This window comes from Panthera tigris, chromosome B2 (assembly GCF_018350195.1).
Source record: "Panthera tigris isolate Pti1 chromosome B2, P.tigris_Pti1_mat1.1, whole genome shotgun sequence".
NCBI lineage: Eukaryota > Metazoa > Chordata > Mammalia > Carnivora > Felidae > Panthera > Panthera tigris.
Genome location: NC_056664.1, coordinates 104,544,647 through 104,616,735, shown reverse-complemented (window position 1 = coordinate 104,616,735; position 72,089 = coordinate 104,544,647). Strand labels below are relative to the sequence as shown.

General features: G+C 38.9%; 1 protein-coding gene across 1 annotated transcript; it reads right to left on the bottom strand.

The window, feature by feature from the left end:
- Positions 1 to 15,723: 15,723 nt before the first annotated feature.
- Positions 15,724 to 60,932, bottom strand: LOC102957092 (amine sulfotransferase-like). Its single transcript, XM_015536017.2, has 7 exons — positions 60,911 to 60,932; positions 39,909 to 40,061; positions 29,615 to 29,823; positions 28,612 to 28,735; positions 27,267 to 27,361; positions 24,619 to 24,802; positions 15,724 to 16,246 (listed from the first exon to the last, which is right to left on the bottom strand). The coding sequence occupies exons 2-7, from the start codon at positions 40,048 to 40,050 to the stop codon at positions 16,125 to 16,127; spliced, it is 876 nt and encodes a 291-aa protein (XP_015391503.1). The 5' UTR covers positions 40,051 to 40,061; positions 60,911 to 60,932; the 3' UTR covers positions 15,724 to 16,124.
- Between the last annotated feature and the right edge of the window lie 11,157 nt (positions 60,933 to 72,089).

Here is a 72,089-nt window from a genome sequence, read left to right as displayed (position 1 = left end):
AGACTACCAGTTCTCTTCATAATGTTTTCATATGATTATTGTTAAACTTCATATGTAGGTATCTTACAATTTTCACATTTTTTGTAAGTTTTTGCTTTTTCCTCCCCTTTTCTATTTCTGACTGGTATTGCTCTCTCTCCCTGGAAGTGCACCTCTCCAGTTCTTCAAGAGAACCTACTGTGAAGGTTGTACTCAGCTGAAGGCCTTCAATTTCTACAGCTTTGGATCTGCCACACTTCCATCCTAAGGTCAGGCTTTCCCCTGGTTGCTTCAAGCAAATGACTACATCTCGAAGTGCTATTCATTCCAGGCCATTTCTTCCTGAGATAGAGTTTCTTTCATAGAAAATCTTGTCTCTGGCTCTCCCTTTGGCTTTGTCAAGAATTTCTCAGAGCTGCATAAAAGATTAAGGCCCTTCCTAGCCTTCTTTTCCTTTCTCTTTGCACGGGTACCAGAATTGCATCACTATCTGAAGGGACTCCTCACCTGCTCCTGCTCTCTCTCCTCTTATCCTTCACAGATATATCCCCAGCAGATCTCTTGAGTGTCTAATTCTGTCCAATTTTTTAGGGGCCACTGCTTAGACACAACCCAAACTGACATATGCCCATGTAAAGTAATCAATTAATTTTGCATATTTTATTTTTAGCCATCTTACTAAAATTTCTCATTAGTTATATTACTATTTTAGCTAAATCTAAATGTTTTTGTATAAAGGCATATTAAAATGCAAAGAAGATTTGGAGGTGCTACCTTTCTTCCCATCTATCAGCAGGTCAGGAAGAAGTGGGTGTAAGACAAAGGAAGAAATAGAACTTGAGGGTATTGGGTTTAAAGTTCTCCCTGTCATCTGTGTGTGTCCAGAACTAGGTATTATGTAGTAGATAAGGACCACTTAAGCTTAATGTGGAGAACAGCCCTGCTTGAATCTCAGTTCTATTAATTACTAATTGTATGGCAGGTTATCTAAGCTATCTAAATCTTAATTTTCAAAATTATAATATGCTGAGAATTAAAGTATACTGTAGGACCAAGTGCACAATTCTAAAGCTGGCTGCTCTTGGAATCAGTTCTCAGTACTATCCCAAAACCTGTATGTCCAAATTTTCTAACAATAAAGTGGAACAACTCCACAACTTGATACCTTAGTTATTAGCAGACATAGTTTTTTTCACTTGTTCTCTTTTACTTACTTACCTAATTCATATTCATTTCAATGGTTACAAAATTATTTTGGGTGCAGGTTCTAGTTTCTGTCAAGGCAGAGACTAGTTTCATGTTCCCAAATAACCTCAGGGTCTAGCACACAATGATCAACCAGCAAATACTTGTTCATCAGAAATAAACAAACAATTCAGTTGTTGCAATCATTGTCTTCTAATCAAGATTACAAATCTGTAAAACATCTTTCCACAAAGATTCTATATCAGTCTACGTCTCTTGAAAAGCTTATTACATTATTACAGTTTATGTAATAAATGAATTATTACAGTTTATGTAATCCATCATATATTCTTCAGCTCTGTTTCCAACGTGTTCTATACTGCTCCAGGATGACGGTTAAGCACTAGGGCTGTGTTTGAATTGCAGTTCTGCAAGTCACTAGACCTTGGGCCACATTTATGCCTATTCTTAGCCCCAAGTTCTTCAAACAATTATAAATAATGCCCCTTTAAAATTGAATCATAATAGCATATATTATTCTTTCCCCCATAGGAACTAGACGGCACACTCAAATTGAATAATGTTTAATGAAGAGACTTTCATGCTGATGTGAGCTGCCATCAGGGAAATCTCAAGGGTGCCCCACAGCTAAGTGGGACAATAGGAAATATCTGTAAACAGAACCCAGACAGCTGTGTGTAGAGGGCTTCCTGACAGGGCCTAGGGCCACAGCAGGCTGAGATATTCTCAGAAGGGAGCCAAGAATAAGCACTACATCCGTCAAACCTTCATTCAAAGACCATTGATAGAATCAAACCAGAAGCCAGAAGGCAAGGCCGCCCATTGATATAGTTGATATAATGCCTAGCTCCAAGTAAATAACAGAGTAGAGAATGGGAGAAAATCAATTTGAAGCACCAAATGGAAACAATCCAGCCATCTCATGGGATTGTTGAGCAGATACACTTAGAAAATTATCTAGTTCTGCACATGTGAAGCACTTAATAAACTTTAGACCTTGTTAGATATCATTACTAGATAACATTAGATATTACTTCCATTGTTCTTTCCCCCATATTTCTGATGTAACAGTTATACAATGGACCCAAACTCTTAAAAGAGTTAAAAATTTATTTTTATTTAAAAAGATTTTAACATTTATTTATTTTTGACAGAGTGAGACAGAGCACAAGCAGCGGAGGGGCAAAGAGAGAGGGAGGGACACAGAATCCAAAGCAGCCTCCAGGCTTTGAGCTGTCAGCACAGAGCCTGACGTGGGGCTCGATCCAGTGAGATCATGACCTGGGCCAAAGTTGGATGCTTAACTGACTGAGGCACCCAGGCACCCCCAAAATTTATTTATATTTTAAAATTAAAACATAAAAATTATGTTTAAAATTATTATATTTTTAAGCAGAGGCACTATAAGGAAGTGTTAAGCATGTAATTTGGAATCTGCTATCTTAAATTCACTTCTCATCTTAACCAGCAATATATAATATACAAAGGATACTAAGAATATCACCATATTATATGGTAGATATTGAAAAATTAAATGAGAAAACACAACTGAACATTTGGAACAGTGTCTAGAATTTGGTAAGTTGGCATTAAATGTTGGCTATTTTATTTTATTTTATTTTATTAAATGTGGGAAAGATGTTATTTCAAATTTATTCATTTATTTTGAGAGAGAAAGAGAGAGCATAAGCAGGGGAGGGACAGAGAGAGAGGGAGAATCCCAAGCAGGCTCTGCACTGTTAGCATAGAGCACAACATGGGGCTTGAACTCACGAAACTGTGAGAGCATGACCTGAGCTGAAATCAAGAGTCAGACAGTTAACTGATTGAGCCACCCAGGTGCCCCAAATGTTAGCTATTTTAAAACATTCAATATTCTTTTGTGTTTCACTATTTTTAGTTTCCACATGTACCAGTTTCTTTTTCCAACTGTGTCCATTAACAGGCTAAATAAATTATAAACAAAATACATGGAAGTGCTGACTCCCAGTACCTCAGAATGTGACTATATTTGGAAATAGGGCCTTTCAAGAGCTAATTAAATCAAAATGAGGTTATTCCAGTGGGCCCTAACTTCATATGACTGGTGTCTGTACAAGAAGAAGAGATTAGGACAGAGAAGCACACAGAGAGAAGGGCATGTGAAGACAAATACGAGAAGATGGCCATCCATAAGTCCAAAGAGAGAGACCTCGCAAGAAACCAAGACTGCCAACACCTTGATCTTAGACTTCTAACCTCCAGAATTGTGAGAAAATAAATTTCTATTGCTTAAGCCACCAAGTCTGTGGTACTTTGTCATGACAGCCTTAGCAAACTAATGCAATAAGTATGTAGGTGGAAGTCATGGATTATTTATTTGGGTTTCAGGCTCCTTGTGTTCATAATCACTGGAATGGTGGGCTTAACAGGATTAATGCAAAAGTACTTGCTGATTTTTTACTCTCTCCTTTGTTAAATCTGTTGGATATAGCATATCACCACCTCTTTTTCTGAACATTCCAGCAATACTTCTGTTAATCCATTTTTTCTACCTCATATACTGGACCACTTGACATGTCACCATCCCTCCCTCATTCAGGTAACAGAAGACTTGGTATCTATCTCTTTGAGGTCTTGGACTCTCAAAATTTGGCCAGTCCACAAATTAACTGTAGATGAACCCTGATTTGTTCACATCTCATAAGATGTTGTACAGTGAGATGAAGAGCAGGCCAGGGGAAGAACCTAATGGTGTCTTCATCATTTGAAATTGGGCTCAGAAGGAAATGAGGAACATGTTATTGGAAACAACCTAAGTGTCCATCAGCAGATGAATGGATCTAGAAAATGTGGTATATGTATATTTGCTATGAAATATTATTCAGCCATATAAAAGAAGGAAATCCTACCTTTTTCAGAAACATGGATGAAACTAGAAAGCATTATGCTAAGTGAAATAAGCTAGGCAATGAAAGACAAATACTGTATGGTATCACAAATATGTGGAATGTAAAAAAAAGAAAAGTGTAACTCATAGAGACAAAGAGAAGAATAGGGGTTGCCAGAGGCTGAGGGGTGGGAGAAATGAGTCACTGGTCAAAGGGAACAAATTTTCAGTTATAAGATGAATAAGTTCTGAGGATCTAATATGCATCATGGGTTACTGTAGTTAATAACACTGTATTCCATACTTACGGAAATGCATAGCACCCGGGTAGCCAAAAGGGTTTCAAAAATAACAACAAAATGGGAATATTTACGCTTCTTTATTTCAAGATTTAACATAAAGGTACAGTAATGAAGACAGTATATAGTACTGGTATAAAGGTAGACATATAGGTAAATGGAATAGAATTGAGACTCCAGAAACAAACTTTTTGTTTTGTTTTGTTTTGTTTTTAATTTTGTTTTTAATTTTTTAAAATTTACATACAAATTAGCATATAGTGAAACAATGATTTCAGGAGTAGATTCCTTAATGCCCCTTATCCATTGAGCCCATCCCCCCTCCCACAACCCCTCCAGCAACCCTCAGTTTGTTCTCCATATGTATGAGTCTCTTCTGTTTTGTTCCCCTTCCTGTTTTTATATTATTTTTGTTCCCCTTCCCTTATTTTAATCTGTTTTGTCTCTTAAAGTCCTCATATAAATGAAGTCATATGATTTTTGTCTTTCTCTAATTTCACTTAGCATAATATCCTCCCGTTCCATCCATGTGGTTGCAAATGGCAAGATTTCATTCTTTTTGATTGCCAAGTAATACTCCATTGTATAGATATACCACATCTTCTTTATCCATTCATCCATCGATAGACATTTGGGCTCTTTGCATACTTTGGCTATTGTTGATAGTGCTGCTATAAACATGGGGATGCATGTGTCCCTTCAAAACAGCACACCTGTATCCCGTAGATAAATGCCTAATAGTGCAATTTCTGGGTCATAGGGTAGTTCTATTTTTAGTTTTTTGAGGAACCTCCATACTGTTTTCCAGACCAGCTTGCATTGCCACCAACAATGCAAAAGAGATCCTCTTTCTCCGCATCCTCGCCAACATCTGTTGTTGCCTGAGTTGTTAATGTTAGCCATTCTGACAGGTGCAAGGTGGTATCTCATTGTGGTTTAGATTTGTATTTCCCTGATGATGAGTGATGTTGAGCATTTTTTCATGTGTCAGTTGGCCATCTGGATGTCTTCCTTGGAGAAGTGTCTGTTCATGTCTTTCACCCATTTCTTCACTGGATTATTTGTTTTTTGGGTGTTGAGTTTGATAACTTCTTTATAGATTTTGGATACTAACCCTTTATCTGATATGTCATTTGCAAATATCTTCTCCCATTTTGTCAGTTGCCTTTTAGTTTTGCTGATTGTTTCCTTCTCTGTGCAGAAGCTTTTTATTTTGATGAGGTCCCAGTAGTTCATTTTTGCTTTTGTTTCCCTTGCCTCCGGAGATGTGTTGAGTAAGAAGTTGCTGTGGGCAAGATCAAAGAGGTTTTTGCCTGCTTTCTCCTCGAGGATTTTGATGGCTTCCTGTCTTACCTCTTCCTGAGGTCTTTCATCCATTTTGAGTTTATTTTTGTGTCTGGTGTAAGAAAGTGGTCCAGGTTCATTCTTCTGCATGTCACTGTCCAGTTTTCCCAGCACCACTTGCTGGAGAGACTGTCTTTATTCCATTGGATATTCTTTCCTGCTTTGTCAAACGTTAGTTGGCCATATGTTTGTGGGTCCATTTCAGGGTTCTCTATTCTGTTCCATTGATCTGAGTGTCTGTTCTTGTGCCTGTACCATAGTGTCTTAATGATTAAAGCTTTGTAGTATAGCTTGAAGTCTGGAATTGTGATGCTTCCTGCTTTGGTTTTGTTTTTCAAGATTGCTTTGGCTATTCAAGTTCCATACAAAAAGTCTTTGGCTTTTCTGGTTCCATACAAATTTTAGGATTATTTGTTCTAGCTCTGTGAAGAATGCTGGTATTACTTTGATAGGGGTTGCATTGAATATGTAGATTGCTTTGGGTATTGACATTTTAGCAATATTTGTTTTTCCTATCCAGGAGCATGGCATCTTTTTCCATTTTTTTTGTTTTCTTCAATTTCTTTCATAAGCTTTCTATAGTTTTCAGTGTATAGATTTTTCACCTCTTTGGTTAGATTTATTCCTAGGTATTTTATGGTTTTTTGTGTACCTGTAAATGGGATCGATTCCTTGATTCCTCTTTCTGTTGCTTCATTGTTGGTGTATAGGAATGCCACCGATTTCTGTGCATTGATTTTATATCCTGCGACTTTGCTGAATTCATGAATCAGTCCTAGCAGTTTTTTGGTGGAATCTTTTGCGTTTTCCATATATTTTTATATTTTCCATTTATATATTTTTTATATATATATAAATATATATTTTTTATATTTATTTTTATTTATATTTATAAAAATAATTATATATAATATATATAACTATAATATATAAATATGTATATTTATATATTATTTTATATATATATAAATATATATATATTTCCATTTATATATTCCATTTTATATTTTCCATATAGAGTATCATGTCATCTGTGAAGAGTGAAAGTTTGACATCCTCCTGGCCGATTTGGATGCCTTTTATTTCTTTGTGTTGTCTGATTGCAGAGGCTAAGACTTCCAATACTATATTTGAATAACAGTGGCAAGAGTGCACATCCCTGTCTTGTTCCTGACCTGAGGGGGAAAGCTCTCAGTTTTTCCCCACTGAGGATGATATTAGCATTGGGTCATTCATATATGGCTTTTATGATCTCAAGGTATGATCCTTCTATCCCTAGTTCCTTGAGGGTTTTTATGAAGAAAGCATGCTGTATTTTGTCAAATGATTTCTCTGCATCTATTGAGAGGATCATATGGTTCTTGTCTTTTCTTTTATTGATGTGATGAATCACGTTAAATGTTTTGCAGATATTGAACCAGCCCTGCATCCCAGGTAGAAATCTCACTTGGTCATGGTGAATATTTTTTTTAATGTATTGTTGGATCCTGTTGGCTAATATCTTGTTGAGGATTTTTGCATCCATTCTCATCAGGGAAATTGGTCTATAGTTCTTTTTAGTGGGGTCTCTGTCTGGTTTTGGAATGAAGGTAATGCTGGCTTCACAGAAAGAGTTTGGAAGTTTTCCTTCCATTTCTATTTTTTGGAACAGCTTCAAGAGAATAGGTGCTAATTCTTCCTTAAATGTTTGGTAGAATTCCCCTGGAAAGCCATCTGGCCCTGGACTCTTGTTTTTTGGCAGATTTTTGATTACTAATTTGATTTCCTTACTGGTTATGGGTCTGTTCGAATTTTCTATTTCTTCCTGTTTCAGTTTTGGTAGTGTATATGTTTCTAGGAATTTGTCTATTTCTTCCAGATTACCCATTTTATTGGCATATAATTGCTCATAATATTCTCTTATTATTGTTTTTATTTCTGTTGTGTTGGTTGTGATATCTCCCCTTTCATTCTTCATTTTATTTATTTGGGTCCCTTCCTTTTTCTTCTTGATCAGACTAGCTAGAAGTTTATCAATTTTGTTAATTTTTTCAAAGAATCAGCTCCTGGTTTCATTGATATGTTTTACTGTTTGTTTTTTTATTTCAATAGCATTGATTTCTGTGTGTAATCTTTATTATTTACTGTCTTCTGCTGGTTTGGGGTTTTATTTGCTATTCTTTTTCCAACTCCTTAAGGCATAAGGTTAGGTTGTGTCTCTGAGATCTTTCTTCCTTCTTTAGGAAGGCCTGGATTGCTATATACCTTCCTCTTATGACCGCCTTTGCTGTGTCCCAGAGGTTTTGGGTTGTGGTGTTATCATTTTCATTGACTTCCATATACTTTTTAATTTCCCCTTTAACTGCTTGGTTAGCCCATACATTCCTTAGTAGGATGTTCTTCAGTCTCCAAGTAGTTGTTACCTTTCCAATTTTTTTCTTGTGGTGGATTTCGAGTTTCATAGCATTGTGGTCTGAAAATATGCATGGTATGATCTCTATCTTTTTTAACTTACTTAGGGCTGATTTGTGTCCCAGTATATGGTCTATTCTGGAGAACGTTCCATGTGCACTGAAGAAGAATGTATATTCTGCTGCTTTAGGATGAAATGTTGTGAATATATCTGTTAAGTCTATCTGGTCCAGTGTGTCATTCAAAGCCATTGTTTCCTTGTTGATTTTTTGATTAGATGATCTGTCCATTGCTGTGAGTGGGGTGTTGAAGTCTCCTACTATTATGGTATTACTATTGATGAGTTTAAGTTTGTGATTAATTGATTTATATATAAATATATAATATTTATACTATTTATAAATATTTATAATTGTTAGGTCTTCTTGGTCTATAGACCCCTTAATTATGATGTAATGACCTTTTGCATCTCTTGATATAGTCTTTATTTTAAAGTCTAAATTGTCTGATGTAACTATGGCTACTCCGGCTTTCTTTTGTTGACCATTAGCATGATAGATTCTTCTCCATCTCCTTATTTTCAATCTGAAGGTGTCTTTAGGTCTAAAGTGGGTCTCTTGTAAACAGCATATAGATGGATCTTGTTTTCTTGTCCATTCTGTTACCCTATGTCTTTTGATTGGAGCATTGAGTTCATTGACGTTTAGAGTGAGTACTGAAAGATATGAATTTATGGCCATTATGATGCTTGTGGAGTTGGAGTTTCTGGTGGTGTTCTCTGGTCCTTTCTAATCTTTTGTTGCTTTTGGTATATATATATGTGTATATATATATATATATATATATACACATATATATATGTATGTATATATATGTGTGTATATATACACATATATATACACACATATATATACACACATATATATATGAATCTATTTCATATAAAGATGAAAATATATATACATACATACATACATATATGTATATACATACATATTCTCCCCTCAGAAATTTCCCCTTAAAATTTCTTGCAGGGCTGGTTTAGTGGTCACAAACTCCTTTAATTTTTGTTTTTCTGGGAAACTTTTTATCTCTCCTTCTATTTTGAATGACAGCCTTGTTGGATAAAGAATTCTTGTCTGCATATTTTTCTGATTCAGCACACTAAATATATCCCACCACTCCTTTCTGGCCTGCCAAGTTTTCTGTGGATAGGTGTGGTGCAAACCTGATCTGTCTTCCTTTGTAGGTTAGGGACTTTTTTTTCTCTTGCTGATTTCATGATTCTCTCCTTGCCTGAGTATTTTGTGAATTTGACTATGATATGCCTCGTTTGATGATCGGTTTTTGTTGAATCTAATGGGCGTCCTCTGTGCTTCCTGGATTTTGGTATCTGTGTCTTTCCCCAGGTTAGGGAAGTTTTCTGCTATGATTTGCTCACATAACCCTTCTACCTCTATTTCTCTCTATTCCTCTTCTGGAACCCCTATGATTCTGATGCTGTTCCTTTTTAATGAGTCACTGATTTCTCTAATTCTTAAATAGTGCTCTTTTGCCTTAATCTCCCTCTTTTTTCTACTTTATTATTCTCGATAAGTTAGTCCTCTATGTCGCTGATTCTCTGTTCTGCCTCATCCATCCTTGACGCCACTGCATCCATCTGTGATTGCAGCTCACTTACAGCATTTTTAATTTCATTCTGGCTAGTTTTTACTTCTTTTATCTCTGCAGAAAGAGATTCTAATCTATTTTCAACTCCAGCTAGTATTCTTATTATCATGATCCTAAATTCTGGTTCAGACATCTTGCTTGTATCTGTGTTGTTTAAATCCCTGGCTGTCATTTCTTCGTGCTCTTTCTTTTGGGGTGAATTCCTTCGTTTTGTCATTTTGAAGGGAGAAAAGGAATTAATGAGGTAGAAAAATTGAAATTAAAACAATTAAAATTTAAAAAAAATTAAAATTAAAAATTAAAAACACACACACAAATATAATAGATGATGATAGATCCTAGGTGTGTTTTGGTCTGGGTGTTGAAAGTGGTTTGACAGATTAAAGGAAAAAAAACAGGGGGGAAGGAAATCGTTTGAGAATTTGAAAAAATGAATACACTGAGGTAGACTAAAATGAGATGATTGGGGTAAAATAGAATTTGAAAAAATATACACAAAAGTAAAGAATATAGTAGAAAAAATTAAAGAAAAATATTTTTAATAAAAATTAAAAATAAATGTGATTTTTAAAAATTTTCTGTACTTAAAAAAGAAGAGAAATGAAAAAGAGAAAAAAGATAAAAAGAAAAAAGAAAGAAAAAAGAAATCGTTTGAAAATTTGGAAAAGTGAATAGACTGTAGTAGACTAAAATAAAATGATGGAGTAAGATAGAATTTGAAGAAATTTACATAAAAGCAAAAAAATATAGTAATAAAAATTAAATAAAAATATTTTTAAAAGAGATTGAAGGTAAAAAATGAAGTTTTTCTCTTTCTGCATTCAAGAAAAAGAAAAGAAATGAAAAAGAGACAAAAAGAAAAAGAAAGCAAAAAAGGAAATTGTTTGAAAATTTGAAAAGGTGAGTACACTGAAGTAGACTAAAATAAAGTGATGGAAGTAAAGTAGAATTTGAAAAAATTTACACAAAAGTAAAAAATATGGTAATAAAAATTAAAGAGATATTTTTAATAAAAATTGAAAATAAAAATGAATTTTTTTCCTTTTCTGTATTCAAGAAAAAGAATTGTAAAAGAGAAAAAGGAAAAAGAAAAAGAAAAAAATTGAATAGATGAACCTGCTAACAGATTGAAGTAGGACTAAAACTGCTTCGTTTTCCCCTAGAAGTCAGTCTATGTAGCTCTTCATAATCCATAAATTAAGTTGGCAGTGAGGCTTGTGTTCTTGAAGAGCAGTTAGCCCAGTTGGGTGGGGCTCAGTGTAACAGCTCCGCTCTCCACTAGATGGCGCTGCTAGCCTCCTGGGGTGGATTGTTGCAGTGTTCATAGGTGTGTATGCACAGGCGTGGGAGTGGTTAAAAATGGCGCCACCCAGCCACCCAGTCTGTTCTGGATCAGCAATCGCGCACCGGTCCTGTCTTCAGCAACTGTCCACTCCCTGCTTTTTCACTCTCCGTGACCAGGCTCCAGGCAGTACCTCTCTCCCAAGTTTTGTCTCAGATGCGGCTGTTTTCCCGGCCCCTTACTTCTGAAGGGCTGCGGCTTTGACCCGTTCCGCCCCTCTGCGGGAGGGTCTCACTGAGCAATGGCCGAATGAGCAATGGCTGAATATCGGAATATCGGCTGCACCCAGGAACGCTTGCTTGACCCTGCTGCTGCCGGTGCCCCGAGACTGAGGCCACGTGCCAGCCCGTCCCAGAAAATGTTTGCGAGACAGTGTAGCAGCAGCGTCTCAAGGATTATGGAAAATCACAAAACACATCTGGCACCAGGCTTCACCCTCAACAATCTTGCCCCAGCACCAGCGAATGTGGCCGCCTCTGAAGTCTGCTGGGACCAGGTGGCTTCAACAGTCTCTACCAAATGTCCTTCCAGCAGTGGAACCGCTTTTCCCCGTGTGGCCCGAGGACCTCCCAGACCCCATTCTGTTCCTGGGGATTCGCCCTTCCCACCAGAGCACCGCCAGGTATCGAGCTGCAGGGTTGCAGCCTTTGCGCTCCCCTTGTTTACAGTCTTAATGGAATTTAAACCCTCTCCTTTCTTCCTTCTCCCTTTTTAGTTTAGTCCCTGTGGCTATTTACAATTTTCCACTTTCTCTCCAGCTGCTTTTGGGGAAGCGTGCTTTTCTTGTATTCTCCCTACCCCACCCCCATCTCTGTTCTCTCTCCGCCCGCAAAAGCACCTCCCTTCCCGAGGCTTCTCACTCCCCAAGTTCAGCTCTCCGTGCCGCGAACCTGCTGAATTCTGTGGTTCAGGTTGTGCAGATTGTTGTGTTAATCCTCCAATCAGTTTTCTAGGTCTGTAGGATGGTTTAGTGTTGGTCTGGCTGTATTTCATGGATGGGAGAAAAAAAAGCTTCCATGCTGTTCCACGATCTTGGCTCCTCCCCCTCCAGAAACAAACTTTTTAAAAATGTTTGTTTATTTGTTTGTTTATGAGAGAGAGAGAGAGAGAGGGAGAGAGAGAGAGGAGAGTGAGAGCACAAACAAGGGAAGGGCAGAAGAGGAGGGAGACAGAGAATACCAAGCAGGCTCTGTGCTGTGATGTGGGGCTTGAACTCACAAACCATGAAATCATGACCTGAGGCAAAATGAAGATTTGCATGCTTAACCAATTGAGCCATCAGACATCCCTCCAGAAACAAACTTTTTATTTATGGTCAATTTATTTTCCACTAAGGTGCCAAGGTAAGTCAGTGAGAAAAAGGATGGTCTTTTCAATAAATTATCTGGGATATTTAGATATCTACATCAAAAAGATGAATTTCAACCTTTTCCACAAACACAGGAATTACTTCAGAATAGATTGAAGACTCTAATTCAAGAGTTCACATGAGAAAACTAGTAAAAGAAATGTTGGAAATAATTTCCTTGACCTTGTTAAGAAGGCAAGAATTTCTGACGACAGAAAAGGCAAAGTCATAAAATGAAAAAATTGATAATTTGGACTTCATCAAATTTCAAAACTTTACCACTTCAAAAGACATCATTTTAAAATCGAAAGTTAAGGTACAGACTAAGAAAATACTTGTGAATTACCAATAAGAGTATCCAGACTATGTAAAGAACTCTTACACTTGATAGTAAGGAGATAAGCAACACTTTTTTAAAAATGGAAAAAATGGGGCCCCCTGGGTGGCTCAGTGTGCTAAGTGTCCAACTTGATTTTGGCTCAGGTCATAATCTCACAGTTGGTCATGACATTGAGCGCCACCTCAGGCTTCATCCTGGGCATGGAGCCTGCTTAAGATTCTCTTTGTCCCTCACTCTCTGTCCCTTCCCTGCTCAAGCTCTCCAAAACAAACAAACAAATAAATAAAATGGGCAAAATGTTGAATAGATATTTTGGCAAGATATACTTGCCAAGTGACTAATGAGCATATGAGAAGATGATCAACAGCATTTTGTTATTACGGAAATGAAAAGTAAAACAACAATGATATACTACTTCATACCCCCTAGAATAGCTATAATAAAAAAGCCAGATAACAACAAGCATTAGCAAGAGTATAGAGAAATAGGGATCCTCACAAATGGTGGAGATGTAAACGTAGTCTCCTTGAAAAGCAGTTTGGCATTTCCACCTCTAGGAATCGACCCAAAAGAAATACAAACATATGTCTTCTCAAAGACTTGTACATAAATGTTCATAGCAGTATTATTCATTACAGCCCAAAATGGAAACAAGTGGGCTGCCCTTCAGAATTGTTTTAACTTGAGGGGCACCTGGATGGCTCAGTTGGTTAAGCTTCCGACTTCGGCTCAGGTCATGATTTCACCGTTCGTGAGTTTGAGCCCCATGTCAGGTTCTGTGCTGACAGCTCAGAGCCTGGAGCCTGCTCAGATTCTGTGTCTCCCTCTCTCTCTCTGCCCCTCTCCCACTCGTACTCTGTCTCTCTCTCTTAAAAATGAATAAAATCAAAAATTTTTAAACTTGAAAAAAAAAAGAATTGTTTTAACTTGAAGCAATTTTGCTTGCTACAGATGTAAATGCAGGCAACATTTGTGCAGCTGTTACTGAAGGGGGTCCATCCAAATTGTTTAAAAAGTTCTTTTAGAAAACATTATCCAAAAAGTACAGCTGTCTAGAACATCTGAAAACGTTCCAGATCCATACTATCTAGACAGTCTGAGTTCCATAAGAATCAACCTATTAAAGATACCACCAATTTGGAGTGTAATTCATTTTATTTTACTGATTATGTCACATTTAGACATGTTTGAACTGGTATGGTCCAACCAATAACCTGTTGATTAATATCTTCAGCATGTGGAAGTAGCTCACAGTATAGTAATTTCCAGGTCTCTAATTGTCTGCTTGGGGCAATAATATGGCTTCATTCTGCTTGTCCCCTGAGCACCTTCATTTATGCAAAGAAGCCCCCCCTTACCTTTTCTTTCCAAGTGGCTTGCCCAACAAACATGACTTGAACAAAAGCCTATAAACTTCACAGCATACCTTTTTGGCAGTATTCTGTCTGTTACCTTGACACAGGTCCTAGAGCAGCAAACAAGCTGATGTTATACCCATGCACATATTTATATGAACTTGTACTCCTTGTGTCATTTATGAAAAACTTTTCCCATCACTTTAGAACTCATTGGTCTCCCTGAAGTCACTTCCTACTAGAAGTGTGACTCATTTGGATATATCATTATAAAATGCCTACCTTTGCTGCCTAATATTCTCTGAAAGACAAACACGGTAAGCTACTTGAAGTAGTTTACCTACTTCCTGTCTACACCTCCATAACACAAATAATGTGCTAGCACATAGATATTGAAAGTCCACGATCTCTTTTCTCCTGGAATGCATCCTTTTGCTTCTCGGTACATATATCTTTGGAGTCTGTGACAGTACAATCAAGAACTCATCCTTGTCATTCATAAGAGATATTATTGATTACTGTTGCTGGTTTCCCCTTAACTAGGAAATGTTCATGTAACCTTTTAATTGGATTTGCCTTACATCAGCATTTATACACTTTTTTCTTAAGGCATGATTGGTGGCACAAAATTATGAAGTAATGCAGACTCTGGAAGCATTATTAAAAGCTCCAGATGGCAAATACCTAATGTTTTGGGGAATGGAGGCCAAGAAACTCTGAAAAGCATTATGGAACTCCTAAGGACTATGATAAGGTGATTAAGACACCTACATCTGGTGCAAAATTTAAAGAGGTGCCCTGGGGCAGCTGGGTGGCTCAGTCCACTGAAAATCTGACTCTTGATTTTGGCTCAGGTCATGATTCCAGATTTGTGAGATTGAGCTCTGCGTCAGGCTCCCTGCTGAGCATGGAGCCTGCTTAAGATTCTCTCTCTCTCTCTGTCTCTCTCTCTCCCCCTCTCTCTCCCTCCCTCTCCCTCTCTTGCCCCACCCCCACCCCTCTCCCCTACTCTTGCTCTCTCTTTCTCTAAAAAGAAAAAAGAAAAAAAAATCCTCCTCCCAATAGCTACAAATACCATCTATACCTGATTAGGATAAACTTTATAAGAAATGAGCAAGGCTTATTTAAGGGCCATGTACCTTCACTAAGTGACCAGAAAAAAACCCACAAATAAATGGTGAGTGTATAAAATCTCTGAATGGGAAGACTCAATTAGTGTCGATGTCAGTTTTCAAATGATTTTTTTAAGAGTAAAGCAATACTTAACAAAATTCTAACAAAACTCATCATGACAGTTTATGTTAGAAATTATGGCATGGTTATGAAAAAGAAAAGTATATCAACAGAACATACCTCATTTTATGTAAATCAACTCATGGGCAGAAAATTCTTTAGAACAAGATAATGTCTATTTTAATCAGTAGGAAAATGATGGCTATTCATTAAATGATTTGTGTCTTACAACACAAGATAAATGTTCAGATTAAATAAAAATAGGATTTATGAATACATGAAAATACTTGTGACAGGAACACTCTGTTAGAAACAAAACATAGAAACCATAAAATGAAATGTTGACTCATCTGATCACCTAAAAATTAAATTCTAAAATATGAAGAAAAACCATAAACAATTTTTTTATAAGTGACAAGGCTTCTATTTTATGATTTCAAATCAATCATACATTAAGACCTCCTTTGTTGCTCAAGAGCTTTGGAATTGCTGAATGTAGAATAAAATCAACTCCATAATTATACACCAAAACAAAGAGAGGAATCCTCTCCTGATCACAAACTGAGGAATTCAGCAAATGGAAAACAGGCCACAGATGGCAAACGATGTAAAGACAACATATTAATATTTATTAATCATTGAGAGTTTTCAGTAATAAGCCCATGACAGTCAAAGATGAAAATGTAAAATTCAATATGTTTCCTTCTGAAGGTGATTTCTGAAAATAGTTGTGCATCACCTAGAATTCTATTCCTCATTCATATCCCAGATGAACTTCAGGGGAAAATCTTTCATATTCTTTTGGAAAATCTTGTCAAACCTTTCATTCTGCTCAACAGTCATGTAATTTTTCCAGTCTCCAATGGTACCTGGAGGAAAAGCAAACAAATTGTTTCAACGAAAACTCTGGGATGAGGGGGCATGATGCCCTAGTGTTGGGAGAAACACCATTGTTTACCCTTCCATTTTCCTCCCCGCTAAGGCCCCATTTGCTCCTGCACATGAGCATGCCCTTCCTCTCCCACCTGATGGCAAGAGGGCACACAAACTGATCACAGTAAATATGATGTGATTTAAGAAAACTAGCCCAACTCCTTAGCTGTCAGCTGCAGCTACTTTACTATTTTGTTCCAGGCTAGCATGGGCTATTAGAGTTCACAGGAGTCCTTTAAAAGTTTCAAAAGTCAGATGGCCCTGGGCAAATATTTACTGATAAGGACATGGTTGCTCAGAGAATTTTTAAAATATAGCCCAAGTTCTTACAGTTTTGAATGGCTCACCTGCAACTCTTCCATCTGTACCCACAGAAGGTTTATTACAGTTTTACATTAAACTTATAGACACAGGAGGAGTCAAGATGGCAGAGAAGTAGGGGGACCCTAAGTTCCCTCCTCCCTCAAACATGGCAGTATTGAGGCCAGAAGACTGGGAATCCCAGGAATCCAGGCTACAGAGTGACAGAAGCATCTCCAGAGGCCCACAGGGACAACTTGGGAGGCCATAGGTGTGTGATTGCAAATTGGGAGAGAGAAAATGGGGGGGGAGCGTAGGCACAGAGGGAGGGATCCCCTTCAGTGGAGAGACAAAAGGAAGAGAAAGAGAAACTGTGGAAGTGTAGGAATGAATTTGGACAAGAGAAAAACCACAGACCGGGGGGCCCCTGGGTGGCTCAGTCGGTTAAGCGTCCGACTTCAGCTCAGGTCATGATCTCACGGTCCGTGAGTTCGAGCCCCGCGTCGGTCTCTGTGCTGACAGCTCAGAGCCTGGAGCCTGCTTCAGATTCTGTGTCTCCCTCTCTCTCTGCCCTTCCTCCACTCACACTCTGTCTCTCTCTCCTTCAAAAATAAACATTAAAAAAATATTTAAAAAACCCCAAAACCACAGACCGGGGAATGGAAAAAAAGGAAAAAGAAGCAATTTCTACCTCATTCTACGGTTGCGGAGCTTTGTCTGGACTGGAGCCTGCTGTCCTGCTCATGCACCTGAGGAGAAGTGGAGCCAGCCCCAGCTCTCGAGCTGACAGGTGCAGTCGGAGAGAGCTATCCTCTCCCTATGGTGCTGTGGGAAGAAGTCATATAGCCTCCAAGGACAAAAGAGCCTGCAGGTGCCTGCCGGTCAGAGACCCTTTGTCAGTTGGCTGGTGGAGTGACCCTACCCTGGGACCGGGACGCAGGAAGTGAGATCCTTTAAGACACGGGGGTTTGAATCCCAGTCTAGCACCTGGGAGGCACAGGAGACTGTGGAGCAGGGCAAACCAGTGGCTTGTGCCCATGTGGCACTGTGAGGAGTCAGAAGCCCTTTGTTGGCTGGCTTGACGGAGTGGCACTTCCCCGGAACCAGGCTGTGCAGAGAAGGATCCTTTAAGACATTGAACGAACTGGCCCACTTGCACCGGCAGGGCACTGTGAGGATAGCCTGAAAAGAGTGGTTTGGGACTCCCAGTCTGGTGGGGAGAAGCTGGGGTGTCCCATTTATCTCCCCATCACCAACAAGGTGGGGCTTCGGGAAACGGACAAGGAGACCACAGTGGAGGCAGGTCCTGCCTATAGGAAACCATGCCCCTCTACACCTGGTAACTATGTATCTACTGGAGCAAGATTGACACTGGATGGAATCATATCCCCCCTCCTCCAGACCAGCACAGCCACCAGCCCCAAGGCACTGGCAGATATAGGTCCAGCGTTTTTGCATTTTCTGAATTGGTTCTTGGTCAATTCTTATTTTATGTGTGTGTGTGTGTGTGTATATTTTTTTTTCTTATTCCTTTTCTTTCTCTTATTCCTTCCCTTGTGTATTCTGGTTATTCTGGTTGTTGGTTTGTTTAATCAGAAATTCTTTTTAAAAATTTTTAACATTTATTTATTGTTGAGAGACAGAGAGAGACAGAGCACAAGCAGGGGAGGGGCAAAGAGGGAGGGAGACACAGAATCTGAGGCAGGCTCCAGGCTCTGAGCTGTCGGCACAGAGTTCGACATGGGGCTCAAAACCAAAAACCCCGAGATCATGACCAGAGCCATTGTAGGATGCTTAACTGACTGAGCCACCCAGATGCCTCATGCAGACATTTTTAATCTATTCTTTTTATACATCTTCTGTATCTCCTTCTTCATTATTTTCCTCTCTCTCTGTCTCTCTCTCTGGGTTAGGCTGTATAGTTTCTCTGATTCTCTGCCCAGTCAATTTTTTTTCCTTTCCTTTTTCCCCACCCCTGTTATTTCTCTCTTTGTATGGGATAAGGTTTCTTCCACCACCTCCACTGTTTTTAAAATTTTTTCCAGAGTTACTTCAATGAACAAATCAAAGCATACCTGGTGGAGGGTCCAAAACATCACTACAAGTAGGGAGATAAAGCAACCAAAATGACAACAGAGAGCAAGAAACATACTCCAAAAAACACCTCCTGAAGGGCCAGGCCCTGGACAGTGTATGACCCCTTTTTAATATAAAAGTGCTCACAAGTGCAGGACATACTATTAAAACACATATGGGACAGAAAACTAGCCAAAATGACAAAACAGAAGAATTCTCCTCAAAGAAATTCCAGGAAGAAATGACACTAGAGAATTGCTAAACAGATGCAAACAATATATCTGAGCAAGAATTTAGAATAATAGTCATAAGATTATTGCTGGACTTGTAAAAAGCATAAAAGACAGCAGAGAATCTATTGCTGCAGAGATCAAAGAACTAAGGAATAGTCATGATGAATTAAGAAATGCTGTAAATGAAGTGCAAAATAAATTAGATGCAGTGAAATCAAGGAGGGAGGAAGTAGAGGGGAGATTAAGTGAAATAGAAGATAAAATTGTGGGAAACAATGAAGCTGTGGAAAGAGAGATAAGAAAATACTAGCCCACAAGGGAGAATTAGAGAACTAAGGGATTCAATGAAACATAAAATAATATCCATATCATAAGAGTTCTGAAAGAGGAAAAGAGAGAGAAAGGGGCAGAAGGTTTACTTGAACAAATTATAGCTGTGAACTTCCCTCATTTGGGTAAGGAGGCAGACATCCAAATTCAGGAAGCACAGAACTCCCTTCAGATTTAACAAGAATTGGTTTTCTGCAAGGCATATCATAGTGAAACTGGCAAAATACAAAGATAAAGAGAGAATTCTGAAAGCAGCTAGGGACAAATGGGCCTTCATCTACAAGGGTAGAAACATAAGGATAGTAGCAGACCTAACCACTGAAACTTGGCAGGCTAGAAGGGAGTGGCAGGAAATATTCAATGTGCTTAATACAAAAAGTATGCAGTCAAGAATTTTTATGCGATAAAGCCTTTCCCATACAAACAAAAACTGAAGGAGCTCATGAACTAAACCAGCCCTGCAAGAAATCCTAAGGGGGACTCTGTGAGTGAAATGCTGTGAAGACTACAAAGGACCAGAGACATCACCACAAGCATGAAACCTACAGACAACACAATGACACTAAATCCGTATCTTTCAATAATAAGTCTGAATGAAAATGGACTAAATGCTCCACTCAGAAGACATAAGGTATCAGAATGGACAAAAAACCCAAGATCCATCTGTATGTCACCTACAAGAGACTCATTTTAGAACTGAGGACACTTTCAGATTGAAAGTGAGGGGTTAGAGAACCATCTATCATGCTACTGGAAGTCCAGAGAAAGATGGAGTAGCCATACTTATATCAGACAAACTAGATTTTAAACTAAAGGTTGTAACGTGAGTTGAAGAAGGACATTATATCATAATTATGGGTCTATCCATCAAGAAGAGCTAACAATTGTAAATGTTTATGCCCCCAACTTGATACACCCAAATACATAAATTAATTAATACCAAACAAAAGCAATCTTATTGGTAAGAATATGGTAATTGCAGAGGACTTTAACACTCCACTTACAACAATAGACAGATCATCTAGGCAGAAAATCAATAAAGATACAATTGCCTTGAATGACACACTGGACTGGATGGACTTGACAGATATATTCAGAACTTTTCATCCAAAAGCAGCAATATACACATTCTTTTCGAGTGCGCATGGAATGTTCTTCAAGGTAGATCACATACTGGGTCACAAAAGAGCTCTCAATAAATATATAAGAAATGAGATCATACCATGCATATTTTCAGATCCCAATGCTATTAAACTTGAAATCAACCACAAAAAAAAATTTAGAAAGCTTCCAAATGCATGGAGGTTAAAGAACATCCTACTAAAGAATGAATGGATCAACCGGGCAATTAGAGAAGAAATTAAAAAATATATGGAAGCAAATTAAAATGAAAACATGACAGTCCAAACCCTTTGGGATGCAGCAAAGGCAGTCCTAAGGGGAAAATACATTGCAACCCAGGCCTATCTCAAGAAGCAAGAAAGGTCCTAAATACATAACCTAATTGCACACTTAAAGGAACTAGAAGCAGAAGAGCAAAGAAACCCCAAAACCAGCATAAGAAGAGAAATAATAAAGATTAGAGCAGAAATAAAAAGTATAGAATCCAAAAAATGAATAGAACAGATCAATGAATCTAAGAGCTGTTTGTTTTTGAAAAAATGAACAAAATTGATAACCACCTAGCCAGACTTCTAATTAGAAAAGAGAGAGAACCCAAATAGATAAAATCATTAATGAAAGAAGAGAGATCACAACCAACACCATAGAAATAAAACAATTAGAGAATACTTTGAAAAATTATATGCCAAAAAACTGGACAACCTGGAAGAAATGGACAATTTTCTAGACACCCACACACTACCAATACTCAAATGGGAAGATATAGAAAATTTGAACAGACCCTTAACTAGCAAAGTTAGTTAATTTTCTGAGATCAGGAACATGACAGGGCTATCCACTCTCACCACTGTTGTTTAACATAGTGTTGGAAGTCCTAGCCTCAGCAATCAGAACAAAATGAAATAAAAGGCATCAAAATTGGCAAAGAAGAAGTCAAACTTTCACTTTTTACAGACGATATGATACTGTACATGGAAAACATGAAAGACTCCACCAAAAAGTTGCTAGAACTGATACATGAATTCAGCAAAGTCGCAGGATACAAAATCAATGTATATTAATTGGTTGCGTTTTTATACACCAATAAACAAGTAACAGAAAGAGAAATCAAGAAATTGATCCCATTTACAACTGCACTGAGAACCATAAAATATCTAGGAGTAAACCTAACCAAAGATGTAAAAGAGCTGTATGATGAAATCTATAGAAAACTTATGAAAGAAATTGAAGAAGACACAAAGAAATGGAAAAACATTCCTTGCTTATGGATTAGAAGAACAAATATTGTTAAAATGACAACACTACCCAAAACAATCTACACATTCAATGCAATCCCAATCAAAATTGCACTGGCATTTTTCTGAAATCTAGAACAAACAATCCTGAAATTTATATGGACCCACAAAAGACCCAGAATAGCCAAAGGAATGTTGAAAAAGAAAACCAAAGTGAGAAGCATCAAAACCCCTGACTCTACAACAAAGCTGTAATCAACAGGACAGTATGGTACTGGCACAAAAACAGACACATAGATCAATGGAATAGAATAGAGAACCCAGAATTGGACCAACAAATGTATGGCCAACTAATGTTTAACAAAGCAGGAAAGTGTATCCAATGGAAAAAAGATAGTCTCTTTAGCAAATGGTGCTGGGAGAACTGGACAGCAACATGCCAAAGAATGAACTGGACCACTTTCTTACACCATACACAAAAATAAACTCCAAATGGATGAAAGACCTGAATGTGAGACAGGAAAACCATCAAAACCCTGGAGGAGAAAACAGGCAACAACGTCTTTGACCTCACCTGCAGCTATTTCTTGTTTGACACGTCTCCAAAGGCAAGAGAAATAAAAGCAAAAATGAACGATTGGGACCTCATCAAGATAAAAAGCTTCTGCACTGCAAAGGAAACAATCAACAAAACAAAACTAAAAGGCATCTGACGGAATGGAAGAAGATATTTGCAAATGACATATCTGATAAAGGGTTAGTATCCAAAGTCTATAAAGAACTTAGCAAACTCAAAACCTGAAAAACAAATAATCCAGTGAAGAAATGGGCAGAAGACATGAATAGACACTTTTCCAGTGTCTATTCAAAAAATACGTCCAGATGGCCAACAGACACATGAAAAGATGCTCCATGTCACTCATCATCAGGGAAATACAAATCAAACCACATTGAGATACCACCTCACACCAGTCAGAGTGGCTAAAATTAACAATTCAGGAAACAACATATATTGGTGAGGATGTGGAGAAACAGGAACCCACTTGCACTGTTGGTGGGAATGCAAACTTGTGCAGTCGCTCTGGAAAACAGTGTGGAGTTTCCTCAAAGAATTAAAAATAGAACTACCCTATGACCCAGCAATAGCACTACTAGGTATTTATCCAAGGGATATAAGTATGCTGTTTGAAAGGGTCAATGTTTATAGCAGTGCCTTCAACAATAGCCAAATTATGGAAAGAGCCGAAATGTCCATCAACTGATGAGTGGATAAAGAAGATGTGGTTTATATATACAATGGAATACTACTTGGCAATGAGAAAGAATGAAATCTGGTCATTTGTAACAACGTGGATGGAACTGGAGGGCATTATGCTAAGTGACATAAGTCAGTCAGAGAAAGACATATCATATGTTTTCACTTATATGTGGAACTTGAGAGAAACTTAACAGAAGACCGTGGGGGAAGGCAATGGGAAAAAATAACTTCAAACACAGAGGGAGGCAAACCCATAAGAGACTCTTAAATACAGAGACAAAGGTAAGGGTTTATGGGTGGGCGGGGGGGCGCAGGGGAGAGGGGAAAATAAGTGATGGGCATCTCACCTGTTGGAATGAACACTGGGTGTTGTATGTAAGCGAAGAATCACGGGAATCTATCACCGAAACAAAAAGTACACTGTATACAATGTATGTTAGCTGACTTGATAATAAATTATATTTAAAAAAGTTATAGACACAGAGATGTGATGACAAATGTGGTGATAGAAGGAAAGGCAAGACAGGAAACACTGATTGTAAAAGCACTCTGAAATAAACAAATGACTGAAACAAACTGAAATACTAACAAAACTGAAAACACAAAGGAAACCATGTAGGAGTGGTAAAGTTAGTGCAAATGATGTTCCTTTAGATAAAATGTAAGAGAAAAGTACATGTCTATGTAGAAGAAACATATGGGAATGTGCTCTACTTCCACAAGGAAAATTGGCTCCTCCTCCTTGTCTTCTTAGCTATTTGAGTCTCTCATTTTCAGGTAAGTTAAAGATGTATAAACACAGAAAATTTTATTTTTTCAAGGGAAAACAAACTTCAAGTGCAATGATTATGGCAGTTGAGAAGGGATGTGGTCTACTACAAGACAGGGTGTTCTGAGCATAACAGGAAGGGAATGTCTCCACTTTAGGTTGGCTCTGAGTTACCAGTGCTTCACATTTTTTAATTGAGCAGGTAAAGATATATGAAGAGTTCAGGTGACAGAAATACTGAGAGAAATCAAAGCCAATATTTATTACTACTTGAAAAAGAGGCATGGAACCCTATGATTAAGTGCAAAATTTATGTCTATAGTTCTGTATTACAGATGTTCCATGTACTAAGATAGAAGATCATAAATATAACTTAGAATGATTATACAAGTAACAAAAATATTAAAACATGGTGAAATTTATCAGTTACAGGAAGGAGTCATTCACTTAAAAACTCACTCATCAGAGGTATGAGATATTATAATAAATGAGAGAAACTTACACATTTTTATGAGGTTTACTAGAGGACACATGATAGTCCTGTGCAATAACAAAAGATCAGTGAATGCATGTTGTTAATTCAGCCCTGGGGAGACTCAGGGATAAATCACAGAAATGGAAGGGCAGTCATTGTTGGCCAACAACCCAGCATTGCCTCATCATCATGTGCTGATCCCATGCTAATGGAAGGAAACAATCTAACAGTAAATGAACAACCATTTTGTGGCAGACATTGTACTGGCATTAGTAGATTTCCAGGGGCCATGGAGAAGGCCTTTTGATTTTAGGCTATTCATCAGATACATTCACTTACATTATATAGTCTCTTGAAGAGCAACAAGAAGAAATCATGGAAAATCATTTGTCTAGTGACGGGAACTGGGCCATAAGGGTCCATGTTAGAAAAGTGAGCCAGGAAGCTTAGAAGCTACACTTGGTTCATTTGTGACACAGTACAATACAGACATTCACTGTTCAACCTCACCTTTGCGAAGGAAATGACCTTTTTCTTGTATCCCAAATTGGTCCTTTAGTATATTGTCATAATTTGCCCGTGGGTCTAACTTCATGTTCTCAAACATGGCCTGGCTCACCACAGTATCCATGTCCTCATCACTTAATTCCTTCCCCAGAAATTTGCAGATTTTTAATATAGAACCTCTGAGATCCTGAAACAAATCACAGTATGATAAATTATGCATGTTATCACAAAGAAGACTTATACAAGTGTCATAGATAAATATCATTATGGGAGTGAACATCGTAGGTGCTTAGGTTGCTTAGAAAGTGGAGCTGTTCCTTGAGATGTGACTTGCTTATTCCTTCTTGATAAATTAATCCATCACTTGTCCACTGTTTGAGAGCACATTTGGGTTCATTTTGAGAACACTCGTATTTTGTTTTATCTGTGTTACCAGCAAGTATTTGGGGAGTAGCTACTAAATGACAGACACTGCCCTGTGAGATGGTGCGAGTGAACAGAGACACAACTGGGGATGAATCCTAGGAATTCAGTACAAGGACCTTTGGGAAAGGCTAATTGTGTAACAGAACTCAGAATATTTCAACAAAGACAAGAAATTTGTTCTGGGAATTAAAGTAAAAATGGGAATTTTCTAGGTAGACAAACTAAAGATATGGAGTCTAGAGAAATGAAAGAATATCTGCAACATCGTGGTTGCGTAGAAGTTGTGAGATAACAGGTCACAGGACAGTTAGAAGTTCAATTTCCGTAGAGCTAGTGGAAACTGGCTTTGGATGAGAATATGGGAGATGAGGGTGGAAGCAATAGCGGGATCATATCGTGAGGAAGGTTTCAAGGCGAGCCAGACACTGAATCTCTATTTGGTAGGTGATATGGACTCAACAAGAAAGTCTAGGCTTAGTATCATGCTCTGGGGCAGGTGTAACAGACTAGTAACAAATACTCAGGATGGAGACGTCCTTAGGAGAACTTGCCTCTCAGCTCTTTCTCTTCTTCCCTGCTAAGAGTTCACCTGGTGATGTTCTGGCATTAGTGCCCAGTCCTGATTCAGTAATGATTCTAATTGATCCATGATCCTCAAAGCAATTCTATTGTCTCTACAAGAGATTATTCTCATTGGTCATATGACCCAATTTTGGCATTGAAACAGAAGGGGAAGTCAAGGGGCTCCTGGGTGGTTCAGTTGGTTATGTGCCTGACTCTTGATTTCAGCTCAAGTCATGATCTCATGGGTCATGGAATTGAGCCCTGCCTCCGGCTCTACACTGACTGATCTGAGCCTGCTTGGGATTCTCTCTCTCTCTTTCCCTCCCTCCCTCTCTCTATGCCCCTGCACTGTTTATGCTCTCTTACTCTCTTTCTCAAAATAAACTTTTTTTTTAATTTTTTTTTTACGTTTTTATTCATTTTTGAGACAGAGAGAGACAGAGCATGAATGGGGGAGGGTCAGAGAGAGGGAGACAGAATCTGAAACAGGCTCCAGGCTCTGAGCTGTCAGCACAGGGGCCCGATGCGGGGCTCGAACTCACGGACCGCGAGATCGTGACCTGAGCCGAAGTCGGCGCTCAACCGACTGAGCCACCCAGGTGCCCCAAGATAAACTTTTTTAAAAAAGAATGAGGAAGTCAAAGAGAAGTTACTATGATTTTCCTCCTAGAGAAAAAGTAGAAATAAAGCAGGGCAAGAAGGCCCCTTTATCCCAGTTCCCTCTCTTTCTGCCTTACATGTTATCATCTGAGGACACAACTACAACTGCCTTGCTACCATGACGGGAGACATCCTTGCCACACCAAATATGATACAAAAGAAAGACAGATAATGCTGGGACATTCTTGATTGCTTAGCGGTAACACTCAGCATAACGGTAGCCTTCCTCTGGGATTCAGTCAATAAATAACAGAAGTTCCTACATTTTAAGCCAATTAGAGTTGACTGTACTGGGTGCTGAATTATGTCTAATCATATAGAGCCATTTTCATTTAATTTTTCTGGGAATTTTTAATCATACACAATGCAGACAAGATTAAAGTTTCCCAAGAGATGCACTCAAGAATGATGAACATAACATTTAGAATGTTATTACAATGAATAGTGCAGAAAATAGATTTCACAATCCATGAAAGACAGACCAATAGTCTGACTCTAAATAATCAAACTTATGCATATCATATACATATATAGATAATTCCTCACACACAGACGATTTTTTTAAAAATTTTTTTTTTAACGTTTATTTATTTTTGAGACAGAGAGAGACAGAGCATGAATGGGGGAGGGTCACAGAGAGAGGGAGACACAGAATCTGAAACAGGCTCCAGACTCTGAGCTGTCAGCACAGAGCCCGATGCGGGGCTCGAACCCACAGACCGTGAGATCATGACCTGAGCCGAAGTCGGACGCTTAACCGACTGAGCCACCCAGGCGCCCCACACACAGACGATTTTTGAAAAGAAACTTCCAGTATTGGTTGTAAATGAAAACCTGGCAAACAGAGTACAGAAGTGATACTGGAAAAATGTCTCCTGGTCCACTTCGTCTGGGATCTCAAATTTGATATCGCCCTTTGGGTGTTCTGGGCATGAGCAATCAATACGTTCAGCCAGGCTACCTTACAGATTCTGTGAAGTCACTAATGTCACTTTTCTCACCTTTTTCAACTCCTCATACATCATAAACTCGATGTTGAAGAGGCTTTTGTGCTCATACCAATCTTTGATGTGGTCAAACCAAAGGCTTCCCAGCACTGCGAGGAGAATAGATAGTCATTGAGTAAATGTGTTGAACACACTGAAAATGAGTTATAGTCTTAGGAGATGCAGGAGTCTTTAGTAACAAAGAAGGAAAAGGAAGTGTGCTGCTAGAGTCCTGATTTCCCCTAGCACCTGGTTATGGGAGAACCATCAAGCTTCTACCAGAAAACAATTACATGAACTCGAGGAGAAATTAGTCTCTTAAAATAGACACAAAATCAACATAGCATGTGGTTAGAAAAACCAAGGAGGAAAATGGAGGAAAGAATCCTCTCCTTCTCACTCCTCCTGGTCTTCCCAAGCACATAGAACTTTTTCCTGGCTACATGGAACATGTGGGCTCCCTGAGGAGTCACTTCTGCTCTGCACAGTACATTTGACACTAAACTTAGCTCTCCTGTTCCAGATCATCACCTCTACTTCAGAGGACTGGCTCCTGCTCAACCAGCTACAGTGGTGCCTCCTCACAAAAGGAAGTGCGGGGGGGGGGGGCTCCTGGCTTGCTTAGTGGATAGAGTATACAACTCTTGATTTTAGGGTTGTGAGTTGGAGTCCCATGTTGGGTGTAGAGATTACTTTAAAAATAAATAAAAGTGGCGCCTGAGTGGCTCAGTTGGTTAGGCATCTGACTTTGGTTCAGGTCATGATCTCATGGTTTTTGAGTTGGAGCCCCGCATAGGGCTCTCTGCTGTTAGCACAGAGCAGACTTCAGATCCTCTGTCTCCCTCTCTCTGCCCCTCCCCTACTAGCGTGCACCTCCTTTCTCTCTCACTCTCTCTCTCTCAAAAATAAACATTTACAGATAAATAAATATATAAAAATTTAATAAAAAAGAAACAAATATGGAATAGAACTTTATCAAATAGAAGCTCCTGGCAGCAGCCATTTGCAATATGCAGTGCAAAGCTCCAAACCTGTGATCTGAACTGAGATTCTTCTCACTGAGCTAGAACAGAAACCCCTGTGCTTATGAACCACTGTTTTCATAGCTAAATGTAAATATTCCTTTGTGATACGACTTTGTAATCTTAACAGTCTACTGAGAGAAGCCAGGGGCAGCATAATTTGTAACAATGGCAGGGCATGGTCATCTAGGACAACCCTACCAATGGCTTAATACATTGATTACTCACCCTCATTCAACTCTACTTCAGCTTCTTTTTTACCCTCTGTCATATTCACTAAGCTTAAACCTCACTGCAGGACAGCAAACTTATTACTTGCTTTATATAAGTTTATTTACCTTTTCCTTCTAGAAATAGTTTCATGAATTCCTCAATGGTAGTTGCAGCAGGTAATGGCATCTTCTTTGAAAAGTGAAAATATGAGCACATAATGTCCTTAGGGTTTCTGTATACATAAATAATCTACAAAGAAAGGAAGTATTCATTATTTCTGTTGCTTTCATTACATCATATTTTTACCCGAATACCTTCCAATTGGGTGAAGTATGTTTTTTCTTTTAAGTTTATAGTTTCCTAACTATGTCTTGTAGACATTCAGTGTTCTTTGTATTTTGGGTTTCCCCTTCTCTACATTGCGTCTCCCTCCATGATTGGCCTGTGGCTCTCAATTACTCCGCCAGACACACCTCTATCCATGGTACCCAACCAAAATAGGTGGAAGTATGAAAAGGTAGTGGTGAGGACACTGAGAGCAGTGAAGGAATTGCTAGTATTGTAAGCGCACCTAGTAAGTAAGCTAATTAAAAAAATGAAAGGAGGGGCGCCTGGGTGGCTCAGTCGGTTAAGCGTCCGACTTCAGCTCAGGTCACGATCTCACAGTCTGTGAGTCCGTGAGTTCGAGTCCCGCGTCGGGCTCTGGGCTGACGGCTCAGAGCCTGGAGCCTGCTTCTGATTCTGTGTCTCCCTCTCTCTCTGCCCCTCCCCCATTCATGCTCTGTCTCTCTCTGTCTCAAAAATAAATAAACATTAAAAAAAATTTTTAAAAATGAAAGGATATATAATCTAAAATGTGTATTATATTATAATTTACATTATAAAGTTAATTAAATGCACAGATATATACTCTTTCATTTTTAATGGCTGTATTACATATGTGATCAGGAAAAGGGTACAAGATAAAAATCAGATTCTCCACGATAAGAACAAAATGGCTATTGAAAATAAAAGCATGTCAAATGCCACATTTGCTTCAGCTTGATGAATGCAGTGTCAGTGTAATGAAAGGAAATGAAATAAAGAAAAAGAGCAGTTATCTTTCAACAGCCATAGTCTCTTTCTTACTTTGGCTTTTTTGTTCTTCAGGCCACTTGGAACCAAATAGTATGGGAGGTGGGTAGTGAAGAGACGAGGAGATGGTCTTTTAACAAAATCCGTGTTTTGATTGGGGTACTCAAAATAGGGAACTCGCAAAATCGTCTCCAGATTCTCAGTGCTTTTTCGATGTTCATCAAAATAAATCAAGTTCAGTATCTGCTGAAACCAGATGGTTCCTGTAAAGTAATTATTTTTGTTTTCAATGATGTACAAATGTCTCCAAAATGCAGATAGAAGTGCCATCAGTATTTTAATAAGAGTTTGTTATTATAACATGTATAATGGTAATTTGGTCAGAATGGAATTTTTAATATATTAAAAATGCAGTATGAGTAAAAGAAAACAAACATTTTCTTTATTTTCCTTTTAAGGAGATGCTACATTTGAAACTCTGTGGTCGTTTGTCGCACTAATTGATTCTTTGAATCTTCTGTGCTTTCTTCTGCTTCATATATGGGACTTTTAAATTACCTTCTATGTCTGCCTCTAGATTTCCTTCCACAAGCCCACTCATAGGACTTTAGGTAATATAAACAAAAAGAAAAAAAAAAGGAATTTCACTGAAAGAGTCACTTTCCATTTTTCCCCCCTTCCCCATGTTTCCTACTGTGCACATGATGTCCACCTAAGGAAATAGTGTTCATTATAAATCCCTAAGGAAAGCCCTGTGACCCACATGGAGACAGGAAGGGAAGGATGATGCCTAAAGTTGGGCCTTTCACTGTATGTAGGATGTGACACATTTTTCTGATGACTACTTCTCTTAATTCTAATTAAAGAGGACATTTGTCTCAGTATATTTGGGTGTAATTGCCTGCTTTAGATTTCTTACACTTAATTTACGTGATTCATATAAAGATTAAGATTAAAGGTATAAGATTAAAACATACCCTCTATAAAGGTCATGGTTCAGATATATCCAGGCAATGTTCTAAAAAAAACTTACCCAACTAAAAATCGTAAGTCCCAGAAAGGTTCAAATCAACTTCTGAAATGAGAAAACCCACTGGCCCCTCATCAATTCCCATCCTAGCCTTCCTTCCTAAGACCATCCAATCACCCATGCTAAGCAGCAGCACCTGGTGAGCAAGATCATTTTTGGGTGCAGAAGCCTTGCTAGCAGGTGCAGGTGGGGTGCAACTTATCCGTCATCTCATTATCTTAATGTTGGTGGTTTTAGTCCTCCAGTGTTGCACAGGGAAGACCACGACCATGTGTGCCTGCATGTTACCTCAGCTGGTAACTCAATGAGTTCAAATTCATGAAAACTTGTTATAAGGCTCTGGAAGGTTTCTTTCATCCTTTTGCTTTCCCAGATAAAAGATACTGCTTCTGCAGGAGGAATCACAGATTCAGGAGGGCTGACAGGTTTTCAATCATGGCACAGTTCTGCAGAGATTCAAACAATATGATGGAAAAATCTCTGCAGAGACTCAAAAATTCAAATATCTGTTTTCAGCTTCTTCTGCCACTCCCTCTTTTACACTTTTTCCAATCCCCCCCTCTCTCTTTCTCTCTCCCTCCCTCTCTCTCTGTCTCTCTCTCTCCCCCCACTTCCCTCCTTTCCTTCCTTTCTTTATTTTTCTTGGCCTATTTGATAGTCAGGCGTTAGTGTAATGGGATACGAATTATTTTCTTCAGTTCATGCTATATTAATAACACTGATTCACCAAAGGCCCTCCCTCTCTGTTTGTCCATTTATTCTCATTTGCTGTTTCAATTCCTACTACTACCCCCACCACAGAAAAGCAGGTGTTGGGGTTTAAAGTGCATTCCTCATTGGAAAGTGTTCTTGTGGAACGTGTATTGTTGTATGTGTTTCTATTTCCTATCCATGTACATCATTTCTTTCTGTTTGCCACTGTGTGCTGTGGTTTAATGTTCATTTACATGCTACATCTGATCCAATGTGCATAATAGATGCTGTCTATGTTTCTGGGTGTGCATTCCTGCACTGACCTATCCATTTTCCACCAATGGACACCCCAACCCAAACAACACTGCCATGTATATCCTCATTCGTGTTCACTATGTACCTGTATGAGATTTTCATAGGGACAAATATTCAGGAGAGGAATTACCTGTTATAGGTGTATTTTAGTTGTCCAGGTAGTGCCATACTGCTTTCCAAAGAATGGCTGCTTTAAACTATTCTCCCAGGGGTAAAATGCTTATGCATATACATCTCTCTGCACTCCTTGCCATGTTCAGATTTACTCATTTTCTAATTTTTGTCAGTCTAGTAGATGTAAAATAATATATCATTGTCTACGAACTTGGGGGTTTTTTTGGTATTGGCAGAGGGTGGTTTTCTTCTGTAAATTTTCAGATTATTTCTTTGACTCTTTTTATTTTCAGATTGCTGCCCCACACTTGATTTGTAGTTCTAATATATGGTAGATAAAAAATATTTTTTCATTGTAGACATAGCATGTATATTCTTTCTGTCACCTATTAACTTTGCCCAAATGATCCTTAGTGAAGCAAAACCCAAACTGCTTAACTTTGATGTAATTGAATTTATTAAAGTTTAAAGTTTTGCCTGTATTTTATTTTTTGTTTCAAGTTTTTTTATTTCAATTCTAATCTTTTAACATAGAGTAATATTTGTTTCAGGAGTAGAAGTTATTGATTTATCAATTACAAATAACAGCCAGTGTTCATCACCACAAGTGCCCTTTTTAATGCCCATCACCCATCTACCCCATTTCCCACACACCTCCCTCCATAAATCCTCAGTTTGTTCTCTATCATTAAGGTCTCTTGTGGTTCGTTTCCCTCTATTCTCACCCCCGCCATGTGCTCATCTGTTTTATTTACTAAATTCCATGTGTGAATGAAATCATATGGTATTTGTCTCTCTCTGACTGGCTTATTTCACTTAGCATAATACACTCTAGCTCCAACCACATTGTGGCAAATGGCAAGATTTCATTCTTTTTGACGGTTGAGTAATACTCCATTGTATGTATAAAACACATCTTCTTTATCCGTTCATCAGTCTATGGGCATTTGGCTCTTTCCATAATTTGGCTATTGTTGAAAATGCTAGTATAAACATTGGCATGCATGTGCCCCTTTGAATCAGTATTTTTGTATCCTTTGGGTAAATACTAGTAGTACAATTGCTGGGTTATAGGGTAGTTCTATTTTTAACTTTTTCAGGAACCTCCATATTGTTTCCACAGTGTCTACACCAGTTTGCATACCCACCAACAGTGTAAGAGGGTTCCTCTTTCTCTGCATCTTTGTCCACCATCTATTGTTTCCTGCACTGTGAATTTTAGCCAATTTAGCAAGTGTCAGGTGGTATCTCACTGTGGTTTTGATTTGTATTTCACTGATGATGATTAATATTGAGTATCTTTTCATGTGTCTGTTAGCCATCTGGATGTTTTTGGAAAAAAAAAATATTCCTGTCTTCTGCTACTTTCCTCACTGGATTATTTGTTTTTTTTAAGTGTTGAGTTTGATAAGTTCTTTATAGATTTTGGATACTAACCCTTTATCAGATGTGTCATTTGCAAATACCTTCTCCCATTCCATAGGCTGCCTTTTAGTTTTGTTGTTTGTTTCCTTCACTATGCAGAAGTTTTTATTTTGATGAAGTCGCAATAGTTCACGTTTGCTTTTGTTTTCCTTGCCTCTGCTGATGTGTGTGGTAGGAAGTTGCTACTGCTGAGGGTCAAAGAGGTTGTTGCCTGTGTTGTCCTCTAGGATTTTGATGGTCCTGTCTCATATTTAAGTCTTTGATGCATTTTGAATTCATTTTTGTGTATGGTATAAGAAAGTAGTCCAGTTTCATTTATCTGCTTGTTCCTTTCCAGTTTTCCCAAAACCATTTGATAAAGAGTCAGTATTTTTTTTTACACTGGATATTCTTTCCTGCTTTGTCAAAGATTGACCATATAGTTGTGGGTCCATTTCTGGGTTTTCTGTTCTGCTTCACTGATCTCTCTGTGTGTTCTTCTGCCAGTACCATACTACCTTGATCATTACAGCTTTGTAATATAACTTGATGTCTGTAACTGTGATGTCTCCAGCTTTGTTTCTCTTTTTCAAAATTGCTTTGACTCTTCAGGAAATTTTGTGGTTCCATACAAATTTTTTGTATGTTTTTAAGTTTGTTGTAGCTCTGTGAAAAATGCTGGTGTTATTTTGAGAGGAATTGAAGTAGTAAAGTAAATTGGGTAGTAAAGACATTTTAACAATATTTGTTCTTTCAATCCATGAGCATGGAATATTTTTCCATTTCTTTATGTTGTCTTAAATTTCTTTCAGAAGTGTTCTAAAATTTTTAGAATATAGATATTTGGTTAGGTTATTCCTAGGTATCTTATGAGTTTTTATGCCTTTGTAAGTGTAATGCTGATTTTTCTTTCTGCTGATTCATTTTTGTTGTAAAGAAGTGAAACTTCTTTCTATGTTGATTTTGTATCTTGTGACTTTCCTGAATTTATGTATCAGTTCTAGAAAATTTTTGGTAAAGAGTTTTGTGTTTTCTACATACAGTATCATGCCATTGGTGAATAGTGAAAGTTTGACCACTCTCTTGCCAAATTGAATATATTTTATTTCTTTCTGCTGTCTGATTGCTGAAGCTAGGACTTCTAGTACTATGGCACATAACAAGTGTGACAGTGGGCATCCCTGTCTTCTTCTTGACCATAGCAGTAAAGCTCTCAGTTTCTTCCCATTGAGGATGTTGTTAGCTCTGGGTCTTTTATATATGCCCTTTATGATGTTGAGTATGTTCCCTCGATCCCTACTTTGTTGTGGGTTTTTATCATGAATGGATGTTGTACTTGGTAAAATACTTTTTCCTGCATCTACTGAGAGGATCATATTGTTCTTATTTTTTATTTTATTTCTGTAGTATATCACATTCATTGAATTTCAAATATTTGTTTCTTTCTATATCATATATTTCTACTCAAATTTTTATTATTTCCCTTCTTCTGATAGTTTTAGGCTTTATTTCTTGTCCTTTTTCCAGCTCCGTTAGGTATAAACTTAGGTTGAATATTTGAGATTTTTCATGGTTGCTGGATGTATTTATATATTGAGGTTCTTGTTATATATCCCTTCTTATGTATGCTTTTGCTGCACTCCAAATTTAGTCCTTTGTGTTTTCATTTTCATTGGCTTCCATGTATTTTTTCCAATTTCTTCTTTAATGTACTGACTGACCCATTAATGCTTTAGTAGGATTACCTTTAACCTCAATGAATTTGAGGTCTTTCCAAATTTTTTCTTGTGGTTGGCCTCAAGTTTCATAGTATTGTCTGATATTATGCATATTATGATCTCAATCTTTTTGTACTTGTTGAAGACTGATTTGTGATCTAGTATGTGATCTATTCTGGAGATTGTCCCACTTGCACTTGAAAAGAATGTGTACTCTACTTCTTTAGGGTGAAATGTTCTGAATATATCTGTTAAATCCATCCAGCCCAGTATGTCATTCAAAGCCATTGTTTCCTTCTTGATTTTCTGCATAGATGATATGTCCACTGATATAAGTAGAGTATTAAAACCCCCTACCATTATTGTATTATTATCAATGAGTTCCTTTACGCTTGTTATTCATTGTTTTGTATACTTGAGTGCTCTCAAGTTGGAGGCATCAATATTTAAAATTGTTAGATGTCCTCATTGGATAGACTTCTTAATTGGGACCTAGAACCCTTCTTCATCTCTTGTTACAGTCTTGGTTGAAAATCTAGTTTTTCTGATATAAATATTGCTACTCTGGCTTTCTTTTGACATTGGCTTGCATGATAAATGGTTTTCCTTCCCCCCACTTTCATCTGCAGATGTCTTACATCTTAAATGAGTCTCTTGTAGGCAGCATATAGATAGGTCTTGTTTTGTTTTGTTTTGTTTTGTTTTGTTTTGTTTTGTTTTTACCCATTCGAACACCCTATTTCTTTTGATTGGAGGACTTAGTCAATTTAAATTTAGAGTGATTATTAATAGATATGAATTTCATCCATTTTATTACTTGTTTTTTCTGGAGATTTTCTCTGTTCCTTTCAGTCTTTGTTGTTTTTGGTCTTTCTTAATTACTCAAAGAGTCACCTTTAATATTTCTTGCAGAGCTGGTTTAGTGGTCATGAACTCTTTGAGATTTTGTTGGGAAACTCTTTATCTCTCTTTCTATTCTGAATGATAACCTTGATGAATAGAATATTCTTGGCTGCATATTTTTTCCCATTCAGCACTTTGACTATATCATGCCACTCCCTTCTGGCCTGCCAACTTTCTGTGGCTAAGTCTGCTGCTATCCTTATTTATCTTGTAAGATAGGGATTTCTTTTCCCTTGTTTCTTTTAGGATTGCTTTCTTATCATTGTATTTTGCAAATTTTAGTATGATATGTCTTGGTGTTGGGCTGCTTTTGTTGATTTTTCTGGGAGTTCTCTATGTCTCCTGGATTTGGATGTCTGTTTCCTTGTCTAGATTAGGGAAGTTTCAGCTATAATTTGCTCAAATAAAACTTCTGCCCCCTTTTCTCTCTTCTTCTTCTTCTTCTTCTGAGACTCCTTACACATTGTAGAGTCCCTGGGTTTCTTATGTCTACATTTATAATCCAATATTTTCCTTTTCCTCTTCTTCTCAGCTTCATTATTTCCCATAGTTATCTTCTATATCACATATTAATTCCTCTGCTTCTTCCCTCCTATGGTCATTACATCCAATCAGTTTCACATCTTGGTTATAGCAGTTTATATTTCAGCTTGACCAGTTTGTAGGTCTTTTATCTCTGCAGTAAGGGACTCCCTGGTGCTTTCTATGCTTTTCTCAAGCCCAGTATTCTTATGATTATTGTTTTAAATTCTGGATCAGCCATATTATTTATATCTGTTTCGATTAGATCTTTGGCCACCATGACTTTCACTTGTTCTTTCTTTTGAGATGAATTCCTCTGTGTTGGCATTTTGTCTAGGTATCTGTCTTCTGTAACTTAGAAAAGCCAGTTATCTTTCTTGCTCCTGAGAGTAATTGTTTTGTAAATAAGAGGTCATATAGTGACCAAGGACTGGCATTTCAAGAAATGTTTCTGCTGTATACTGTGTGCACTCTGCTGTTGTATTTTGACTGCTCTTTCCCTCAGGTCATTCATCTGCAGAATTTCAGTTTACCTGAAGTGTGAGTGTTTCGATCTTGTCCAGTGTGTAGAGAGTTTTAAGTAGATATGTTTTGGTCTGCTTGTTAAAAGAGGCTAGCTCCAATTTCCACTAGATCTGAAGCTTTGCAGCACTCTATAATGGGTAGATTTGGTGCATATGGGGATTTGTACTGGTCTTCTGGGGAAGAGGTCTGCTGCCACTCTGGCTCTCAGGCACACTTGCCCTCATACAGAAGCACCTGCAGGCTTCAGGCAGTTGGTCTTTGTGTAAACAGCTCAAGCTTCCACTGCAGGTGCTGTGCTGCTCATTGTAGTCTGTCTGTGTTGATGAGTGGGGACAAAAATTGCGTCAGCTAGCTTTATCCTCCCTGGAGAGGGAAATTCATGCCCAAAGCTGTTCCAGAAGCCCTCACAGAAGAGCAAGCTATCTCCCTTCATTGTCCCAGACATCCCTCAAATCTCTGCCTTCATCCTGTCTATGTCTCAGCCATCTACCCACCCAGCAGTGCAGTGCTCTGTGTTTTATTTCATGCAGGGACTGGGTTTTAAAGCTCTAAATTTTAGGTACCAGGTGCAGTGTGGATCCCTGCTGATCCTCTGGGGGAGGGTCTCACACCGGGCTGGTGCTGGTTTGTTCCAGAAGGGCAGTTTCACAAAGCCACAGGGGCTTGGAGTGTATGGTAAAGCACATCAAGAAGCCATCCTCAACAACTGTCCCTGCTTACATTTTAGTGAAAGAGCAATGCAATCACACCTGCAGGCTCTTTTGTCTCCTGAAAGGCAGCACCGCCTCTCAAATGTACTCCATGAAGGGTAACTGTCTCTCCCAGTAAAATCTGGGGGATCCTCACACCAAGCTTTCCCTCTTCTGGGCCTCTGCCTTTCTTCTCCACAGGAGTACTTCTACACCTACCAGGATCCACCCTGGTGATGATGAGGACTTCTGCAACTTTAGACTTTGAGCTCTGCACCTTATAAAAACTTGTGATAATCAGCTCATCTCATTTTGCCTGTCAGTGGCTTTGGGGAAGTGTTTTCTTGTGCAATGCCCTGCACCCTGCCCTTCTCCCTCCCCTCTCTCTCTATCTCTCTCCCTCTCCCTCTCTCTCTCTCTCTCTCTCTCTCTCTCTCTGATCAGGGTTCCCTCCCCTCTGCAGTAGCAGCAGTACTTTTCTTGCCCAAATCGTGTCTCCACATCTCCTACCTTACATGATGTGGCCTCTTTTCTCCCCCTTTTGTGCAATTTGTTCACTCAGTCCTCAGAACAATTTCCTGGGTATTCAGAATAATTTGATATTTATCTAGCTGTGTTCAAAAAATGAGGCAACCATGGGTCCTCCTACTATTCCAGCACCTTAACCCCAGAAAGACACCTGTATTTTCTTCTTTGGACATTTGTTTAATAAGTTTTTTTTACCATTCCTAAGTCACAGTGATTTTCTTCTGTTTTTATAATATAAATCATTATATAGTTTTATCTTTAATATTACTGTCTTAGTACACTTGGGGTTCACTCTTTTATGTGGTGTTAGGGATACAGCTGTATTTTCTGCATATAGTGATCCATATTTCCCAACATTACTTTTTAAAATATTTTTATTTATTTAATTTACATCCAAGTTAGTTAGCTTATAGTGCAACAATGATTTCAGGGGTGGACTCTTTAATGCCCCTTACCCATTTAGCCCATCTCCCCTCCAACAACCCCTCCAGCAATCCTCTGTTTGTTCTCCATATTTAAGAGTCTCTTATGAACTCTTAAAAACTGAAAACAAACTGAGGGTTGATGGGGGCTGGGAGGGAGAGGAGGGTAGGTGATGGGCATTGAAGAGGGCATCTTTTGGGATGAGCACTGGGTGTTGTATGGAAACCAATTTGACAATAAATTTCATATATTAAAAAAAAGAAAAAGAAAAAGAAATAAGTGTTTAAAAAATTTTAAAAAAAGTCTCTTATGGTTTGTCCCCCATCCTATTTTTATATTACTTTTGCTTCCCTTCCCTTGTGTTCATCTGTTCTGTGTGTTTAAGTCCTCATATGAGTGAAATCACATGATATTTGTCTTTCTCTGACTGACTAATTTCTCTTAGCATAATACCCTCTAGTTCCACCCACATAGTTGCAAATGGCAAGATTTCATTCTTCTTGATTGCCGAGTAATACTCCATTGTATGTATATACCACATCTTCTTTATCCATTTATCCATTAGTGGACATGTGGGCTCTTTCCATACTTTGGCTATTGTTGATAGTGCTGCTATAAACATGGGGGTGCATGTGCCCCTTCGAAACAGCATACCTGTATCCCTTGGATAACTACCTAGTAGTGCTATTGCTGGGTCATAGGGTAGTTCTATTTTCAATTTTTTGAGGATCCTCCATACTGTTTTCCAGAGTGGCTGCACCAGTTTGCATTCCTACCAGCAGTGCAAAAAAGATCCTCTTTCTCCGCATCCTTGCCAACAACTGTTGTTGTCTGAGTTGTTAATGTTAGCCACTTTGACCGATGTGAGGTGGTACCTCATTGTGGTTTTGATTTGTATTTCCCTGATGATGAGTGATATTGAGCATCTTATCATGTGTCAGTTGGCCATCTGGATGTCTTCTTTGGAGAAGTGTCTATTCATGTCTTTTGCCCATCTCTTCACTAGATTATTTGTTTTTTTGGGTGTTGAGTTTGATAAATTCTTTATAGATTTTGGATACTAACGCTTTATCTGATATGTCATTTGCAAATATCTTCTCCCATTCTGTTGATTGCCTTTTAGTTTTGCTGATTGTTTCCTTCACTGTGCAGAAGTTTTTTATCTTGATGATGTCTGAAGCAGCTACCTAAATGGTAAATATTCTTACATTGTTTTCCAGCCCACTTCAGCAATTTGGTGTTTGACAGGCCATCTTCAATTTATCTACTTCAACATTTTTTCCATTTCCTTGACCAAAAAAAAAAAAGTTATAGCTACACTATAAAAGACATTATTTCATAGGATACAAAATTCATTTAACTCTATACTATCTAATGGATTAAGTGTATATGTCTCTATATAATATTGGTAAAAAGACTGAGTTACCAGATTATAAAAAGTTATCATTTTATTCTTACATTAGCTATTAGAATACAGAACTCACCAGATTTGGGGTATGTGACTATGAAGACATCATCTTCTCTGATTTCAAAATCATTTAATGTTTCTAGAAAGCCTATATCAAGTCCTGGGCGGAGAAAATAATATCCTTCAAATTTGAATAAAAATGAGTCTATGTCTTCCATATTTCAGTTGCCTGCTAAGACAGAAAAAAATATTTGAAAGAAATTTAGTAAAATTTTATGTTATCTTCCCTTCTGTATCTTCAGTTGTTGGTCATATACTAAGAGAAGAAATTGATTTCTTGTTTTCTCCACAAATACTGATAACCAGCAGGCTCTCAAAGCTACTATCCTGGATTTGAGATGTGTGGAGTTTGGTCCAATGCCAGGAGCCAGTTGTTCATGGGATGGGTCTTAATTTTATGTGTGTGTGCTCCATTTTTGTAACCACAGGAAAAATAATTAAAAACTAATTATATAATTGCAAAAAAAATGCTCTTAATCAGAAATCATACATAATATATATGTATATCTATATAAACAGTAAAAACGAATATATAAACTTGACTTGAATAGGCTTTAGAAACATTTGTCTCTTGCCACTCCATATACAGCTGGGTTTTTCATCCCTGGAACTGAAGTACAATATTTTAGCTTTTAGCATGTTTATAGAAGTTTTCCTTATATACTTTCTGGGTATGAGTTATCTATTCATAAGGTTTTTGGTAACTTGTAATTTAAACTTTGTTTTATTTCCTAACTTGCAACTTGTTTAGAATAATTGAGAAGGTACAAGTATGAGCTAACAGACATGAATGTATCCCAGGATGCCTGATAAATTGCGTGTGAGCAGTTAAATTGTCAATAATGACCATGTGAACAACGGCACAAAGTGTGAAAGAAAACATTCAAATTATGGATCATATGTAGATAGTGCAAATTAAACTTTGTGACTCATCATTGACGGATATATTTTGCCTTTCATAATTATCAGTCAGTAGCCTTATGAGGAAATCTTATTTTGATACTTATGAACTCTGAGGTTTTAGTTGACTTGGGGGTACTTCCAGATGACTCTGAAGTGTACTTTTTTTCTATTTCCCATAATAGTTGGTCATTGGAAGGCTGACAAAAGAAGAACTTCAGACTCACACAATTCAAAAGCAATTCCAGGAAGCCTGGGCCAAGAGTCATTAAAGGAAAAAGGGAAATAAGTGATTGTTTAGAAATATATTTTTATAGTCACACTGTTACTGGAAAAACTGGGATTGATAGTGTCTATTTACAAAGGAGACTTATGAAAGCTGAAAATTAGTTGCAATCATCAACATAAATTCACATCTAAGGAAGGAAGTCGGGGACCAGACAGGCAAGGATGGAGGAACAGAGAGGAGATAAGTTATTCTGTCACTAGAGTTATTTAAGGCATCTCTTCTTTGCCCTCTTGTGTTCAAAGAAACAACCCAATTTATACCTCCATACTCATTGGTTCTAATATTAACCCCCAGTGTTAAGAAGCAGTGGCTCCCTAAGAGTAGCCAATTCCATATCTTGGGACCAAAACTAGAACTATGAGCCTGTAACATCTTGATCATTTCATAAAGTAAACATAATTATATCATCATATATTCTGCTTATATTAGATCCTAGTATAATTACTATCATGGCAAATTATATCTTTCTTTTAGTATATGTTCCTAAATCTCTAAATAAATATTTAAAATAATATAGTGGTTCAGTTTATTGAAAGTCTAAGCAAAGAGTTGCAGTATATTTTTGTTTCATACATAAGAACTGATAGCTTACATACAATTAGCCTAGTGTTTAGAACATTGCCAAATATCTGAAACTGTATAAATAGTACAGTTCAGGGGCACCTGGGTGGCTCAGTCAGCTAAGCATCCAACTTCAGCCCAGGTCATGATCTCATAGTTCGTGGGTCCGAGCCCCGCGTTGGGCTCTGGGTTGACAGCTCAGAGCCTGGAGCCTGCTTCAGATTCTGTGTCTCCATCTCTCTCTGCCCCTCCCCCACTCATGCTCTGTCTCTCTCTCTCTCTCTCTCTCTCTCTCTCTCAAAAATAAATAAACATTAGAAATTTTTTTTTGATTTGTACAGTTCAGACAGGAGAAAGGAAGCATACTATGTCACCTCTAAAAGTACCAATTTTGCATATGAATTTTTTTTAGCTGAAGGCAATTAAGAATGAGCAGACACAGAATCTTTTTTATATTTTCCTTAAGTTCTTAAAAGAATCTAGATGAGGGTGCCTTTATCATGAAGAGAGCTACTCCCACATATAACTTTTTATTTCTGAAAAACTCCAACCACATGGCAGGACAAACATCTGTTAACCAAAAGTGAGCTCTTCTCAACTTCCTGTGAATTGTCTTCCCCCTTTTTGAATTCCCTACTCTTTTACCCCATCCTTCTTAGGATGGTATATAAGCCTCAATTGTCATATTGTTTTGGACTCTGTATGCCTTTGCGGGGCTCCCATACATATATAATTAAATTTGTCTCCTGTTAATCTGTTTTATGTCATTTTATTTATTAGACCATCCAAAGAACCTAGAATGGAGAAAGGAAAAGATTTTCACTCTCAGTAAAGAATAAACTCACTATACTAGTTCTTCGAAATGAAGAGTTAACTTCTTTTTTTTTTTTATTTTTTTTTATTTTTTAATATATGAAATTTACTGTCAAATTGGTTTCCATACAACACCCAGTGCTCATCCCAAAAGGTGCCCTCCTCAATACCCATCACCCACCCTGCCCTCCCTCCCACCCTGCCCTCCCTCCCACCCCCCATCAACCCTCAGTTTGTTCTCAGTTTTTAACAGTCTCTTATGCTTTGGCTCTCTCCCACTCTAACCTCTTTTTTTTTTTTTTTTTTTCTTTCCTTCCCCTCCCCCATGGGTTTCTGTTATGTTTCTCAGGATCCACATAAGAGTGAAACCATATGGTATCTGTCTTTCTCTGTATGGCTTATTTCACTTAGCATCACACTCTCCAGTTCCATCCATGTTGCTACAAAAGGCCATATTTCATTTTTTCTCATTGCCACGTAGTATTCCATTGTGTATATAAACCACAATTTCTTTATCCATTCATCAGTTGATGGACATTTAGGCTCTTTCCATAATTTGGCTATTGTTGAGAGTGCCGCTATAAACATTGGGGTACAGGTGCCCCTATGCATCAGTACTCCTGTATCCCTTGGATAAATTCCTAGCAGTGCTATTGCTGGGTCATAGGGTAGGTCTATTTTTAATTTTCTGAGGAACCTCCACACTGCTTTCCAGAGCGGCTGCACCAATTTGCATTCCCACCAACAGTGCAAGAGGGTTCCTGTTTCTCCACATCCTCTCCAGCATCTATAGTCTCCTGATTTCTTCATTTCGGCCACTCTGACTGGCGTGAGGTGGTATCTGAGTGTGGTTTTGATTTGTATTTCCCTGATAAGAAGCGACGTTGAGCATCTTTTCATGTGCCTGTTGGCCATCCGGATGTCTTCTTTAGAGAAGTGTCTATTCATGTTTTCTGCCCATTTCTTCACTGGGTTATTTGTTTTTCGGGTGTGGAGTTTGATGAGCTCTTTATAGATTTTGGATACTAGCCCTTTGTCCGATGTGTCATTTGCAAATATCTTTTCCCATTCCGTTGGCTGCCTTTTAGTTTTGTTGGTTGTTTCCTTTGCTGTGCAGAAGCTTTTTATCTTCATAAGGTCCCAGTAATTCACTTTTGCTTTTAATTCCCTGGCTTTTGGGGATGTGTCGAGTAAGAGATTGCTACGGCTGAGGTCAGAGAGGTCTTTTCCTGCTTTCTCCTCTAAGGTTTTGATGGTTTCCTGTCTCACATTCAGGTCCTTTATCCATTTTGAGTTTATTTTTGGGAATGGTGTGAGAAAGTGGTCTAGTTTCAGCCTTCTGCATGTTGCTGTCCAGTTCTCCCAGCACCATTTGTTAAAGAGACTGTCTTTTTTCCATTGGATGTTCTTTCCTGCTTTGTCAAAGATGAGTTGGCCATACGTTTGTGGGTCTAGTTCTGGGGTTTCTATTCTATTCCATTGGTCTATGTGTCTGTTTTTATGCCAATACCATGCTGTCTTGATGATGACAGCTTTGTAGTAGAGGCTAAAGTCTGGGATTGTGATGCCTCCTGCTTTGGTCTTCTTCTTCAAAATTACTTTGGCTATTCGGGGCCTTTTGTGGTTCCATATGAATTTTAGGATTGCTTGTTCTAGTTTCGAGAAGAATGCTGGTGCAATTTTGATTGGGATTGCATTGAATGTGTAGATAGCTTTGGGTAGTATTGACATTTTGACAATATTTATTCTTCCAATCCATGAGCATGGAATGTCTTTCCATTTCTTTATATCTTCTTCAATTACCTGCATAAGTTTTCTATAGTTTTCAGCATACAGATCTTTTACATCTTTGGTTAGATTTATTCCTAGGTATTTTATGCTTCTTGGTGCAATTGTGAATGGGACCAGTTTCTTCATTTGTCTTTCTGTTGCTTCATTGTTAGTGTATAAGAATGCAACTGATTTCTGCACATTGATTTTGTATCCTGCGACTTTGCTGAATTCATGTATCAGTTCTAGCAGACTTTTGGTGGAGTCTATCGGATTTTCCATGTATAATATCATGTCATCTGCAAAAAGGGAAAGCTTGACTTCATCTTTGCCAATTTGGATGCCTTTGATTTCCTTTTGTTGTCTGATTGCTGATGCTAGAACTTCCAGCACTATGTTAAACAACAGCGGTGAGAGTGGGCATCCCTGTCGTGTTCCTGATCTCAGGGAAAAAGCTCTCAGTTTTTCCCCGTTGAGGATGATGTTAGCTGTGGGCTTTTCATAAATGGCCTTTATGATCTTTAAGTATGTTCCTTCTATCCCGACTTTCTCAAGGGTTTTTATTAAGAAAGTGTGCTGGATTTTGTCAAAGGCCTTTTCTGCATCGATTGACAGGATCATATGGTTCTTCTCTTTTTTTTTTGTTAATGTGATGTATCACGTTGATCGATTTGCGAATGTTGAACCAGCCCTGCATCCCAGGAATGAATCCCACTTGATCATGGTGAATAATTCTTTTTATATGCTGTTGAATTCGATTTGCTAGTATCTTATTGAGAATTTTTGCATCCATATTCATCAGGGATATTGGTCTGTAGTTCTCTTTTTTTACTGGGTCTCTGTCTGGTTTAGGAATCAAAGTAATACTGGCTTCATAGAATGAGTCTGGAAGTTTTCCTTCCCTTTCTATTTCTTGGAATAGCTTGAGAAGGATAGGTATTATCTCTGCTTTAAATGTCTGGTAGAACTCCCCTGGGAAGCCATCTGGTCCTGGACTCTTATTTGTTGGGAGATTTTTGATAACCGATTCAATTTCTTCGCTGGTTATGGGTCTGTTCAAGCTTTCTATTTCCTCCTGATTGAGTTTTGGAAGAGTGTGGGTGTTTAGAAATTTGTCCATTTCTTCCAGGTTGTCCAATTTGCTGGCATATAATTTTTCATAGTATTCCCTGATAATTGTTTGTATCTCTGAGGGATTGGTTGTAATCATTCCATTTTCATTCATGATTTTATCTATTTGGGTCATCTCCCTTCTCTTTTTGAGAAGCCTGGCTAGAGGTTTGTCAATTTTGTTTATTTTTTCAAAAAACCAACTCTTGGTTTCGTTGATCTGCTCTACAGTTTTTTTAGATTCTATATTGTTTATTTCTGCTCTGATCTTTATTATTTCTCTTCTTCTGCTGGGTTTAGGCTGCCTTTGCTGTTCTGCTTCTATTTCCTTTAGGTGTGCTGTTAGGTTTTGTATTTGGGATTTTTCTTGTTTCTTGAGATAGGCCTGGATTGCAATGTATTTTCCTCTCAGGACTGCCTTCGCTGCATCCCAAAGCGTTTGGATTGTTGTATTTTCATTTTCGTTTGTTTCCATATATATTTTAATTTCTTCTCTAATTGCCTGGTTGACCCACTCATTCGTTAGTAGGGTGTTCTTTAACCTCCATGCTTTTGGAGGTTTTCCAGACTTTTTCCTGTGGTTGATTTCAAGCTTCATAGCATTGTGGTCTGAAAGTATGCATGGTATAATTTCAATTCTTGTAAACTTATGAAGGGCTGTTTTGTGACCCAGTATATGATCTATCTTGGAGAATGTTCCATGTGCACTCGAGAAGAAAGTATATTCTGTTGCTTTGGGATGCAGAGTTCTAAATATATCTGTCAAGTCCATCTGATCCAATGTATCATTCAGGGCCCTTGTTTCTTTATTGACTGTGTGTCTAGATGATCTATCCATTTCTGTAAGTGGGGTGTTAAAGTCCCCTGCAATGACCACATTCTTATCAATAAGGTTGCTTATGTTTATGAGTAATTGTTTTATATATCTGGGGGCTCGGGTATTTGGCGCATAGACATTTATAATAGTTAGCTCTTCCTGGTGGATAGACCCTGTGATTATTATATAATGCCCTTCTTCATCTCTTGTTACAGCCTTTAATTTAAAGTCTAGTTTGTCTGATAGAAGTATGGCTACTCCAGCTTTCTTTTGGCTTCCAGTAGCATGATAAATAGTTCTCCATCCCCTCACTCTCAATCTAAAGGTGTCCTCAGATCTAAAATGAGTCTCTTGTAGACAGCAAATAGATGGGTCTTGTTTTTTTATCCATTCTGATACCCTATGTCTTTTGGTTGGCGCATTTAATCCATTTACATTCAGTGTTATTATAGAAAGATATGGGTTTAGAGTCATTGTGATGTCTGTATGTTTTATGTTTGTAGTGATGTCTCTGGTACTTTGTCTCACAGGATCCCCCTTAGGATCTCTTGTAGGGCTGGTTTCGTGGTGACAAATTCCTTCAGTTTTTGTTTGTTTGGGAAGACCTTTATCTCTCCTTCTATTCTAAATGACAGACTTGCTGGATAAAGGATTCTCGGCTGCATATTTTTTCTGTTTAGCACACTGTAGATATCGTGCCAAGCCTTTCTGGCCTGCCAAGTTTCAAAGGAGAGATCAGTCACGAGTCTTATAGGTCTCCCTTTATATGTGAGGGCACGTTTATCCCTTGCTGCTTTCAGAATTTTCTCTTTATCCTTGTATTTTGCCAGTTTCACTATGATATGTCGTGCAGAAGATCGATTCGAGTTACGTCTGAAGGGAGTTCTCTGTGCCTCTTGGATTTCAATCCCTTTTTCCTTCCCCAGTTCAGGGAAGTTCTCAGCTATAATTTGTTCAAGTACCCCTTCAGCACCTTTCCCTCTCTCTTCCTCCTCTGGGATACCAATTATGCGTATATTATTTTTTTTTAGTGTATCACTTAGTTCTCTAATTTTCCCCTCATACTCCTGGATTTTTTTATCTCTCTTTCTTTCAGCTTCCTCTTTCTCCATAACTTTAGCTTCTAGTTCACCTATTCTCTCCTCTGCCTCTTCAAGCCGAGCCATTGTGGTTTCCATTTTGTTTTGCATTTCGTTTAAAGCGTTTTTCAACTCCTCGTGACTGTTCCTTAGTCCCTCGATCTTTATGGCAAGAGATTCTCTGCTGTCCTGTATACTGTTTTCAAGCCCAGCGATTAATTTTATGACTATTATTCTAAATTCACTTTCTGTTGTATTATTTAAATCCTTTTTGATCAGTTCATTAGCTGTTGTTATTTCCTGGAGATTCTTCTGAGGGGAATTCTTCCGTTTGGTCATTTTGGAGAGTCCCTGGCGTGGTGAGGACCTGCAGGGCACTTCCCCTGTGCTGTGGTGTATAACTGGAGTTAGTGGGCGGGGACGCAGTCCGACCCGATGTCTGCCCCCAGCCCACTGCTGGGGCCACAGTCAGACTGGTGTGTGCCTTCTCTTCCCCTCTCCTAGGGGTGGGATTCCCTGTGGGGTGGCGTGGCCCGTCTGGGCTACTTGCACACTGCCAGGCTTGTGTTGCTGGAGATCTGGCGTATTAGCTGGGGTGGGTAGGCAAGGTGCACGGGGGCTGGAGGGGCAGGCTTAGCTCGCTTCTCCTTAGGTGATCCACTTCAGGAGGAGCCCTGTGGCAGCGGGAGGGAGTCAGATCCGCTGCCGGAGGTTTGGCTCCGCAGAAGCACAGAGTTGGGTGTTTGCGCGGAGCGAGCAAGTTCCCTGGCAGGAACTGGTTCCCTCTGGGATTTTGGCTGGGGGATGGGCGGGGGAGATGGCGCTGGCGCCTTTGTTCCCCGCCAAGCTGAGCTCTGCTGTCCGGGGGCTCAGCAGCTCTCCCTCCCTTTGTCCTCCAGCCTTCCCGCTTTCCGCGCAGAGCTGTTAACTTATGACCTCCCAGACGCTAAGTCGCGCTTGCTGTCGGAACACAGTCTGTCCGGCCCCTCCACTTTTGCCAGCCCAACTCGGGGGCTCTGCTTGGCCGGCGAGCCACCCCTCCGCCCCGGCTCCCTCCCGCCAGTCCGTGGAGCGCGCACCGCCTCGCCGCCCTTCCTACCCTCTTCCGTGGGCCTCTAGTCTGCGCTTGACTCCTGAGACTCCCTTCTGCTAATCCTCTGGCGGTTTTCTGGTGAAGAGTTAACTTCTGAAATAAAAGCTAGTGGGAGGAATAATTCTGTTGCTGCTGATGGAGAAGGACACAGATAAAGACTAAATTTTCCAGGAGGAGATATAAGGATTCAACAGTTAGCAAAGCTCCTATAATCAGGAACTCATTGAGAGGGAGGGATTAGGCTGATATTGAGCAGTAGATTATCCAATAATCTAGTGAAAATCATCGATACGTTTCCCACAAGTAATGGATGGTAAATGGTTCAAGCAGCTGGGTGCTATTCAGACCTATTGGGCAGGGATCAAAGTCTCTGCTTTTGAATTATACCAGAAAATATGGATGTATTTATTTGTTGTCCCACTCATGATTCTCTAATTCCCATAGATAAGGAGTATAATTATTAAGTTGTTTCTACATCAATGGCACTACTATTGGTGTCTTAAGTCTTTGTGTTGTTTCTTATCAAACAGAAATGAGAATATGTGTATGTGAACAACTGAGAAGTTGAGAGGAGAAATCCATATCTACAAGGAGTAAATACAAAGCTTTGAAGGATTAAGCACTTTCCCCAATTCTTTTTTTTTTTTTTTAAATATTTATTTTTGGGAAAGAGACAGAGTGTGAATGGGGGAGGAGCAGAGAGAGAGGGAGACAGAATCTGAAGCAGGCTCCAGGTTCTGAGCTGTCAGCACAGAGGCCAGTGCGGGGCTCAAACTCACGAACCACGAGATCATGATCTGAGCTGAAGTCGGGAGCTTAACTGACTGAGCCACCTACGTGCCCCACACTTTCTCCAATTCTACTATATGCTTGACACAAGTGTAATACTCATGATAAGCACCAACCACCATTTATCTGCCATTATCCCCCTCAGTTTAGTCACTGTTGGCAAGGACTTCATAGCATTGTATCAGGGGGAATGATGGGTCCTGGGGTTCGCTCTTCAAGTACAGTTTTGTGACCTGTTTTTCATGGGCTCCGCACTCTGTCCAGTAAGTTTGTGGTTTAAACAGAATAGACATAAAGGATAAACATTCTAATTCATAAGAATTCACTCTAGTAAATCACTATATAAATAAATAAATAAATAAATAAACAATAAAACAATACAAAAAAGCAGAACAACCACTTCTTGAACAAGATCAAAATCCAGAGAATGTATTATCAAAAAATTTCCATTTTCCACAAAAAGTACCATGTTCCAAAAAATAGGAAAGTGTAACAAATATTCAGTAAAAAAAAAAAGCAATTAATAAAAACTGTCTCTGAATGGACCCACATGCTGGATTAGCAAAGAAAACAGCTATAAAAAAATACATTCATTTGTGAGTCACTAGATCTAAACTACAAGTTTGACCTGACAGATAAAAAAAGAATCATGGAACATGAGGACAGATCAATAGAGAAAAGAATGAAATGAACAGAAAAACAAAGAATGAAGAAAACTGAACATAGCCCCAGGGAACTGTAGAATATATCAAGCATAGCAACATATGTAACAGAAGGAGAGAAAAAGAGCAGAAAAAAATCTTCGGAGTAATTGTGGCCAAGAACTTCTCAATTTTGATGAAAAATAGTAATTTACACATCCATGAAGCTCAACTAATAAGATAAACATGAATAGGTCTAAACTACACATATCACAGTTAAACATTGAAACATAAATTTTAGGATTGTTTATTTCTGTGACACATGTTTTTGCTATTTTGATGAATATTACGTTGAAAATGTAGCTGCCTGTGGGTAGTATGGACCTTTAACGAAATTAATTCTTATCCAGAAACACAAGATGTCTTTCCATTTGTTTATGTCTTCTTTGATTTCTTTCAGCAAAGTCTTGTACATTTCATTGTACAGGTCTTTTATTTCCCTGGTTAAATTTACTAAGATTTTATTGTTTTTGATACTACTATGAATGAGATATTTTTCCTTATTTCTTTATTTTTCAAATGTTTTATTTTTACTGTAAAGGAATTAAACTGATTTCTGTATATTGATTTTGTAACCTGTAACTTTACTGATTGTTGATTAGTCTCAACACTTTTATGATTGATTCTTTAGGATGTTCTCTTTATAAAACCCTATCTTCTGTAAAGAGTGACTATTTAACTTCTGCTTTTATGACTTGGATGCCTTTTATTTCTACATCTTGACTAATGACTCTAGTTAAGACTTCTAGTACCACAGGAAAGGTGAGAGTGAGCATCTGTGTGTTGCTTTTGATCTTACAGGAAACAGACTGAGATTTGCATGCAGACCAGGAAGTGCCTTCAGGGATAACACATGATGGAGTGAAGGCAAGTATTCTGGGCAGAGGGAGAGGTTGAACTGGAGTGCAATAGCTTTCGGTAGTATGGATATTTAATGAAATTAATTCTTCGAATCCACAAACATGAGCTGTCTTTCTGTTTGCTTATGTCTTTGATTTCTTTCAGCAAAGTCTTGTAGTTTTCACTGTAAAGGTCTTTCGCTTCCCTAGTGAAAGTTACTAAGATTTTTTGTTTGTTTTTGATGCCTAGTATGAATGAAATAGGAAGGATAGCAGGAAGATGGCGGCGTAGGAGGACGCTGGGCTCACCGCGCGTCCTGCTGATCACTTAGATTCCACCTACACCTGCCTAAATAACCCAGAAAACCACCAGAAGACTAGCAGAACGGAGTCTCCGAAGCCAAGCGCAGACGAGAGGCCCACGGAAGAGGGTAGGAAGGGCGGAGAGGCTGTGCGCACTGCACGGACTGGTGGGAGGGAGCCGGGGCGGAGGAGCAGCCTGCTGGCCAAGCAGAGCCACCGAGTCTGGCTTGCAAAAGCAGAGGGGACGGACTGAGTGTGTTCCGACAGCAAGCAGGACTTAGCATCTGGGAGGTCATAAGTTAACAGCTGTGCTCGGAAAGCGGGAGGGCTGGAGGACAAAGGGAGGGAGAGTTGCTGAGCCCCTGGACGACAGAGCTCAGTTTGGCGGGGAACAAAGGCGCTTGCCAGCGCCATCTCCCTCGCCCATCCCGCAGCCAAAATCCCAAAGGGAACCAGTTCCTGCCAGGGAAATTGCTCACTCCGCGCAAACACCCAACTCTGTGCTCCTGCGGAGCCAAACCTCCAGCAGCGGATCTGACTCCCTCGCTGCCACAGGGCCCCTCCTGAAGTGGATCACCTAAGGAGAAGCGAGCTAAGCCTGCCCCTCCAGCCCCCGTGCACCTTGCCTACCCACCCCAGCTAATACACCAGATCCCCAGCACCACAAGCCTGGCAGTGTGCAAGTAGCCCAGACGGGCCACGCCACCCCACAGGGAATCCCGCCCCTAGGAGAGGGGAAGAGAAGGCACACACCAGTCTGACTGTGGCCCCAGCGGTGGGCTAAGGGCAGACGTCAGGTCTGACTGCGACTCCGCCCACCAACTCCGGTTATACACCACAGCACAGGGGAAGTGCCCTGCAGGTCCTCACCACTCCAAGGACTATCCAAAATGACCAAACGGAAGAATTCCCCTCAGAAGAATCTCCAGGAAATAACAACAGCTAAAGAACTGATCAAAAAGGATTTAAACAATATAACAGAAAGTGAATTTAGAATAATAGTCATAGGAGTTGGAAGAGCCGGAGGGAAGATGGCGGCGTAGGAGGACGCTGGGCTCACCGCGCGTCCTGCTGATCACTTAGATTCCACCTACACCTGCCTAAATAACCCAGAAAACCGCCAGAGGATTAGCAGAATGGAGTCTCCGGAGCCAAGCGGAGACGAGAGGCCCACGGAAGAGGGTAGGAAGGGCGGTGAGGCGGTGCGCGCTCCACGGACTGGCGGGAGGGAGCCGGGGTGAAGGGGCGGCTCGCCGGCCAAGCAAAGCCCCCAAGTCTGGCTGGCAAAAGCGGAGGGGCCTGACGGACTCTGTTCCGACAGCAAGCGCGACTTAGCGTCTGGGAGGTCATAAGTTAACAGCTCTGCTCAGAAAGCGGGAAGGCTGGAGGACAAAGGGAGGGAGAGCTGCTGAACCCCCGGACAACAGAGCTCAGTTTGGTGGGGAACAAAGGCACTCGCCAGCGCCATCTCCCCCGCCCATCCCCCAGTCAAAATCCCAAAGGGAACCAGTTCCTGCCAGGGAACTTGCTCACTCCGCGCAAACACCCAACTCTGTGCTCCTGCGGAGCCAAACCTCCAGCAGGGGATCTGACTCCCTCGCTGCCACAGGGCCCCTCCTGAAGTGGATCACCTAAGGAGAAGCGAGCTAAGCCTGCCCCTCCTGCCCCCGTGCACCTTGCCTACCCACCCCAGCTAATACACCAGATCCCCAGCAACACAAGCCTGGCAGTGTGCAAGTAGCCCAGACGGGCCACGCCACCCCACAGGGAATCCCGCCCCTAGGAGAGGGGAAGAGAAGGCACACACCAGTCTGACTGTGGCCCCAGCGGTGGGCTGGGGGCAGACATCAGGTCTGACTGCGGCCCCGCCCACCATCTCCAGTTATACACCACAGCACAGGGGAAGTGCCCTGCAGGTCCTCACCACTCCAGGGACTATCCAAAATGACCAAACGGAAGAATTCCCCTCAAAAGAATCTCCAGGAAATAACAACAGCTAATGAACTGATCAAAAAGGATTTAAATAATATAACAGAAAGTGAATTTAGAATAATAGTCATAAAATTAATCGCTGGGCTTGAAAACAGTGTAGAGGACAGCAGAGAATCTCTTGCCACAGAGATCAAGGGACTAAGGAACAGTCACGAGGAGCTGAAAAGCGCTTTAAACGAAATGCAAAACAAAATGGAAACCACGACAGCTCGGATTGAAGAGGCAGAGGAGAGAATAGGTGAACTAGAAGATAAAGTTATGGAAAAAGAGGAAGCTGAGAGAAAGAGAGATAAAAAAATCCAGGAGTATGAGGGGAAAATTAGAGAACTAAGTGATACACTAAAAAGAAATAATATACGCATAATTGGTATCCCAGAGGAGGAAGAGAGAGGGAAAGGTGCTGAAGGGGTACTTGAAGAAATTATAGCTGAGAACTTCCCTGAACTGGAGAAAGAAAAAGGCATTGAAATCCAAGAGGCACAGAGAACTCCCTTCAGACGTAACTCGAATCGATCTTCTGCACGACATATCATAGTGAAACTGGCAAAATACAAGGATAAAGAGAAAATTCTGAAAGCAGCAAGGGATAAACGTGCCCTCACATATAAAGGGAGACCTATAAGACTCGTGACTGATCTCTCTTTTGAAACCTGGCAGGCCAGAAAGGCTTGGCACGATATCTTCAGTGTGCTAAACAGAAAAAATATGCAGCCGAGAATCCTTTATCCAGCAAGTCTGTCATTTAGAATAGAAGGAGAGATAAAGGTCTTCCCAAACAAACAAAAACTGAAGGAATTTGTCACCACTAAACCAGCCCTACAAGAGATCCTAAGGGGGATCCTGTGAGACAAAGTACCAGAGACATCACTACAAGCATAAAACATACAGACATCACAATGACTCTAAACCCGTATCTTTCTATAATAACACTGAATGTAAATGGATTAAATGCGCCAACCAAAAGACATAGGGTATCAGAATGGATAAAAAAACAAGACCCATTGGGGTGCCTGGGTGGCGCAGTCGGTTAAGCGTCTGACTTCAGCCAGGTCACGATCTCGTGGTCCGTGAGTTCGAGCCCCGCGTCAGGCTCTGGGCTGATGGCTCGGAGCCTGGAGCCTGTTTCCGATTCTGTGTCTCCCTCTCTCTCTGCCCCTCCCCCGTTCATGCTCTGTCTCTCTCTGTCCCAAAAATAAATAAAAAACGTTGAAAAAAAAAACAAAAAACAAGACCCATCTATTTGCTGTCTACAAGAGACTCATTTTAGATCTGAGGACACCTTTAGATTGAGAGTGAGGGGATGGAGAACTATTTATCATGCTCCTGGAAGCCAAAAGAAAGCTGGAGTAGCCATACTTATATCAGACAAACTAGACTTTAAATTAAAGGCTGTAACAAGAGATGAAGAAGGGCATTATATAATAATTACAGGGTCTATCCATCAGGAAGAGCTAACAATTATAAATGTCTATGCACCGAATACCGGAGCCCCCAAATATATAAAACAATTACTCATAAACATAAGCAACCTTATTGACAAGAATGTGGTCATTGCAGGGGACTTTAACACCCCACTTACAGAAATGGATAGATCATCTAGACACACAGTCAATAAAGAAACAAGGGCCCTGAATGATACATTGGATCAGATAGACTTGACAGATATATTTAGAACTCTGCATCCCAAAGCAACAGAATATACTTTCTTCTCGAGTGCACATGGAACATTCTCCAACATAGATCACATACTGGGTCACAAAACAGCCCTTCATAAGTTTACAAGAATTGAAATTATACCATGCATACTTTCAGACCACAATGCTATGAAGCTTGAAATCAACCACAGGAAAAAGTCTGGAAAACCTCCAAAAGCATGGAGGTTAAAGAACACCCTACTAACGAATGAGTGGGTCAACCAGGCAATTAGAGAAGAAATTAAAAAATATATGGAAACAAACGAAAATGAAAATACAACAATCCAAACGCTTTGGGACGCAGCGAAGGCAGTCCTGAGAGGAAAATACATTGCAATCCAGGCCTATCTCAAGAAACAAGAAAAATCCCATATGCAAAATCTTACAGCACACCTAAAGGAAATAGAAGCAGAACAGCAAAGGCAGCCTAAACCCAGCAGAAGAAGAGAAATAATAAAGATCAGAGCAGAAATAAACAATATAGAATCTAAAAAAACTGTAGAGCAGATCAACGAAACCAAGAGTTGGTTTTTTGAAAAAATAAACAAAATTGACAAACCTCTAGCCAGGCTTTTCAAAAACAAAAGGGACATGACCCAAATAGATAAAATCATGAATGAAAATGGAATTATTACAACCAATCCCTCAGAGATACAAACAATTATCAGGGAATACTATGAAAAATTATATGCCAACAAATTGGACAACCTGGAAGAAATGGACAAATTCCTTAACACCCACACGCTTCCAAACCTCAATCAGGAGGAAATAGAAAGCTTGAACAGACCCATAACCAACGAAGAAATTGAATCGGTTTTCAAAACTCTCCCCACAAATAAGACTCCAGGACCAGATGGCTTCCCAGGGGAGTTCTACCAGACATTTAAAGCAGAGATAATACCTATCCTTCTCAAGCTATTCCAAGAAATAGAAAGGGAAGGAAAACTTCCAGACTCATTCTATGAAGCCAGTATTACTTTGATTCCTAAACCAGACAGAGACCCAGTAAAAAAAGAGAACTACAGGCCAATATCCCTGATGAATATGGATGCAAAAATTCTCAATAAGATACTAGCAAATCGAATTCAACAGCATATAAAAAGAATTATTCACCATGATCAAGTGGGATTCATTCCTGGGATGCAGGGCTGGTTCAACATTCGCAAATCGATCAACGTGATACATCACATTAACAAAAAAAAAGAGAAGAACCATATGATCCTGTCAATCGATGCAGAAAAGGCCTTTGACAAAATCCAGCACCCTTTCTTAATAAAAACCCTTGAGAAAGTCGGGATAGAAGGAACATACTTAAAGATCATAAAGGCCATTTATGAAAAGCCCACAGCTAACATCATCCTCAACGGGGAAAAACTGAGAGCTTTTTCCCTGAGATCAGGAACACGACAGGGATGCCCACTGTCACCGCTGTTGTTCAACATAGTGCTGGAAGTTCTAGCATCAGCAATCAGACAACAAAAGGAAATCAAAGGCATCCAAATTGGCAAAGATGAAGTCAAGCTTTCGCTTTTTGCAGATGACATGATATTATACATGGAAAATCCGATAGACTCCACCAAAAGTCTGCTAGAACTGATACATGAATTCAGCAAAGTCGCAGGATACAAAATCAATGTGCAGAAATCAGTTGCATTCTTATACACTAACAATGAAGCAACAGAAAGACAAATGAAGAAACTGATCCCATTCACAATTGCACCAAGAAGCATAAAATACCTAGGAATAAATCTAACCAAAGATGTAAAAGATCTGTATGCTGAAAACTATAGAAAGCTTATGCAGGTAATTGAAGAAGATATAAAGAAATGGAAAGACATTCCCTGCTCATGGATTGGAAGAATAAATATTGTCAAAATGTCAATACTACCCAAAGCTATCTACACATTCAATGCAATCCCAATCAAAATTGCACCAGCATTCTTCTCGAAACTAGAACAAGCAATCCTAAAATTCATATGGAACCACAAAAGGCCCAGAATAGCCAAAGTAATTTTGAAGAAGAAGACCAAAGCAGGAGGCATCACAATCCCAGACTTTAGCCTCTACTACAAAGCTGTAATCATCAAGAGAGCATGGTATTGGCACAAAAACAGACACATAGACCAATGGAATAGAATAGAAACCCCAGAACTAGACCCACAAACGTATGGCCAACTCATCTTTGACAAAGCAGGAAAGAATATCCAATGGAAAAAAGACAGTCTCTTTAACAAATGGTGCTGGGAGAACTGGACAGCAACATGCAGAAGGTTGAAACTAGACCACTTTCTCACACCATTCCCAAAAATAAACTCAAAATGGATAAAGGACCTGAATGTGAGACAGGAAACCATCAAAACCTTAGAGGAGAAAGCAGGAAAAGACCTCTCTGACCTCAGCCGTAGCAATCTCTTACTCGACACATCCCCAAAAGCCAGGGAATTAAAAGCAAAAGTGAATTACTGGGACCTTATGAAGATAAAAAGCTTCTGCACAGCAAAGGAAACAACCAACAAAACTAAAAGGCAACCAACGGAATGGGAAAAGATATTTGCAGATGACATATTGGACAAAGGGCTAGTATCCAAAATCTATAAAGAGCTCACCAAACTCCACACCCGAAAAACAAATAACCCAGTGAAGAAATGGGCAGAAAACATGAATAGACACTTCTCTAAAGAAGACATCCGGATGGCCAACAGGCACATGAAAAGATGTTCAACGTCGCTTCTTATCAGGGAAATACAAATCAAAACCACACTCAGATATCACCTCACGCCAGTCAGAGTGGCCAAAATGAACAAATCAGGAGACTATAGATGCTGGAGAGGATGTGGAGAAACGGGAACCCTCTTGCCCTGTTGGTGGGAATGCAAATTGGTGCAGCCGCTCTGGAAAGCAGTGTGGAGGTTCCTCAGAAAATTAAAAATAGACCTACCCTATGACCCAGCAATAGCACTGCTAGGAATTTATCCAAGGGATACAGGAGTACTGATGCATAGGGGCACTTGTACCCCAATGTTTATAGCAGCACTCTCAACAATAGCTAAATTATGGAAAGAGCCTAAATGTCCATCAACTGATGAATGGATAAAGAAATTGTGGTTTATATACACAATGGAATACTACGTGGCAATGAGAAAAAATGAAATATGGCCTTTTGTAGCAACGTGGATGGAACTGGAGAGTGTGATGCTAAGTGAAATAAGCCATACAGAGAAAGACAGATACCATATGGTTTCACTCTTATGTGGATCCTGAGAAACTTAACAGAAACCCATGGGGGAGGGGAAGGAAAAAAAAAAAAAAAAGAGGTTAGAGTGGGAGAGAGCCAAAGCATAAGAGACTGTTAAAAACTGAGAACAAACTGAGGGTTGATGGGGGTGGGAGGGAGGGTAGGGTGGGTGATGGGTATTGAGGAGGGCACCTTTTGGGATGAGCACTGGGCGTTGTATGGAAACCAATTTGACAGTAAATTTCATATATTAAAAAAAAAAGAAAAGAATAAGTAAATAAATAAACATTTAAAAAATGGCTTAAAAGAAGAAAAAAGGAAATAATATTTAAAATATATTTTGACAGTCAACTCTTCCTGGAATACGTAGAATTGTTAGCCTCTCTTTACAAAGGAAATTTTGAAAGGTAAAAATTGGTTGGAATCATCAACATGAATTCACAGACAAGGAAGAAAGTTGGGGTCCAGACAGTGAAGGGTGGAGGAAGAAACAGGAGATGAGTTCTTCTATCACAAGAGTTATTTAAGGAGTATCTTCGGTACTATCCTCAGTGTTCAAGAGGAAAAACCTAATTTACACCTTGATACCACATTGGGCTGTAATATTAACTTGCATATAAAGAAGTGGTTCGTTAGTACAACCAGTTCCAAGTCTTAAAAAAGTAAAAACAAGCCTGTAACATTATGATCTTCTAATAAAGTAAACAAGATCATGTTGCTATCAGAAGAGGTACTCAGGGTTTAAAGAGATCAAAATGAGGACTGCTAGTGACCAAAGGGTGACATTTGGAATATCAAAGAGCAAACATTGATTGCAATCAATCAGAACAAGTAAACATGTTTTGTACAAGCATGACTTCATCATGATGCTATTAAAATGTAACCAGAAATATGATGTGAGGTGCAACAAATTTTTAAATGCCTAACAGAATTTATGTGATTCCCACATGAAAATTTAATCAACAACCAGGTAGTTAAGTATCAACTGTTAGTAAAGATAGGGAGGTCAGTTTAGAATACATTTAAAAATACATATGCCGGGGTTGCCTGGGTGGCTGGGCCGGTTAAGCATGGGACTCTAGATTTCAGCTCAGATCATGTTCTCACTGTTCATGAGATCCGGTGTCAAGCTGGGCTGTAAACTGACAGCGTGAGTTGGGATTCTCGCTCTCCCTGTCTCTATCTGCCCCATCCACTGCTCATGCTCTCTCTGTCTAAATATAAATAAGTCAACTTTAAAAAATAAGAAATAAAAATACGTATTTGGTTCTTAAGTTTAGATGGAGGAATGATCATTGCTAATAAAAATGTGGAAAATACAGAATGACTTCTAATGGTGAGATAAAAAGTTATGAAAGACTTGTATGAAAGATACGGGAATGTTGGGGAGTGAATGTTGGTTCCTTATCATCTTTTCACAAAGGTAGAAAAAACCAGTATCTTCTATTTTGTGTTCCTGGGGAGAAATATTGTAAAAAATGCATCTGGGTTGGAGATTCATCATGGTCTTGCTGCCCAGCGGCTCCCCTGAATCAAATGGCATACATGTTCCTTGGTGTAGACAAATGGGTAGAGAAGGCTTCAGGGGGGATGCATATGCCCTGATCTGAGCCCTACCTGACTGCACATTGGATGGGAAGCAACCGTGGCATGTGACATATGTAACATTACCCAGTGTAGAATGTTGAAGCTATTACACAACAGGTGTGCAATTAGAATGAAGGTGATACACACTCAGTCGAAGTTGACTGAAACATCTGTCAGCGTCTAATTCTTGATATGCAGGAGTACCAGGAAATACACTGCAAATAAGGGAATTTGCCTTTATGACCAGGTGGCCAAGGAGAAAGGACTCTCATATCTAAAGGAAGTGACATTGCAATTACAATCCCTTGGGAAATGGGGCGGAGGATGTGTATATACTTTAAAGTGGGGAAAATACATCAAAATAATCTTGTGGCCAAAAGATTTCGCTTACGAGGGAGACCAGGGAAGAAGGAGATGTGATGAAGAAGAGTCTCCGGCTGCTGGATCTTCTGTGGAGATGTGTGAACATAATGACAGGACACGCTTTCTCCTCTAATTTTGCTGTGTTACCAGGAAATAAAGTAACAAAACAAGAAGACAAAAAGGGACATACCATCAATGGTCTCTTTCTAGGGAAGTAAAGTGTTTAGACCTTATGGAAAAATTTAGTGTGATCAGAAAAACTGGTACAAGGGAACCCAAACTGAACTAATCTGTCATTCAGATATTACAATACTATAAATTCTAAGCTTTTACATTCCTCTTATATTAGAACCTAGTATAAACACTAGAGTCATGATTCATTATGTGTCATTATGTTCTTAAACCTCTAAATAAATATTTTGGAACCATATAATGGCTAAGTTGATTGACAATCATAGAAAGAGAGACACAGAATATTTTTGTTGCATGTATATGAGCTGATATCTTTATATATCTAGCGTAGTGTTTAGAAAAATCACCAAAACCTGAGACTGCATAATGAATACAGTTCAGAGACGTGAAGGGGAGCAGAGTATATCACCCCTAAATGTATGGCTCTAGCAGGTAGTTGTTTTGAGCAGGAAGTAACACAGACATAGGAAACTCAGAAAGCTTTTTATCTTTTCCTTAACAGCTTAAAACAATTTTCATAGGGAGTCTGTACCAGGAAGAACGTTATTACCAGAGATATATTTTTATGTCAGTAAGACTCAACTGCATGGCAGGACACACATCTGTTTACCCAGTGTGTGCTCCTCACATGTTCCTGTGAATTGTCTTCCTCCTCTTTGAATTCCTAACCCTTGTATCCCTTCTCTTTAGGGGTATACAAGCCTCAATTGTATTCCCCTTGCAGGACTGTCTCTGACTTTACCTGTCTTATGGTGCTGCCATACACAGGTAATTAAACTTGTTTTTCACCTATTAATCTGTTTTATGCCAATTTAATTACCATATCAGCCAAAGAACCTAGAAAGAGAATCCAAAAAATGTCCACCCTCAATCAAGATTGAAACTACTCACCAAAAGGAGTTCGTTAAAAAGAAGAGTTAACTTCTGGTATCAATGTCAGTGAGAAGAATAATTGTTGCTGCTGGATGGAGAGAGAAACAGTTCAAAGCTAAGTTTCCATGAAGAGATCCAATGATTCACCAATTAGCAGAGTTGCAATAATCAGTAACTCACTCAGAATCAGTAACTGACCAGTACATCATACAACAAACTGGTGATAAGCCCTGAGGTTTTTACCACAAAAAATGGGTGTTAGATTCTAAAGAGTTACAGTGCTACTCAGTGCTGCTGAGTAGAGTTCAAAGTCTACAGTAACATCAGAAAACAAAGATGAATTTGCTTGCTGCCCTACTCATGATACTCTTAAGGCTATAGATCACTAACACAATGGCCTCAGTTGCTTCTACTTCATTAGTACTACTCTTGGGGTCTTTAAATATTGCCGTTGTTTCTTAAGAAATGGTATTGAGAATAGGTTTAGTGTGAACAGTTGAGAAGTGGAGGGAAGAATTCCACATCTGTATGTAGTAAATAGATTTACTTTGCAACATTAGACACTTTCCCAAATTCTACCATCATATGCTTGACACAAATCTGATACATATCCAAATATCATTCAACACTTCCTGTTATTATTCTCCTGAAATAGGCCACCATTTGCAAACTTTTCATACCACTATATCACAGGGAGAGAGCGAGGTCCTGGGGTTGGCTCTTCAGAATCAGTTTTGTGTTCTCTTTTTCAGGGGTTCACACTCTATCCAGTCAGTTTGTGGTTAAATAGAATGGCCATAAAGGATAAATATCTAAGTTCTATTCAAATTCCCTCTATATATACTTGTGTTATTGGTCTTAAATGCTGCTACTCTTCTATTGTTAATGCTTCCTCAATAACAGAAATGATTGCTGGAAGTTCCATAATATCTTAGAGTCTAAACTCTCATTTATCACCAGATGATGTATGGAAGTGTTGAATTATTATATTGTACACCTGAAACTAATATAGCACTATATGTTATCTAACTGGAATTAAAATAAAAACTTAAAAAAATAAGTAAAAATTTAAAAGATAAATAAATCAACTCTCATTCATTTGGTGGTTCCAGTATGGTGGCATTAAACACTTTAAACCCATATTTAAAGCATTTAAAACACCGGACCAAAAAAAAGCCTCGAAACTAGCTGAGGATACCAAAGAGTAAGCAAATCAGGCATTTTGTGTAGGGGAGACAAAAGTTGAGGAAGTGGTCAGGAAGAGAGGGGATAAATTTTTATGTTTTTTGTTTGTTTTTGTTTTTGCCCCATTTGTCCCCGGAGACGGCCACAATTGCAGAACAGTAATGTTGGCTAAAAGTGCAGTAGATTTTTCATTTCCAGATGGCACTAGTAAGCGCAGCTTAATTTACTCAGTTAGGTTGAAAGAGGGCTGTAGTGTTGTTTCATGATCAAAAGAAATATTTAAATGTAACATAATGCATACTCACTTGAACAGATAGTCTGAGGAATACACACTGTGCTTGACAAAAGGGACTACATTTAAAAAAATGGTAATAATATATGTGTATCGTATGATAATTCAGAATAAAATTCATATCAATATCACTCCTCCCTTTCACAACCCTTTCAGATAAGTAGGGAATGTACTTCTTTTCCCTTGTTTTTCATCATAAAATATATGGAACAATTTAAATAAAAGAAATTCCTCTTGATGTGAGGAAGCTGAAGGGATTCCATAAAGAAAGGTGCCATCATGAAGAAGGATCCATACATGCTTCTAGAATGGTATGCCATCACTGGATCTGGATCCCTGGGTTTAGCCTCACAGCTAGGCTCCTTTATAAAGACATGCAGGGGAACAATTTGGCTCCATTAGAATGGGATGACAGCTGCCACCAAGCCTTCAAAGAAATCAAAGAAAAATTAAGTACTGCTCTTGTTCTAGAACTTTGTTTTTTCCAAGTTTTTATATAAATTCCAGTTGGTTCACATACAGTGTATGTGAGTTTCACATGTAAAATTTAGTGTTTCATCAGTTACATACAACACCCTGTGCTCTCACTACTAGTGCACCCTTTAATACCCATCACCCATTTAACACATTCCCTTGCACACCTCCCCTCCAGTAAACATCAGTTTGTTCTCTATACTTAAAAGTCTGTGTCCCAGTTGGCCCCTCTCTTTTCATCCCTCTATTTTCATCTATTTTGTTTCTGAAATTCTACATATGTAGGGCACTTGGGTGGTTCAGTCAGTTAGGTGCCCAACTCTTGTTTTCAGCTCAGATCATGATCTCACTGTTTGTGAGTTCAAGCCCCATGTCTGGCTCTGCACTGAGACTGCAGAAAAATCACTAAACACAAAAAATTAAGCTCTAAATATGTGTGAAATCATTTGGTATTTGTCTTTCTCTGATTGACTTATGTGGCTTAGCATTATGCTCTTTAGCTGTATTTACATGGTTGCAAATGGCAAAATTTCATTCGTTATTATGGCTGAGTAGTATTCTATTGTATGTCTATACATACATTCTTTATCCATTCATCAGTCAATGGACAATTGGACTATTTTCATAGGTGGTTATTGTTGATAATGCTGCTATAACTAGCAGGGTGCATTTGTCCCTTCCAATCAGTACTTTTGTCTCCTTTGCATAAATACCTAGTAGTGTGATAGATCTATCATAGGGTAGTACTATTTTTAACTTTCTCCTGAACCTCCGCACTGATTTCCACAGTGGCTTTGCCACTTTTCATTCCAACCAACAGTGGAAAAGGGTTTCCCTCTCTCCTCATCCTCACAACATGTGTTGATTCCTGTGTTGTTATTTTTAGCCATTCTGACTGATGTGAGGTGACACGTCATTGTAATTTTGATCTGCATTACCCTGATGATGAGTGATGTTGAACAACTCTTCATGTGTCAGTAGGTCATCTGTGAGGTTTAGAAAAAAGTCTATGCCTGTCTTCTGCCCTTTTTCTAACTGGATTATTTGTGTTTTTGAGTGTTGAGTTGTGTAAGTTCTTTACACATTTTGGATACTAACCATTTATCAGGTATGTCATTTGCAAATATCTTCTCTCATTGTGAAGGTTACCTTTGAATTTTGTTGATTATTTCCTTGGCTGTTCAGAAGAATTTTATCTTGATGAAGTCCTAGTAGTTTATTTTTGCTCTCTGTTTTTCCTTGCCTCAGGAAAAAATAACATATCTAGTAAGAAGTTGCCTTGGTCAATGTTACTTTACCCTATACATAGGGCATAGAACAGGAATCACTTGGGTGTCCTAGCCCAAAAGCTGGGCTCTGTTCTCAGTCAAGTAGTCTCCTTCTCCAAACAGCTAGACCCAGTAGCAGAGGGTGGGTGGCCAGGATGTTTGCAAGAAAAAGCTACAACTGCCTTGCTAGTTGAAGAAGCTAATACACTTATTCTAGGACAGCATCTGGATATAATGACCCACATGAAGTTCAATGAGTTTTAGAGGCCAAAGGACATCAATGGCTAACTGGAGGGAGATTGTGAAAATATCAGGCCATCCTCCTTGACACCCCTGATGTAACTCTTGGGGTGTGGCAAGACTTGAACCAAGCTACTCTACTGCTTGATAAAGACAATAAAGACCTTTTAGTTCACTCTTTAAGGACATTATAAAACAAGCCTACTCAAGTAGGCCTCTTTGAAAGAATAAACCTCTGTATAATCCAGAGGCTGAATGATTTACAGATAGAAGCAGTTGTATGCATGAAGAAATAAGGAAAGCTTGATATGCTCTTGTCAGTCTGTAGGATGTGATCAAGGTCAAACTGCCTCCCCATACTTTGTCACAAGAGGCTGGGCTGCTTTAATTTAACCACTATAATTAGGTAAAGAGTTAATGTTCAATATATATATATATATATATATATATATATATATATATATATATACTGATTCTAAATATGGCCTATTAATACTCTATGCCCATTAGCCTTCTGGAAATATTGTCTTTGTTTCTGTTCCTACTCCAACTGGCTTGTTTTTTACAAATAATAATTACAACAGGAATCTTCCTTTGCTGTAGATGCTATTGTTGCTGCGCGGCTTCCAAATCGAAATATCCTATTCCTGTGAGGAGGCCTCATATATTCTTCTAAGACCGACAACTTATAAATAGGAGACTTTCATTTAATCAGATGGGTTGGGATTTTTATGCCTCCAATAGACAGAGTCTACAACCCCTTTCAGCTTGAAGAAGTTACAGAAGATGATGCCTTCACCTCCAACCCCCTCTATAAGAATGAGGAGGATAAAAATCTCATAGCAGGGAGATGAAGTAGGGAAATGAAGGGTCTTCAGTTTAGAAAGCCTCCATCTCTATTTTTTTTCTGTTAGACCCCATTTACTCATCTTCTGTATTTTGCTCTGAATATGCCAAACAAGCCATGTTCCCACTTCCAGGGGGAAGCGAAAAAGTTTATCATTCTCTGAGTTTTGTACTAGGCCCCAAACACCTAATAACACCCAAGAAGAGCCAGATCTTGAACACGTTCCAGTACATCAATTTCAAACAAACCTCAGCTGACACTGGCCGCAACATTCCTGCCTTTGGTACTTTATGCAACAATACCTACGGTTCACCTGACACTCGCCTTCGATTGATTGAATTCCTGAAAGAACGTGAGCCCCATGTCCTTTTCTAATATAAACTCCTAACCCCAAAGAAAGAGGAGACTCATTCTCCTCTCCTTTCTGAGTCTCCCAGGCACTCCAACTGTTTTCTCCGTCTGTAACTTATGCTACTCAGGAAATTCTGTTTCCACATTCTCTAGTTCACATTGGAATTCAATCCTGCATGAAGCCAAGGGCTGGTTCTGTGGGACCTTCCACTGGGTTCTCTGACCCTGCCTGCGTCAATCTCACTTATTCCAGCACAGACCCTGATGTTCGTTGGATATTGCTAACATTTAATATTTCTAAAGTATGATTGTAGGAAAAGTCATTAATTACATTATCATACTTTATTCTCCTACCACTCAGTAAAAGGCTTCCACTCCATGACCCTGCCGTATGTGCCAAAAAGAAAAAAAAAGGATTATTTTCTGTTTTCTATAACCAGTCTCTTCTTATCCTTCAATCCTCCTTTTCACTATCAAAATACATAAATAAATAAACATATGGATTAAAATTCACTTGTCTCCTCCAGTGTGAAATCACTAACTTGAGGTAAAAATAATTTTAAAATCACTGTTAGAGCTATTACTTTCCTCCCACAGATCTTCCCTCTTATTCCTCTTTCTCAAAAGGGCATCTGACAAAGAAGCTAAGTGTCCACATGTCAGTGGAGGAAGATTCTCCCAGTCTAGCCCATGATCGGCCTTCTTGGGCATTGCAGGCCTCCACTAACACGTCTCTCATAACAGTGTAGTGTGCAGTACAGGTGTCTGTTGTCTGACATTGGCCACTCCTGCTCGTGACCATGAATCTCCTTCTGCCTAAGGTCTCAGGTTTCTGTGACCCAGAAGCCTCCTTATTGTCACCCCGGGTCTCTTCTTGTCAGTAGATTCCTTTAGTGCTTCTTCATCCTTTACAGGACGTTGCGGAGCTTCCTTTATCTTAGGAAAACAGTTCTCAGCTCCATAATTTCCCTCCCCTGTTTGGTTGTTTATTTCCCCTCTTTTTTCACAACACTCCTTCTTCAAATTGAGGAGTAATTTGCATACTAAAGATTCATGCATGTTAAGTGTGTAGATGATGGATTTTGTGAAATTTATATATTTTCCTCAATCCAGAAAGTTTACAAGTTACCCGTCAAGTAAATCTCCCATCCGTCAGAGGCAAGTATTGCTTTGATTTTCTTACTCAAATTATCTATAGTTAAACATAGTAGGTTGAGATTCATTCATATTTTCTGTGTACCAGTGGTTCATTCCTTTTGATTACTGACTAGTATTTTTTTTTCTATAAGCATAATACAATTTGTCCTTTTACCAGTTGATGGACACTTAAGTGGTTTCCTATTTGGGACAATTACAAATAAAGATGCTATGAGTATTCTTGTACAAGATTATTTTTGGATATACATGTTTTTAATCTCTTGCATAATACCTAGGAATAAAAGAACTAGGTCGTAGAGTAAATGTATCATTCACTTCATTGTTTACATTTCTTGAATCTTACTTGACAAGAAATTTGAGTTCTCCGAAGTACTCAGACCATTTTACACTCCCAGGAGCAGTGTGAAAGATTTCCATTTGCTCCACATGCTTACCAACACTGAGACATTTTGGTGCATTTTTAAAAAAATTTTAGACATTCTAGTGCATTTAAGGTACTGCCTTGTGATTTCCTTTTTACTTAAGATAATTGTAATACCTTTATATTCCTGAGATAAAAATCTTAGACAACATGAAAAAAAACTACACGTGATTAAAAAAAAACTAATATATTTCCCTAATTATAAAGAATTATATGTAACAAAATAAAATAATGTGTATGTAAATATGAAACAAACAGGTATTATACCACTACAAAGCATAATAAGTAGCCAAATCTTGCCTCTATGAGCAGAATCACCACAAATGCAACTACTACGTATGCATACAGGAGACACATTGCCTTTGTAATTCATGTATATAAAGCATTGTTATCAGCAATGTTATTTTTTTTTAATTGTAAGTGTCTTGATAAATTTCTGAACACAACAAAATAGGATAGAATCATTTTTCAAGTACATGGTAAATGCATGTAAGTGGTTATGAAAATGGCTAAAAAATTTTGAGTTGTTACACCAAATGGAATCAAGGAAACAATAAGATACTTATCCCAAATTTTCAGAGCTATGAATATCTACAGTAACATCAGAAATCTGTGCAGGATTCAGAAATGTTCTCGGGTTGGGGAACGATCATTACAACAGAAAATGTCTAGGACCCTTGGTGCCTTCCTACCCTGATATATTGTGACAAAGAAAAATGTTCCTGCATATTTCCAGACACCACCCAGAACCAGTTCCCTGGCACCACTTGGGGTAGGTGGGCAGCCAGGGGCCCCAGCTGCACACATATTCCACCAAACTCTGCCCTCAGCCAGTTCTGCCCTAGTGCTGTTCTTTCATTGGGTCCCCAAGCTGCTTTAATTGAAATCATTTCATAAATATTTTACTTTGGGTTCTGCCAGGACACAGACTAAGATTGGCATGCGGGCTGAGAACTGCCCTCAGAAACAATGCCTGTGAGAGAGTGAAAACAGGTGCTCTGGGCAGAGGGAGAAGTTGAACTGCAATGCAATAGCAACAAAACCCACAAGCGATCACACAGGGAGCTAAGGAGCTGGGCTGCCCTTCAAATTGTTTTAACTTGAAGCAGTTTTGCCGCTACAGATGCAAATGCAAATAAAATTCGTGCAACTGCAGATGAAGGAGGTGTAATCTGCACTGAAAACTGCTTTGTTTTTTTCATGGGCCAATATTTTAGCATCAATATTTACCTTTTAAAGCAAACACCTGTTGTAGTAGATCCTAATGTTTTAAGGGTCTTTACACAAATAGAGATGGATTTATCTGACCTTTGAAAACAAAATTTAAATGTCAGAAGATACTTCCAAATTCATATCAAAAAGTTCTTTCAAAAACATTATCCCAAGTGTATAGGTGGAAAATATCCCAGATCCATACTTTCTAAAGAGTCAGAGTAACACAAGAATCAATCTGTTAAAGATACCACCAAATCTGGATATTAATCATTTTATTTTAGTGATTATATAGCATTCAGATATGTTTGGGTTGGTATTGTCCAACCGATTGCCTATTATTTAACATCTTGGACATGTGGCACTAGGTCACATCCTAGTAATTTCCAGGCCTTTAATTGCTTTAGTGTAACTATGTGCTGGGGCCATAATATGACTTCTTTCTCTTTGTTCCCTGAGCACCTTCATATACACAAAGAAGCCTTCCCTTACCTAAAACTCCACATGGTTCCACTTCAAGGCCTTTCTCCCCAATATTCTTAGGATGGAGGCAGTGAACCATGAGAGCCTTTTGAAACTCAGGGACTATGGTAAGTGAGTGAGGCATTAAGCTTCGGTGCATAATTTAAGGAGGCAGCCAATTCAGTTATTAAGAAAAATAATATTTTAGGGGCATCTGAATGACTGAGTTAAGCCTCTGATTCTTGGTTTAGGCTCAGGTCATGATCTTGCGGTTCTTGAGTTAGAGCCCCACATCAGGCTCTGTGCTGACATCCTGCTTGGGATTCTGTCTCCCTCTCTCTTTGCTCCTCCCTCACTCTCTCTGTCTCTCTCTCAAAAATAAATAAACATTTTTAAAAATGCCATAAGAAAAAGATAAATAATATTTTAAAACCAGAAGGGAAAAATTATATTAAGGTAAAATCTATGATAAGGGAAATATCCAAAACGAAAAAAGATGTTTTTAACGTTTATTTATTTTTGAGAGAGAGAGACAGGGTTAGCAGGGGAGGAGCAGAGAGAAGGAGACACAGAATTGGAAGCAGGCTCCAGGCTCTGAGTTGTCAGCACAGAGCCCAGCGTGGGGCTGAAACCCACGAACCGTGAGATCATGACCCAAGCTCAAACTGATAGCTTACTGGACTGAGACACCTGAAATATCCAAATTTTAAGATACAACTGATTTTTCCTTTTTCTTCAGGTGTCAAATGGATCAGTACAGCACTGTTATTTAAAATTTTAATTTCAAGTTCCTCTACAATATCCTTGAAACTTTTCCAGCATTTCTCCATTTTTATTAATGAAGGGTGCCCTAAATTGTGCATTCCCAAAGCACCTCATGCCTTTTTTTCCCCCACGTGCTTTGCCCAGACAAGGCGACATGAAACAAAAGTCTGTAAGCTTCACATATACCTTTTTGACAGCATTCTATGTCTCTGTTACCCTGCTACCCTGACATATCCTAGAGTAGCATCAAGCTAATATCACCCCCTTTACGTATTTATATGGACTAGTACTCCATTGTACCAATTGTGGAAAACTTTCCTTACTGTGCTAGAACTCAATGGTCTCTAAAAATTACTCCCTACATCACTGCAAGTGTCTGACTCATTTTGATATATATTCGTACAATGTCTACCTTTGCCGCCCAATATGTATGTTCTCTAAAGGGCAAACAATACAAGCTACTTGAGGTGGTTTACCTACTTTATGTTGCAAAACAAACAATGGGCTAGCACATAAATATTGAAAATGCACACTTTCCTTTTTCCTGGATTCCAAGAATGCATCTCTTTGCTTCTTGGCACATATATTTGGAGTTGTGACAGTAGAGTCAATGAACTCATCCTTTGCATTCGTAAGAAATATTATTGATCATTCTTCCTGGTTTTACCTCAACTAGGGAATGTTCATGTAACCTTTTAAGTGAATTTGCCTTTGATCAGTATTTATCCACTTTTTTCCTAAAACATCCTTACTGGACCAAAAATATGAAGTAACACAGAATGTAGAGGCATTATTTCAAGCTGCAGATGGCAAACATATAATGCTACTACAAGAATAAACCTCAATGTTCAGAGAAGACAAATGAATGGAGGCAGAATGTAGCTTATTGTGTGCCTGGGTCTGGAGCACAAAAACAGAAATTAACTGCTCAAGGACACAAGGGACTTTGGGAAGTTGACAGACTTGTCCTAAAACTGAATTGTGGTGATGGTTGCACGCTAAATTACTAAGCATTAGTATGTCATACACTTAAAAGGGGTTAATTTTATGGTATATAAATAGTCCCTCCACAAAGCTGTCAAAAAAAGAACTTAGAGTGAGCTTATCTGATATGCAACTCAGAACATAAAACCATTGGTTACTGTTCCTATGGTCCTTATATCAAGTCAAGATTTGAAAGTAAATTACCCTCTTGACTTTTACCCCCAAATGGAGGTAGAGAGTCTACTGCAGCTCTAGATTCTCACTAACAAAAATGTGCATGATAGCCTGCAGTTCTCTTACAAACCTTTGACTTCTTAAGAGATGCTCCTTTTCTTCTATTTCCCTCCCATACGCTTCAAAGGAAGTTAAAATCAATTAATTGGATACAGGGTTGAAGAATAACTATCAATCTCATAAAAAGAAGAAGAAACTTCAGTTGGCTCTATTCTCAAGTGCAATGCGCACTCCCATCTGAAAGAAATCACCGAATATCAATAAAGAGATCAAAGCAGTGCTTTTTCTAAACACAAAGACAAGTACAATCAGAGCTGTTATATTTACTAGGAGAGTTTAATTTTCAACATGAAAATACCTCTAAATCAACTTACTTTTTCATTACACAATCTACCAGATTCAGTTGATGATAATCTACTGAAGAATGCTTTATGAAAATTTTGGACTTTACAATTCATTGACAAAGCTTAGTGTAAAACATAAAACCCCCATTGTCCATCTCACAGGGAAGTGATGGATTTAGATACAAGAAGTATAGACCACGTGGTAAGAAGTAGTGCTTTAGTCTGGCACATCTTGAGTATGTAGCTGGAAACAGCTAGCTCATATACATTAATATATTTATAGAAGTAAATATTAGGGTGCCTGGGTAGCTTATTTGGTTAATTGTGGGACTCTCGATTTCGGGTCAGATCATGGCAGTTTTGGTAGTTTGTGAGTTTCTAGGAATTTGACCATTTCTTCCAGTTTGCCCAGTTTACTGGTATATAATATTTCATAACATTCTTTTATAATTGTTTGTATTTCAGCGGTGTTGGTTGTGATCTCTCCCCTTTCATTCATGATTTTATTTATTTGGGTCCTTTTGATTTTCTTTTTGATAACTCTGGCTACGAGTTTTATCAATTTTGTTCTTAATTTCAAATAATCAGCCCTTAGTTTTGTTGATTTGTTATTCCAGTTTTTTGTTGTTGTTGTTGTTGTTCATTTCTATATTATTTATTTGTGTTCTACTCTTTATTATTCCCCTTCTTCTGCTGGCTTTGGACTTTATTCACTGTTCCTTTACATTTTTAGGTGTAAGGTTAGGTTGTGTATTTGGGACCTTTCGTGCTTCTTGATATAGGCCTGAATTGCAATATACTTCCCTCTTAGGACTGCCTTTGCTGCATTCCAGAGGGTTTAGACTGTCGTGTTTTCATTTTCATTGGCTTCCATATATGTTTTTTATTTCTTCTTTAATTTCATGGTTAAAATAATCATTCTTTAGTAGGATGCTCTTTAATCTCCATGTATTTCAGGGC

Excerpts from the sequence above, each read along its gene's own strand:
- LOC102957092 (XM_015536017.2), bottom strand. The coding sequence starts at position 40,050 with ATGGAAGACATAGACTCATTTTTATTCAAATTTGAAGGATATTATTTT. Across the intron at positions 27,362-28,611 it reads ACTATTTCTAGAAGGAAAAG|TGCTGGGAAGCCTTTGGTTT; the intron begins GTAAATAAACTT and ends TTCTCCTCGCAG. Across the intron at positions 24,803-27,266 it reads TGTATGAGGAGTTGAAAAAG|GATCTCAGAGGTTCTATATT; the intron begins GTGAGAAAAGTG and ends GATTTGTTTCAG.